The following is a 72,089-nucleotide window of genomic DNA, read 5'->3' on the forward strand; positions in this document are numbered from 1 at the left end:
GCTCAATGTGTATGATGTGTTGTCGTGTTTTGTTTGTTTAAGGCTTGAATAAAAAGATTTATCAAAAAAAAAAAATAATTGTGAACTTGTGCTTTGTCCATGTACAACAAAGCAACAGGATCACGGTAAAGCCAGCAGAATCTAATATATGGATCTTACCCAGAAGTATCCATACTCTTAAGGGGTATGGGAACCAAATAATGGGGGTATAGGACCCATTCTCTTAAAAAAAAAAGTATAGTTATTGTTTCAACTATTGATCTCTTAAGCCCCATACACACTATCAGATTTTCTGCTGAGTTTTTCCTTCGGATTTACCAAAACCATGTAGTAGAAGGGCCTGCCTGATTGCATACACATTGAAACTCCTAAGGTTTGACCTCATATTATATGGTTTTGGTAAATCTGAAGGAAAAAATCTGATAGTGTGTATGGGGCTTAAGAAGACCCAAAAAATAAAGCTAATTCAAAAAAATTTGAGCTTAGCTTGGAGATAAATGTTTTGGATTTCTTCACAAGTACTTATCTCTGTAAAGGATTATCCATATTATTCAACCTGAAATCAAAGTGGAAAATGGACTTGATGTGTTAGGTGATGTTGCAAGTAACATTTTCAGTAACTGTACTTCTGTTCCATGTTTTTATTGCCTTGAAGTGTATTTGTGATTTGCTATTTTAAGTATATTAAAAATTAGATTATTTTCTATAGCTATTCTGGTCCTAGAGTGTAAAGGAAAAACAATGCTATTGACATCTTTTGAGGTCATACTGGTGCCCAGTAGGGTATATTATGCAATACATTGGGAGTTTCTAATCATAAAATGGTTCATAGCTCCTAATATAATGTTGTCTTTCCTCCCCTGTTTCTCCATTCCGCCCAATGGCGATACTGGGCCAGTCACCAAATACCAACACTGTCACATGAAAGGGAAGGGAGTTATGTGATCTCCATACCAAAAAGTATCAAGAATTTATTTTTTTGCCCCAATTAGGATCAGTAAGGTAGTAAAGGAAAGGTGTATGACAGTGGTAGCCCCAAAATCCACTGCTTCCATCCAGTGGTGGCTGGTGTTTTTTTTTTGTTGGCGGAGCGGCAAACAACCACCCAACGGCACCCCCTTCTACCCCTACCCTGGCACTTGCCCCATTGATTGCAGGTAGGCGGGCTCCTACAGGCGATGGGCAGCGGCCGGGTTGCGGGCTCCTATGGGCAGGTTACGTTCTCCTATGGGCGGCGGGTTGCGGGCCCATATGGGCAGATCCAATTTCTCCAAAAAGTCCCCACCAGGACAAACTCTTAGAGCAAATATGCACCCTGGTTCCTAGCATGTATTCTTATTGACAATCCCTTAAAACAAAATATATAGGGGTTGATTTACTAAAAATGAAGAGTGCAAAATCTGGTGTAGCTGTGCATGGTAGCCAATCAGCTTCTAACTTCAGCTTGTTCAATTAAGCTTTAAAAGGGTTGTAAACCCTCATGTTTTTTCACCTTAATCCTATGCATGGCCCCCCAACCCCCCTGTTTTACTCACTTGAGTCCTGTGATTCACACACTGGAGATGTGCTCTTCCCCTCTGCCAGTTGTCTCGGCTCTTGATTGGATAGATAGATAGCAGCACAGCCATTGGCTCCCGCTGCTGTCAATCAAATTCAATGATGTGGGGGGCGAGACTGAGTCCAGCATTTTGCATCTATGAATGCAAATGCTGGACTCGGGAGCGCACCCGCAAGGTAACCCCCCCGGGAGAGCGTTTCTCCTAGGGGGTTATAGGATGTGGGGAGGAGCAATCTACGCCACCAGGGGACCCCAGAAGTTGATGATTGGGGCAACTCTGTGCAAAACGAACTGCACAGTGGAGGTAAGTATGACATGTTTGTTATTTAAAAACAAAAAAAACAAAGCCTTGCAATCACTTTAAGAAAAAAAAAACTGAAAGTTTCTCTGCATAGCTGCACCAGATTTTGCACTCTTCAATTTTAGTAAATCAACCCCTATATATCTTATTTTAAGGGATTGTCAATAAGAATACATGATAGGGACCAGGGTGCATATTTGCTCAAAGAGTTTATCATGGTGGGGTCTTTTTGGAGGAAAGGGTGGGCATGGTTACATATTGTAGATCACTGGATAGTGGAGGAAGAGAAGTATTTGAGCTGGTGGACTGAACTCAAGGGGATGGGAAGCATTGGTTAAAAAACAATTGTACCAAAAGTATACACTGTTACATTGCCCAACATTGATGAGGCAACAGTAATTCTTTAACCCCCTTGGCGGTATTTCCGAGTATGGTCGAGGTGAGATTTCAGAACTATTAGCGGGATCCCGCGATGTACTCCCGCTCAATCCTTTGTGTTACAGCCTCCCTTTCCTGCGAGTGTCGCTATGCAGGGGGGTGGAACCAGCACCAGATTCAAAATGTATAAATCACAACACACACCATACATTGTAATCTTATTGGATTACATTACTGTATCTAATAAATTGATCTCAGTTTTCTCCCCAGTGCTTTATCCAGTGCCCTTGCCTGCAATTTTACTGTACTTTCTGCCTGGAAACTGCAGAACAATCATGGCATCAAAAAAGCTCACCTCTACCTCAAAAGTGATTTATGATGTGCTGGAAAACAGCAATAGTGATACAGAATTACTTACAGAATTGAGTGATAGTGATTCGTGGAGAAGTTCGTCATCAGACACAGAAAGTGATTTCAGCAACGATTCTGCGACTGACATCAGTGATGTGCAGACTTGAGGCTCAATCGACTGCGGTGTGGATCACGTAATACCCTCAAGATTCCCATTTACTGGAGCACCTGGTATCAAAGTGGATGTGGAAGATGACAACCCATCGGCATACCTCCAAATATTTTTGACTGATGAGGTCATTGTAACAATAGTTACGGAGACAAAACGATACCAGGCGCAACAAGCTGCTACAACTCAGAGGTTTTCAAGGAGCAGAAAGTGGGAACCAGTGACCAAAGAGGACATCTGGAAATTTCTGGGCCTCTTAATTCTTCAGGGAAATCCCTGCAGAAGTGGTATTGGACAATGAATAAATTACTAGCCACCCCTTTCTTTGGCACGATAATGTCGGAGTACAAATTTTCCCTGATAATGAAATATTTGCACTTTGAAAATAATGAAGCATTTGATGAAACCACTCATCCAGCCCACAAACTAAAGAAGATTATGAAAAATTTCCAACAGAGCTATGTCCCAGATAGAGATGTCAGCATTGACGAAAGTCTAATGGCCTACAATGGAAGGCTCAGCTGAATACAATGTATAGCATCAAAGAGGGAACGATTTTGAGTAAAATCTTTCATGCTATGTGAATCGAGCACTGGTTATATTTGGAACTCTGTCCTATACACCAGTAAAGGAACCAAATTCAACCAAAAATACAGTCATTATGGAATGACAACCTCTTCAGTTCATTCATTGATTGAGCCATTGCTGAATCAGGGCTATTATGTAACTACAGACAATTTTTACATATCTCCTGAACTCTTTGAGTTCCTTATACAAAACAAAACGGACGCCTATGGAACCATTAGGGCTAACCAGCGTGACATGCCACCAACCTTTGGCAATAAAAAGCTCAAGACGGGAGAAATAGTTGCCTGGCAGAAAGGCAAAATTATGGCACTGTGATGGCGGGGCAAAAAAGATGTATGCCTAATGAGTACAATTCATAACACCTCCGCTGACATGGTACACACAAAAGGTGGGAAAGACATCATGAAAACCACAAGTGGTTATAGACTACAACATCACCATGGGAGGTGTTGACAGGGCCGACCAGGAAATTAAATTTTATCCAGCCATGAGAAAACAACAAAAAAAAATATTATAAGAAGATCTTCAGGCATCTTCTTGAACATTGCCTATAGAATGCCTCCATTCTACTTAAAAAAAGATTGAGAAGCCTGTGGTTCATGCTGACTTTGTTTGTAAAGTTGCAAAACATATTTTTCTGAACCACCAAACACCAATGTCTGCAAACAGAGCTGGACATCCTGCTGCAGGTGTTGTCAACCCAGAACGCCTGACTGGTCACCACTTTATGGACCACATCCCACCAACTGAAATAAAGTCAGCACCCACAAGGATGTGCGTTTACTGCTCAAAGTGTGATGACACTGGAAAGAAAATCAGAAAAGAAACCAGGTTCTATTGTCCTGATTGTGTCGTTGAGCAGTAGCATGTCTTAAAATTTACCATACCCGAGATGTTTACTGAAGCAATATGACTAGTAATATTGCACCCTCGTTTGGCCCCCAAAAAATTCAATGTTTTTGATTTGTTTATGTTATTGACTAAAATTTATTGAATCAAATGCATTATTATGATTTATTAATATTTATAGTTATTTATTATATTATAATTTATGATTTTGTGTTTCAAACTTTATCATATCCAGGATGACTACTAGACTCTGGTTTGGACAGATTTAAGTGAGTTATTCCTAAGAATTACAGCACTACAATATAAAACGCCAAATTTCCATGCAAAATAATTGTACTGCTTTCAACACCTAAAATCCGACATAATCATACTGCCAGGGAGGTTAAAGGACAATGGTATATTTATTACATTTGTCCTTTAACCATTTCTCCTCACCTCCTCTTCTAAAGCTGATAAACTTTGCACAGTTTTAGTAAATCAACCCCATAGTGACTACCAGGTCCAAAGAAAAATGGTTTTGATTCTCCAGGCCTCTATTAGATTATTACAAATGAAAAAAAAAAAAAAAAACGATATAACAGACTCTATGAACCACAATCCAAAATAGCCTGCCATCTGCTCCAATCAGGGTCCAAATAAATAAAGAAGGATAACTTTCCTGTATGTACAATTTCATTTATTTGGATCCTCATTGGAGCAGATGGCAGGCTTAAAGACACACAGGGATTTTGAGCAACAGTTTGATCTCACATTGTGAACATTGATGATATATTTCCAAAAGATATATGCTTCATATAAAGACAGCAGATCTGCTCTTGCACATCCTATATAGGGACATCTGCGGATTATATACATAATCATCTGTGCACTTCAATGGCTTAGCTTTCTGCAACCCACTGGCACGTTATAAACTTTTGATGGTAATTCGTATACTGGCTTTCTGAGAATGTGGAGAAACAAGGTTTTATGGCTGCACAGTACAGCTTAACCATAGGAATGTTTTAGCTGGATGGAAGGTCCGCTCTGCGAAATCCCCTGTGTCAAGGAGGAAGGCAAATTGGTGGGCTTCTTTTAGAAGGGTTGGAATGAACTAACCACTTACTGACTGCCTCACGTAGGCAGTGGTGTATTTAGGTTTTGTGCTGCCCTAGGCCTGACTAAACTTGTGCACCCCCTAATTTTAATATGACCCACCCCTTCCTGTCAAGGCCACACTCCTTTCTGTTTAAGACCCGCCCTGAAATTTTCGAGTGGGGACACTAGTTCTAAGGGCTTGGGGGGGGGGGGGGGGGGCAATGGATTCCCTTAATTTGTATAGATTTCCTTTTAGTTTCTGTTTGGCTATGGGGCAGGAAGTGAATGGAAATCTGTGCAATGGGACAGGGATGGTAAAAAAAAATAAACTGACAGGGGCTATAACCCTCCCTTATTCTATCCAAAATGAAAACAAAAAAAAGCTTTGCCTATAGTTCTACTTAAAGTACAAAATTCTGATAATTTTATGGAGAGGACTGAGAAGATATAACTATGCCAATGGTGCAGCAGAAAACATAGCACAGTGAGGAAGGTTTGTGGTCCAGGATGATAGGAACCCCCCAGCATTTTACACTAATATGTGCCATCTGTACCATGTACTTGTTTGAAAACCTATCCTGTTCTCTTTGTATTACATCCTTTGTGTGAAATCCCTGGTGTTCTTGTCAGTCCCTCTGCTTTTCTATTAAAACCTCAGTTCTCTAGCTGTGCTGGGAACTCAGCCTGCCCTCCTCCAATGATCATACTTGTCCTGAAAAGCCCCCTCTGCACAGCCATTCACCAGGAAGCTCAGTGTACTGTTGCTTCTCCTCCCCACCAGCTCTTATGCAGCTGAGAACAGAGGGAATGGAGGGTATGTGATGACTTTTTAAAAAAGGTAAAAAAGGTGTTTATAATCTGTACACAAATGTTTTGTCTTTCATTTCAGATTTAAACTGAATGGGTTGATTTATAAGGTGATCGTTTACAATTACTTTAAAGGATATATAAAGCTAAAGCAATTTTATTTGTTTCAAATAGAGTACGGAAAGGGTAGAAACCCTTTCAGGTTTTTGTAAGTTGTCTGTGTCCCATTGGTACTGTTTACCCTCACTTTCTGTTTTACAGACACAACAGGAAGTAGGAAGAAATCCACACTAAAGCCTCGTACACATGATCGGATTTTGCGTCGGGAATTGTGAGTTGACAGACTGTTGGCCTAAAATCCGACCGTTTTTACGATCCATTGGACATTTGTTGTCGAATTTTCCGCGGATAAATGTTGGATGACAGGCTTATACATTTTCCACGGACAGCGGTCTGTTGTCAGATTTTCTGATCATGTGTACTCAAGTCCGTCAGACAAAAGTCCGATGTACAAATACGCATGCTCGGAATCAATGCTCACCAAGCATAACTTAGCAAAAGGTGCCCAAAGGGTGGCGCTAAAGAGATGAAAAGCAATTGTGTGCCATTTGTATGCAAGACAAGTTCATGGCCAACGGCCTTCAGACAAAAGTTTGATGTTTTGTCTGCGGAAAATCCGATTGTGTGTACAAGGCTTTAGATAGTATTCACTGAAACAGATTTTGGAAGTTTTCAATTCACCTCCTGTGGACAACTCTAAAATTTTGGATTTCCCATTACTTTTTCTCACGGGAACAATGATCATCAGAAAACAGAGAAAGGGCCAAGCTACCCAACAGGGACACAAGGGCAATAACACCCAGCAGAGATTCTAACCTCCCCTTACTGTATTCAACACTAAAATGAAAAGTTTTAGTTTTAGATACACTTTATAGCCCATTACCGAGGACATTTGCAAATTACCACATCCCTCCAATGAATCCTTTACTAAATTTAAGTGGCCAGGAAAAGAAAACAAAATTAGAAAAAAACACTTATAACATTTTATCACTTCTGATGGTTGGTGTTTTCTGCTGACCATGGCACTGGTCCATGAATGGCATGTTAATACAACAAGTAAACAAAATGTGTGTAACAAAATCTGTTGAACTGTACCTGAAATAATCCTGATATATCCTGCACTTTTATAAATAGACTGTAGCAAGACACTTTTTGGTCAAAATGTATTTTTTTTGGTCAAAATGTATTTTTGTTGGTCAAAATGTATTTTTTTTCAAAATTTCTTTTAATGATGACCCCTGAAAGTGGTTGTAAACCCTCCCCCACAACTTTGTCCCATGTAAATCAGCATAAAAACCCTAATGAATACTGCTTGTAGATATCTCCTTACTTGCTTAGTATTGTTGTAATCCTTTTTGTTCTGTAGAATGAAGTCACTGAGCATGCCCAGATCTCCCCTGATTTACGGCACACTCTTTATGTGCTTATCTATCTGTTATCAGGACTTCCTATGGCACACCACTCCCAGGAGACTTCAGAATCATTCAGAGCTTCCTCCTACACACCATGTGACCATGTGACCTCGCATACAGTCTAAACTTGGTCATTACTGCAGTCAGCTGATAAGTCTCACAAAGGCAAACATTAGACATCGGCACAAGTAAATACTATGAAATAAACAAGTAAGCTATGAACAGGGAAGCAGGGTTGCCATAGAAACGTTGGATTGAGAAGAAGGCTTGGTTAACAGTACAGGAAGTGCTCAATGTAAGGGTGGAAATACACTCCACTGTGGACTCAGAAAACAATACTTAAGATGGTGCTGCCTAACCCCTGGAAACAAGTTTTTTAAAGTTTCTTTAAACAGTAAGTAATATGCGATTTTGGCTGGATTACAGTGGCTATAGTCTGATTATTACTTATTATAATGGACTAAATGAAAAGAAGCATCAGAGTGGGAGAGTTTACTTCCTCTTTAAGGAGATACTGGAAATATACTTGTCATGGTTATGCAGTGATCTTCCTGTTTGCTTACCTCCCCTCATGTGTTCAGACTAAGAGGCCAGCCACTTCCACCTGGTGGTTTTTATAACCTCTCCTCTAAGCATGGCTCCACCCCAGGCCCTATCAGGGAACCTTATATTAACCTGTGCACTGCAAGCCAACAGGGCTGATCAACCATCGTGTATTCCTTTGTGTGTTTAGCTTCCTGTTACCTGCCGTGTGCTCTTCTGTTGTTCCGTTACCGACTTTGGCATGTCTTTGACTATCCCTGTTTGCCTGTGATCCTGACCTTTTGGCGTGTCCCTGACTATTCTTGTCTGCTTGTGGCCCCGACCTTGGCTTTGTCCCTCGCCATCCCTGTCCTCCTGTTGCCTACTGTGGGTGCGAGCTGGGGGACCCTGGGGGTCGCGACCTGGAGCCAGTTGCAGCCAAGTCCATCCTCACCACTCGAGGCTCTGGTGAACACCTGCTGGCTCTTAGACTCCACACCCCAGGGAATCTTACGCTCTACCTTTGCCTGTCCCTAATCTGTCCCTAATCTCCCTTGGACGCACAGCCAGGCTAACGTGTCTGCAAGTTCCACAGTTGCTATGCCCTGTGATGCGATTGAGATGGTCGCTACACCTGACAATACTATTCAGTTAACCTCTGCACCAGTTATGCCAGTCCAGCCCATGCCCAATGAGCTTCCTGCTTCTTGTTCAGCACCTTCGGTGACCTGGCCTCACCCTACTGCTACTATGTCCGTTCAAACACGTTTAAGAGGCTCAATCCATCCTTTGGATAGAATACCTCATTCGGCCAGGAGGGGTTTTCAATCTTTTTCTCAGGGTTCTCTGCATTCTGTTGGTGTTGCAGCTATCCAGCTTGACTCTTGTGACATGTCACCTTATAACCAACCTGACCTCAGGGATCCACTGACCTCTGCCCAGTCTGGTGGTCCTGTTATGGATGCCCAGCTCATCTTTAAGGGTGTGGGGCACCCTGCTCAGACTCCTGATCTTCTCATGCCCTTACCCATTCCTAAAAAGCCTTTAGTCCTCAAGTCCTCTCGTCCTCTCCCTACCTCGGTTTCGGTCTCTGAGGATAATCTAAAATACGAGGTTAGTCAAGTTTTGGATTCCCGGCTCCATAAAGGCATTCTTCAGTACCTTGTACTTTGGAAAGGGTTGTGCCCTGAGGAGAGGTCTTGGATCACTGCATCTGAGGTCTTTTCTCCTCGTCTGTTGAGGAGGTTCCATCTGGAGTTTCCCTTTAAGCCTGGACCCAGGCGGGGGAGGGGGAGGCCTCGTAAGAGGGAGGGTACTGTCATGGTTATGCAGTGATCTTCCTGTTTGCTTACCTCCCCTCATGTGTTCAGACTAAGAGGCCAGCCACTTCCACCTGGTGGTTTTTATAACCTCTACTCTAAGCATGGCTCCACCCCAGGCCCTATCAGGGTACCTTATATTAACCTGTGCACTGCAAGCCAACAGGGCTGATCAACCATTGTGTATTCCTTTGTGTGTTTAGCTTCCTGTTACCTGCCGTGTGCTCTTCTGTTGTTCCGTTACCGACTTTGGCGTGTCTTTGACTATCCCTGTTTGCCTGTGATCCTGACCTTTTGGCGTGTCCCTGACTATTCTTGTCTGCTTGTGGCCCCGACCTTGGCTTTGTCCCTCACCATCTCTATCCTCCTGTTGCCTACTGTGGGTGCGAGCTGGGGGACCCTGGGGGTCGCGACCTGGAGCCAGTTGCAGCCAAGTCCATCCTCACCACTCGAGGCTGAACACCTGCTGGCTCTTAGACTCCGCGCCCCAGGGAATCTTACGCTCTAACCCCAGTGGGACCTGTCTCCCGTCCGCAGCAGTCAGCCGTAGGGTCCACAACCTTGCGGTGCACTCCTGATCCCTACGGTGTGCATCTGTCACCTCGCCTCAAGGTGACCTGACAATACTGAGTTTACCTGTTCAGAGGCTGTCCAGCCTGTGTCCAGTCTCAGTAAAACACCTACAAATTTAGGCTCCATTCTTTTGAGGTTTTATTTCAGGTCTTGACTAAATGCAGGAAGGAGGGTTTAGGGTGCACAATATTCAAGGTATTCACAAATCTTGGAAGACAGTTTCCTGAAAAACCTTGTTTCAGCAGTATTGGGCACTGCACGTGGGAGCATAAAAAATAATGCTGATAGAGGAGGGGACAGCCAGTAAATATGAGACCCTATGAGAGCAGTCACAATCCTTGCAGCAACTTCTGGTGTCTCACCTTCAAGAAGTACTTCCACATGTGGTGCTACAGGTGAAAGGCCCCCTTCTCTCCACCCAAGCTTCCACAGGAAAGTTTCCTCCAGCAAACTTCCTTCAGGCATCCCAACAAATAGCACCTGTTGATGCCTGGTAGCTTCACTGATCACATCCTTCCATACATTTATCCTCTCCCTAGTCACACCTTCTGGGTGTAAGAAAGGGCATGCCAATAGACAAGATGACTCCTCTGGCTGGACTTATGTGCACAAACTAATAAATTTTCCCTTTTGTGCTTGCAGGAATTGGGCACTGTGCAATTGTGACAGATGCTGGCCCCAAAAAAGCTATTTAAACTGGGTCGTGCTCAGAAACAGAGCTGCTTTGTCTTAAGCCTCCTGTGTATTCTGTGGCCTTGTGATTTTGTATCCTGATTCCAATTGCTGACCTGGCTTACTTTGACCACTCTCTGAACTCTCCCCTTACCTCCACGTTTGTCTGCCTCACTAGCTCCTGCTTCAGCGATCAGTTCCTGACCTGGCTTGTTTCCTGAGCATGTGACCTGTACCCGATCCATCCTTTCTGTCTGTGACCCAGCCTGCCTGACTATGCTACTTTGCCAGCTACTCTACTACCCTGCTGTTCCGGCTGACCTACAGTCTGCTACCAGCAGCTGTCTCAGCTGCCTGCTGTCACCAGCACTAGCCTGCCTCAGTCTGCTGCCTACAAACTTGCCCACTACTGGAGCTTTCTGATGACTTCATCTGCCCAGTGTGGATACCTGCCCTGCTGCCAGCAAGGCTTTACAAGCACTCCTGCCACTCTGTACTCCTGCACCTCCTATTTACACTACCAAGGGCCCTGAGTCAGAGGTGTAAAGCCTGGTACACACACACTATGATTTTTTTTTCGTTCAACCCCAAAAAACTGTTATCTCCGGTTGGAGCCTCTTTACTAACTATGCAAAGTTGGTGAAGGTGGGGGGCGTGACCGGATGGTGATGGCGGCGGCAGCGTGTGAGGAGTGTGAGGAGTGAGAGAGGTGTGTGCTCTCACCGCTATGCCGATGGCTGAAGCCTGTGCGTGGCTGACTGTATAGCAGCCTGTGGTGTACTGTCCTCGGGAAGGGAAAGAGAGAGGCTCATGCTGTTCTAGCCAAATTGCTTCCAGAACTTTATTTCATACCCCCTGAAATCCTTGAAGCGCTGGCCGTACTTGGTGTGTGGAAACCCCTCGGTTGTCGTGGTGCGGGGGATGCCGGTCTGGCTCGGAGACCGTAGCGGCGCTGCTGGGAGGATCGCCTGAGGGTCTGTGCAGAGCTGAGAGCCCGGAACGCCGAGATCTCGCGAGACCTTGGTCTTGGTGAGAGGGAGACCAGGAGGTGAGAGATTGATGAACAAAGCAGTCCAGGCTTAGAACGCCGGCTCATGCATTAGATATCTTGGCCATCAGCAGATTAAACAAAGAAGGGAGACCTCTGGAGGATACTTGCATTACAGCCCGGTATTCAGTGTATGTATCGTTTTTTTCTACAGTAATACATTAATAATGTGGAAAGTCCCTGAGAGTCGTTTCTCCCTATCTTAGTTTCATATGACTGTGAGTTGCTTACTGTGCTTCAAGGGGAGGAAAGAACGCACGGAGGAGTGAAACCCGCATTGCACTGTTAATTCTTTTATATATACATTTTTTTTTTTTTTTTTTTTTTTTTTTGTATCAACCTGCTAACCAGTGCTAACCTATGGATAATGTTTTGATCGAACTTTGAAAACCTGCTGCATTCGCCACAGCGGCTCCTGTTGATGAGAGGGAGGGACTTTGGCTGGACAGCGGAATTGCAGTAGTTATCGGAGGTTATATACTTATAGTAAACCCTCATTGTGGTACTGTGGTAACTGTGGTAACTGCGTCTGGGAACCATCTTTCCCTCCCCCCCCTTTTTTTTTTTTTTTTTTTTTGGACTATATCTTGAATTAAATTATGGCAGCAAGAAGGAGAGGAGAGGAGACTGCAGGACAGGAGAATGTCGGGATACAATCCTTAAGGTCAGCTAAGGATAAAGATAAGGAGAAGGGCTCCCAGGCCACAGCAACAGGGACATCAGCAGCAGCAAAATTAGAAAAGTATGCTCATACCCCAGATCACACGCCAATTAAGGGAGCACAGGCAAAAACATCAATGGATAGAAAGAGCCAAGGGCAATCAGCACTGGCGGGAGGAAAGAATGTAGCCAAACAAATGGCAGGTGCAGTAGGAAGATCTGAAACAGTGCTTATACAGATCCCCCTGACTGATGGAGAAGAAGAGCCAACATTAAAGGAGGTGTTGGGGGCAGTTAATATATGTAAACAATCTCTGGTAGAGCTGTGTGACCAAACAAGAGGCATTAAGGAGGAGATAGCCTTGATGCGGCAAGAACTACAAAACACAATTGATAGAATATCAGCAGCAGAAGGGAGGATATCTCAGATCGAAGATGAGGTATACCCATTGAATCAAGAGGTCAAAGACCTAAAAACACAGATGGGGAAGTTCGTAGGGAAATTGGATGAAATGGAGAATCGACTCCGGAGGGACAATGTGAGGCTGGTAGGTCTCCCTGAAAAATGTGAAGGCCCTGACCTAATTATATTTCTGGAAAGATGGTTTGTTGAAATTTTTGGAAGAGAAACTTTTTCCCAACAGTTCGCAATAGAAAGGGCGCATAGAGTTCCGATTAGAATCCCGAACCGAGGGGGCAAGCCTAGATCTATTCTACTGAAATTCTTGAATTACAAAGACAAAGCAGCTGTGCTCCGAAAGGCCAGAGAAACGGGAAGTATCACTTATAAAGGGACTAAAGTTTCATTTTATTCTGATTTTTCTCCAGATCTGCAGAGGCGCAGAGCAGAGTTTATTGAATCTAAGCATAAACTTCAGAAACTGGATGTTACATATGCTCTGCTGTACCCAGCTCGGTTACGTGTTGTAGCATTGGGAGAGACCTTATTTTTTGACTCTCCAGCTGGCGTATTAGCCTGGGTGGAGGAGAAAGGGGACCGGTTGATAAGGAGATGATGGGTTAGAGGGGAAGGGGGATAACTTCAGCCCCCCTTCCCCTCCTCTTCTTTGTTCTTATTTTTTGTCTTTGTGTGTTTTCGTCTTTTTTTTTTTTGCTTCTTTTTCTTTGCCCCTTCCCTTTCTCTCTCTCTTCTCCCCTGACCTCCCCTGTTGGGGGGAGGGGGAGGAGGGACAGGGGGATATAGTGGGTACAGTGCACTCGTATTTTGGGCACAATGTATATGTTTACGTATTAGTGGGCGGTGGGACACATACAGGATAAGGGAATATATGAATGAGATTAAGAAGGGGAAAAAATGAGATACAGGTTGAGTTTAAAAGTAGGGAGGAGGGGAGGGGGGTAGGGGAGAAAGTATGGGAGTGGAAGGGAGGGAGGGGGGAGTATGAAGGTATGGGTGGGGATGTTTCGGTCACAGGAAAAGCCCCTAGGGGTAACCTAGAAGGGTACAGGGGGGGAAGGGGGGGAGGAATAAGGAATAAATGGGGAAATAATGTACAGGAAAAGGAAGAAGTTTTCATAGATATAGAGGATAAATTAAAATTTGGAATATACAAAAAGTTTATATTTTTCTCACAGATGGGAAGTTTAGGTTGGAATGTTATCACAATATTTGAGAGGACACATAAAGACGTTATAATTTTTATTTTGAGTAAGTTCTTCTCTCTCCTTCTGTTCCCTCATAGCTCTCATTTTCTTTTAGATGGGGCGCAGAGAATGTACCCATGAGATTAACTATAATATTGAGACATCTTCCTCTCTCTGTTTTTGCTGCCTTTTTGGAGAGGGTAGGGGGGAGGGAATAGGGAAAATGGAAGCACATAAACTTTAGGACAAGGTAAAGCGTAATACTTGCACAGTTATAGATGATAAATTAAAAGAAATGAGTAAACACGGGGGAATAGTTTGTATAGATAGAAAGTTTAGATCTCACCCTCACAAGGGGAGACTGAGAAGGGATGACACTATGAAGTATAAACGATTGTATAACTCTATTAAAGTATTCACTGAGTGGGATTGCACTTTTTTTTTTTTTTTTTTTTTTTTTTACATCCCCCTCTTGCACTCTCTTCCTCGTTATGAACTATAGGGGGAGATGCAGGGACTATTTCTGCTCAACGTCAGGGAATTCAGGGAATTTAAATGTTAAGTTTGAGCCTCCAGGTTTTATTCTTCTTACGCTCTTCATCTATCTTTTTCCGCACTTCCTAGAGTCATGCAGTCTAGAGTTTTGAATATCGGCTCTTGGAATGTCCGAGGGCTGGGAGCCTCTGTAAAAAGAGCAGTAGTGTTTGACACCCTGGAAAGATGTAAGGTAGGATTGATCTGCCTACAGGAGACACACCTAACTGAAGAAACCAAATTAAAAAGTCAGAGTAGGAAATTTCAAGCCCAGTACCATTCAGTCCACACCTCCTATTCGAGGGGAGTGGCCGTGCTGGTTAGGAGAGAGGTGGCGTTCTCCTGTCGGCAGATCAATATAGATAAGGAAGGGCGGTTTATCTTTTTACACTGTGTAATTGAAAATCAGGAGTATGTTTTTGCAAATGTTTATATTCCTCCCCCATTTAAAATGGAAGTTCTATACTGTTTGATGGAATTTATAGTGGATAAGTCGGGGATCCCTGTTATAGTAATGGGAGATTTTAATGAGGTTATAAATAAAAACCAGGATAGGTTTCCGCCAGGAATATATATGCAAACGGAGGCTGAGACTCGGCTGTCTCGATTTTTGCTGGAGGGGGGCCTGTTTGACATATGGAGAATGCGTAACCCGGACCAGTTGCAATACTCATGCTTCTCAAGCTCATACTCCTCACTCTCAAGGATAGATTTAGTCCTTGGGAATGAGGAGGCAAGCCGTTTAGTAAGGGAAATAGTTTATCAACCTAGAGGGGTGTCGGATCACTCATTAGTGACAGTATCGGTAAACTTAGGGGGGATAAAACCCCCAAGAGTATGGAATATGAATCCAGTATGGTTTGAGTTAATCGGAGACCCCGATACGGTGCTATTTAAAGTGGCAGAGTTTATGGAGTTTAACAGTGGGTCTGCAGAAGTAGGAGTAATATGGGACGCATTGAAGGCCTATCTTAGGGGTATTCTTATTCAACAGGTAGCGAATGTTAAGAAAACATCTAATGAATTGGAGAACAGGGTTAAAAGGGACCTAGTAATAGCAGAGAGAGCATATATAGAAAACCCCACCCCAGAGAAAAAAAAAATATGGTTAGAGAAACAACAGGAACACAAGGTAGTGGTCACCAGGAAAATAGAGAATAAAAGATTGTTCCAGAAACAAGTGGAATATGGGGAAGGGGAAAAAGTAGGAAAGATGCTGGCACAGATTGTAAGAAGTAACTCCTCGCCATCCACTGTCCCAGTGATAAGGACTGAGAAAGGAGAAATTTCAGCACAGAGCTCAGTGATTACTGATACTTTCAGGGTATTTTATGCCAAACTGTATTCTTCTCGGGGGACAGAGGTTGGCGAGGATATGGATAGGTTCTTTGCGAATATCAAAATGCCGTCCCTAACAAAGGAGGAGAGTGAGATAATGGAAGCCCCATTAACAATTGAGGAAATCCAGTGCGCAGTAGCAGAAATGGCCAATAAGAAATCCCCAGGACCAGATGGTCTTCCTGTGGAAATTTATAAATATTATGGTAAAATATTGCTTCCAGAGCTCCTTAAAGTATTTAACTGGGCAAAAAAGGAGGGGAGATTGCCGACCTCAATGACTGAGGCAACAATAATAGTCTTGCACAAGGAGGGGAAAGATCCATTGGAAACACAGTCCTACCGACCCATTTCCCTTCTCTGTGCGGACGCTAAAATATTAGCCAAAGTATTGGCTATCAGATTGAATAAAATTATTTCCAGGCTGATACATCCCGATCAAACAGGTTTTATCCCGGGCAGATCTACAAGCACGAACATAAGAAGATTATACCTTAATATGCAGGTACCTATAGAGAACGAAGGTAATAAGGCAATAATGGCTTTGGATGTAATCAAAGCCTTCGATAGTTTAGAATGGCCCTATATCTGGCGGGTACTGGGGGAATTTGGGTTTGGCCCTAATTTTATTGCTTGGGTAAAAACCCTGTATAACGGCCCTAGTGCTAGAATTAGGGTGAATAATGAATACTCAAATAGGATTTTCTTAGAGAGGGGGACAAGACAGGGGTGCCCCCTGTCACCCCTGGTCTTTGCCCTGGCAATAGAACCATTAGCTATTGCAATTAGATCTAATAGGGATATGGTCGGTTTTCAAAGGAGGACGAGGGAAGAGAGGATAGCGCTATATGCGGACGATATTCTTCTCTTCCTGGGGGACACAGAGCAGTCCCTCAGACAAGGGATGAAACTTATTACAGATTTTGGGAGGTTCTCAGGCCTGGAGATAAACTGGGAAAAATCAGCTCTTATGCCATTGGATAAAAGTAGGGACCAAAGCCCAGGGATAGATGCGCAGCTGGAAGTAGTGGAGCGTATGAAATACCTGGGGATACACATACAAAGAGATCCTAATAAATATATAAGTGATAACGTGGTCCCATTAATAGCTAAATTTAAAAATAAAATCGAAATCTGGAAAAGACTACCATTATCGAATGCAGGGAATTTGATTAAAATGGTATGGATGCCTCAGTTATTGTATGTGTTACACAATTCCCCGATTTGGGTAGATATAATGTGGTTTAGGAAAATGGAGGTATTATTTCGAGAGCTTATATGGAAAGGGGGAGTATCCAGGATTGCTTTACAAACTTTGCAATCACCCACAAGAAAAGGAGGAATGGCAGTTCCACACCCAAGGAGCTACTTTTTGGCTGCTCAATTACAACACTTGGGAATGAGTGAGGAGATGGGTGGGGGAACTAACAGGGCCCTAATACTAATGGAGACACCCCATAAGAACATGGTAGAAGCCCTGGAGGCAAATTCATTTCCCAAAAAAAAAATACCTACAATAAAATTAGTAGTAAAAGTGTGGAAGGCAGTTAAGGCGATTAAAGGCCTGGGAGGCTTAACTCAGTATACCCCACTGTGGGATAATCGGAACCTACAGGAAATGGAAGAAATAGGGGTATATAAAGAATGGGAAGTTAAAGGGATAGATAAGCTGGCCCAGTTATACACAGGGAAAATATTAAAAACATTTAGCGCTTTAAGATCAGAGTTTGATATATCAAAACAATCTTTTTATAAATACCTCCAAATTAGACACGCTCTAGGGAAACAATTCAATAGGCAAGGTCCTGTGTGGAATAACTCCCCTATTTTTAGTAGATTAAATGCCCCAGTAAGTTCAAAAGGATTTATAGCGGATGTATATCCAGTCATATGTGAAGGTAGTATAGGAAGCCCAGAAAGGTTTAAATGCAGAAGGAAATGGGAGGAGGAGTTGGGAATATTTACGGACGAACAGTGGATGAAAATACTGGAGGATGGTTATTCAATCTCAGTCTCGCCTGCCCAGAAGATGTCTCACTTAATGCTGCTACATAGAGCCTATTATACACCAAAAAGACTGTTTAGGTTTGGACGTAGAGCAGATGACAAATGCCCTAGATGCCAAGAGTCTGGAGACCTGGCACACATGTTCTGGCGATGCCCAAAATTGTTTCGCTACTGGTCAGAGATTGTTATCATCCTGAATGAAACATTTGGTGTGGCGATCAAGGGGGATCCCAGGATATGTGTGCTGGGCCTGGGAGAAGCAATAGGAAGATCGCGACACATAAACAAAGCAATACTGAGATGTCTGTTTCAGGCAAGAAAATTGTTAGCTCAAAGGTGGCAAGCAAAAAATGCCCCTTCAGTAGCGGACTGGCAGTTAGTGATCATGGAAACAATATGGAAAGAGAGGGTGATATATTTAAGGAGAGGAAATTTTAAAGAATTTAAAAAGATGTGGAAACCCTGGCTGGATAGAATGAGATATCCAGAATGAGGCAAGGGAGAGGAGGAGGACGGGTAGAGAGAGAGGAAGTAGGAGGGGAGGGAGGAATATTTGAGCTATGAGTGAAAAGTGAGGTTAGATAGAAGAATTATTGACACATTATGGATAGGAATGTTTTCTAAAGGTTTTATTCCGTTCTATAGTATTACTGTATCTGTAACGGTGAAACAAGTGTTATACGTGTTATAGAGAATGTTTGTTTTTCCTGCTTTTATTATGTAAAAAAAAATGTTGAAAATGAATAAAGATTATGAAATTAAAAAATAATAAAAAAAAAAAAAAAAAAAAACTATGCAAAGTTAGTATAGTGATCTCCCCTGCTGAGATGTTGTGTTTTGACAGGGGGGCAGCCCCCACCAGAACTCTCTGATCAGCGCTCTCTGACATTTGCTGAGAATGCTGATTGGGAGTCGATCGGCTGCTGGTTTTCTGGCATGCTCATCTGACAGAAGCCAGCCAAACGTCCGGCTTCTGATGGACTGGGTGGTATACACACAGGCCAAATGTTGCCCGTTTTTTTTTTTAACCAGCCGATATCTCCTGACATTCGGCCCGTGTGTGTGGGGCTTATAAGAGGCCTTCCTCATCATATCAGGCTCTGCTACCAGGTACGTGATACTGGGCCAGCCTCCCAGGGATTGGCTAGGGTCAGATAACTATTTAAAACTCCAGTGATTGATCTTTCTACACTATTGCTGGAACATTCTTGTGGCAGCAGACGAAAAATCAACCACCAAGTTTATGGAAAGCCTGAACAGACCTGAAAAATGAATTGCAGCTCAGCTGGTTACAGCAAAGCTATATTCTATAGTTCGCCAGTTCAGGGAGGAGTGCTACAATCGTGTTAGTGTCAGAATCATTGTTTCATCAGTAACATGAGAACTCTTGCTTTCTGATGCAGCAGAACAAACTCATTGCTAGATAACTTTCTGCTTCTCATCTGGAATTTCTCTTTGGAAGGCAAAAAAAAAAAACCTTCACCTTGCGAAAGGAGAGAGCAGAAGTGACTGGTCTATATTAGAGTAAACTCCTACACAGAGGCAACGTGCAGTAATTGTTTCATGCTGGATTATTGCACAAATCTAGAAAAAATGCACAAAACACACCAGGAGTTAAGTAAGAACAGTTAAGTAGGAACAGACATGGATTTGGTATTTGGATAACATATGTTTATCATAGATTTCATCCTAAAAATATGCAGGGTGGAATCTACTACGGGCATATATGTATTTAGAGATAGAATGTCGTGTTATAAACAATACAAAAAAGGTATAGGACTATATACCTTTTAATACTCCTTATTGTCCAATATGCTTCTGATATAACGTTAATACCTTGGTCCATTGTGGACCTTTTTGCAACTATTATCTATATTTTGTACAACATTGCATCCAGAGGTGGCTCTCTAATTAGGCAAATTAGGAGGTCACCTAAGGCCTCACTCTCACAAGGGGCTCGCAGCCATCTAGTTTGCTTGATTAAAGAGCTGGATCCCCCCACCATCAGCACAGTGCTGAGTCCACTCGCCGCTACATGGAGAGATAGCGGGCTGTTTACCGGGTGATCAGAGCTCACTGACAGCTCCGGATCACAACCAGGGAGAACCGCTCAGAACCAGCGCTGACACTTCCACCCTCCCCTCACAAGCAGGAGAGGAGAGAGAGCTGCTAATGCTGCTTCTCCTCCTCCCACCCCTCTCCCTGTCTGCCCCTCTGAACCATCGGGACCAGTGGGTGGCCCCCCTGAGAAACTCTTGGGGATGAAGCTAGTGTCGGACCAAGTCCCGAACTTCCGGCACTGCGCTCCACTCAATGAGGATTCCTCTTGGCTGTGCCAGTCTGTTGTCATCGCTCTCTGGTTCCTCTGCTCGGCACCTCTCTCCCCGCCCGCCTTGATGACTCTTTTTGCATCTGCTGCTGTATACACAGTGAGGAAAAATCTGTAGAACTACTTCCCCTCTCGGCTCTCACACCTTGCTTGCAGCAGTACCTGATTCCTGCTGGTAAGGCAATATAAATTAAGATCTTAAAGAGAGCAGGGGGTCCTGTTATAAGGGGGGTCTCTATGATCTCTGGAAGTCTCTAAGGAAGAGGGCACAGATATAAGGGGATTGTGAGCCAAGAGGGGTCTCTAGGGGGGTAATCTGATGTAAGGGGTATCCTTCTTTCCTTCCGCTCCCCCTGTACCATGCCCACTTATCCTCCCTCTGTGCTGTGCTCTTCTGCTCCCTCTTTTACTTTACTCTCTTGCCCTGTGCCCACGTACTCTACCCCCGTACTGTACCCTCCTGCCATGGTACTGTGCCCACTTACCCTCCCCCTGTGCTGTGAGCTCCTGCTCCCTGTACTGTGCCCACTTACCCCCCTGTGCTGTGCCCACCACCCTCCCCCCATACTGTACCCTCCTGCCCTGGTACTATTTCAACTTACCCTCCCCCTGTACTGTCCCCACTTACCCTCAGCCCTGTGCTGTGCCCTCCTGGCCCCTCTACTGTGCCCACTTACCCTCCCCCTGTGCTGTGTCTTCCTGCTCCCCCTGCACTGTACCCTCCTGCCCCCGTACTGTGCCCACATACTGTTCCCCCTGTGCTGTGCCCTCCTGCCCCCTGTACTGTGCCCACTTACCCACCTCCATATGCTGTTCCCTCCTGCTCCCCCTGTACTGTATCCTTCTGCCCCTGTACTGTGCCCACTTATCCTCCCCCTGTTCTGTGCCCTCCTGCTACCCCTGTACTGTACCCTTCTGCCCCCTGTACTGTGCCCACTTACCCTCCCCCATGCTGTGCCCACTTACCCCCCGTGCTGTACCCTCCTGCCCCGTGTACTGTGCCCACTTACCCTTCCCCTGTGCTGTGCCCTCCTGCTTCCCCCCTGTCCTGTGTCCACTTAGGCATGCCATACATGGTCAAATTTCGAACAAATTTTCTTTTCAAAATCAGAAAGTTAGTTTTTTTGTGATCCGATGATGCCACCATTGATTTTTGAAATTCAGCCGACCAGGCCTTCCATTTCACCTCCTGTTGCTACAGGAAATAATTTTCGTGGCCGGGAATCTTCTTTTCTCTCCGTAAATTTTCTTTTCTTGCACATGCGCTTTTTTTTTCTTATTACATTTCTCGCACAATTCTCCCATCATTGATTAGAAAATCGTTTGTTTTTCAAAAAATTTCCAACATGTCCAATTCTTCAAATTTGATTGCCGCATGAAAATCGGCCATTGCTGCAGCCCACTAATGGAAATTCTTTCGAAAATCGAACCGTGTATGGCCGGCATTACTCTCCTTATACAGTTAATTTTTATTGCTTGAATTATTTTTCCCATTATGGGTGTGAGTGGGGCCTCATGTCTAAGTTTTGCCTAATGCCGCATACACACAATCGGAATTCTCGTTGGAAAAAGCTCTGATGGTTTTCCCGTTGGAATTCCGATGGAATTTCGCTCAAACTGTCCTGCCTGAACACGGTCACACCAAATTCCAACGTTCAATAACACCGCGACATACAACACATTCGACGGCACTATAATAGGGAAGTTTAATGCTTCCGAGCATGCGTCGGAATTTTGCTTGTTGGAATTGCATACACGCGATCGAAAAATCCGATAGAAAGGTTTTCCGTCGGAAAAATTAAGAACAGGCTCTCAATCTAAAGACTGTCGGAAATGCCAACAGAAAAAGACCGATGGGCATACACACGGTCGGAAAATCCAATGAAAAGCTCCCATCGGACTGTTTTCATCAGAAATTCCGGCCGTGTGTACGTGGCATAAGGCCTCACAAATCCTAGAGCCGCCTCTGATTGCATCTGATCTTTTGATTATGTAATTTTCTTTCTCTTTAATATAAAATTTTATTGCGCAAAAAAAGCCAAAGTATATGACTAGGCAAAATGTTATACTGTATAGATGAAAATGATATTTAGATTTTTCTGCATTGTATGAATCCTTACTCAAAAGTGGAATTACACTTCAAATAGACGCTAAACAATTGAAGGTCACCAATAAATATACCTGTTCACTGGATTAATGGCACCAGCAGGATATTCTTAGCTAATCCTCCTGTGTATAGTGACAGTGGCTAGCACATCAGATGGGAACAGATGCTCATAGAGGGAGATTTACATTATGTTATTAAGCCTAATCTATATCAGGCAGCCATAGTCTGTTTAAAGTAAAATATAAGATTTCAAAGGTAATTGCTGCTTTTTATGGAAAATACCACAAAATGTTGTGCATCACCCCTCTTGTCACGTAAACAATAAAAAAAAAATCATACAATAAGCATTTACAGAGAGCTGCCATTTTGAACATCTGTTCACATCTGCTTTAGACACAACAAAAACAAGCCAGGTCTGCGACTTGATAAATCTTCTAGACTTTTTTTCCAGCATTCACCCTGGTGAGCTGATACAAGCAGCAGCCTGAAAAATTATGCAGGTTTTTCACACCCTTTAGTAATTTGACCCCTAGGAGTTAGAATGAATTAGTAGCATTGCTAAATGCACATTTCTCATTAATACCATCTGTCACCTCCTAGAAAATTCACTTTCCCAAATGGAATTAAAGAGCCAATAAAAAGCAAGGCAGCATAGATTTTATTGCTTTATAACTGAACATTACACTTTTGGCATGCTGCGACAATGGGTTTATTCTATATGTAGCTTGCATGTTTCCCTTACAGAAATGTTTTCATATACTTTCCTGCCAGTGTCTATTGGAATATTATATTACATCTTCATAAGCTCTCTCTGTTGTGTACTGCTCACTTGATTGTAAAGCATAAACAGCTAGAAGGGAAATGAAAAATGATCTTCTCCTGCTGTTTTCCTGCAGCAAAGCTTTACAAGACAGTGGTTTAAGAAAGCCTTCACCTTGAAAGGGTGTCATTTAGTAAACAAAGATAAGGACATTTGATCTACAAATTTTAAAAGATCATTACAAATTCTTGGCCAGTAGAGACTGTAATTAAAAAAAAAAAATCATTATCAGCATTAAATATGGGCAGATTTTATCTTATCAGCTTAACAAGGAGCTCCAGTCTCCCCCAGAAAAACCAAAAGTCAGCAGCTACAAATACTGTAGCTGCTGACTTTTGTTGTCAAATTTGTTTATTGATTTTGAAAAAATAAACATTGGTGCAATTAACAAAATATTGATTACATTAAATGGTAGCAGAAGTTGAATTTAAATGATTGGATCTTAGTATTTCTTGTAGTTACAAGCATTTAAAGATTTAAGTAGGCTATATGTTTTTAGAAAGGTGTTACAGTCAATTTTAAAAATTATAAAATCAGAAGCAACAAAAAATGTAAAAGTTGATAAACTTTTAGAGTAATATGTAATAAAGAAATAATATTAATTACTAGGAGATTCAGTTAAGCTGCTGACTTTTAACCACTCGACCTGCCATTTTTTGCGATACGGCATTGCGTTACTTTAATTGATAATTGCGTGGCCCGTGCAAAGCTGTACACAAATAAAATTGATGTCCCTTTTCTCCCACCAATAGAGCTTTATTTTGGATGTATTTGATCCCCTCTGCAGTTTTTATTTTTTGCGCTATAAACAAAAAAAGACTGACATTTTTGAAAAAATATATCTTTTTTATTTCTGCTCTAAAACATATCCAATGAAAAAAAAAATCTAATTTCTTCATCAATTTAGGCCAATATGTATTCTGTTATATAGTTTTGGTAAAAAAAAAAAACCTCTAATAAGCGTATTTCCTGACAGACTCCATGGCAGCCTACGTATGGGTTAATCCCCGCCTCTCATACCTCATAGGACCCCACTCCCATAAATCTTTGCTTCTAGCCAGAGACTGTGTTCCTTTTTTGTCCTCCTCCTAGGACCAAGGTGTTTTCTTACCTGTCAGAAGCTTTAATCCTATCCTGGTGGTTTGCACGTTGATGATGATGGCGGTTATTCTCAGAATCCATATTTCCCAGCTATTAGCAGGGAGGACACAGGCACTGAAGAGCGATGCTGTGAAGAGCTGAAAGTCATCCATTGGTTGACAGATTGCATCATGGCCATTCGTCCTAGCTATTAGCGGGAGGCCCTTTATTAATGTGCCGATCGTGCAGAGAGTGTATCGACCCTCCCAGTCCCAGGATGGATTGTGCCGACTTCAGTGTGGTGATGTATAACTATTTCATGGCAGCCTGTTTTTGTGTGTTTGTTTGTCTTACCTGCTCCGGTGTGGCCATGGCGGCTGGAACGCTTTACGTTCCAGTCCGCCGCTATTCGCCCTCTCTGCGCAGCTGCGTGGCTTCGACTGAGATCGAGGCCTGGTTAGCGCATGCGCAGTTGGGACAAAATGGCGGCGGTCGCGCATGCGCGCGGACGCCGTAGGTGTGGCGGTAGTACAGCGCAGGTGCGCTGCTGACATCATCATGGCGGCAAATTTAAATAGCTGTCAGAGACAGCTATGCTTTGGAAGGTTTCCAAGCAAGGCAGCTACTTCCCGTGCTTGTGGCTTTTCTACTCAAGGTAGGGGGGGGGGGAGTATTATTGTCTGGTAGTGTGCATATCATTGCTCTCTCTATGATCCTACCTTTTTACATGCTTATTTGAATTGTGTTTGTTTTAGCCTTTTAAATCTCTGCTGCGATGGACGTGTCACCGCCCCCTAGTGGCCAACCCTTATGCCACAGGTAGGATGGAATTTTTTTCCCTCTGCCTGTTTGTATTTGGGTTTCTGGAGCAAGTTAACTATTTATGCTCTTTTTTTCAGCCCCTCTAGGTCTGAATCTCAAGTCTTGACACACGGTGATAGTGATAAGTCTAGGTCACAACGCCATCATTCGTCTTCAAGCACTAGACATACCAGATCATCCTCCAGACATAGGAGGGAAGGCTCAAAGTCTGGTTCTGGACACCATTCTTACCGCCATTCCAGCCGTCCTGCGGAAAGGACTTGCTGGGGATGTAAAACTCAGGTCCCAGAGGGTAAATCTCTCTGCGAGTTATGTTACTCTCGGGCTATGAAGGAAAGAGGATCTGAAGATCAGCATGTGGAGGCTCTGGTCAGGAAGGTGATCCAAGAGTCCATGAATAAGTTGGTCTCCAGCCATACTTCCAATCCTCCTTCGCTCCCAGCCCCAGTTACTGAGCTGGTTGATCCTGAGGCTCCAGGTCCCTCTCATCACAATCTTTCTATTAGTGGATCCTCCGATAGCGAGGTGGAGACGGATGAACCTGGCGCAGGTTTCGAATTTTCTCAGGTTCCGTTCCTGGTTAGAGCAGTCAAAGATGCTTTAAAATGGGAGGAACCAGTGGAAGCTCCCTCTAAGCAGAGGAAATACTTCAAGCATCTCAAGAAAGACCGCCCAAATTTTCCTTTTTTGGAAGAACTTGGTGAAATTATTTCTGATGAATGGAACAAGGTTGAGAGGAAAAATTCCTTGATCTCTAAGGTAGCAAAAATGTATCCTTTCAAGAGCGATGAGGTCAAACATCTTGAGTCGGCCCCTCTTATTGATGCCGCTTTGATGAGGTTGGTGAGGCATGTTACTCTCCCTCTGGAAGATTCCGTTTCCTTTAAAGATGGTCTGGAAAGGAAGATAGATACGGACCTCAAGCGCATCTACATTACTGCAGGCATGGCTTGTAAACCAGCCCTAGCCCTTGCTGCATTATCCAAGGCCATGGAATCATGGACTGATGATATAGGTACGACCCTAGGAAGCATTTCTGAAGAGCTGGTCAAGAGCTCACCAGTGCATGAACTGAAGATGGCCTTGGCGTTCCTGGGGGAGGCATCCCTGGACATAATCCGTCTGGTAGCTCGGTTAATGCTCTCTTCGGTCACGGCAAAACGTGCCCTGTGGTTGCGCCCATGGGTTGCGGACCCTGCCTCTAAGCAGGCATGGTGCAAAATTCCTTTTGAGGGATCTTCCCTCTTTGGGAACAAGCTTGACTCAGCTATTACCCGCGCTACTGGGGGTAAATCGGGGTTTCTGCCCCAGGATCGCCGCCTCATGGGTCAGAGAAGAGTTCCCCCCAGGCAAGAAATGGAACGTGCTAGGGACGCACGTCGCTACAGACCTGGACGTGAGTTTAGGAAAAACTGTAAAAGAAACCAACCTTCAGGTCAAAAGTCCTCAAAAGCCTCTTCTTCTGGTGGTCGTGAGGCTTCGAAGTCCTTTTGATATGAGGCCTGTCCAGACGGAGCAAGTCGGGGCTCGATTACTCCGTTTTCAGCACGTCTGGGCAGTCTCGATTCAGGACTACTGGACCATCAAAACGGTCTCCTCAGGACATTCATGGGTCTTCAACAATCCACCCATTCACCAGTTTATCCCAACGGTTCTTCCTCATTCAGTAGAAAAAAGACAGATTCTCGTATCATACACAGAATCATTGATGGCTCAAGGAGCCGCCATCCCGGTTCCAGCCGAGGAAAGGTTTCAAGGAGTTTACTCCCCTCTTTTCATGGTCCTCAAGAAAAATGGCTCCTGGAGACCAGTCATCGACCTTGCACATCTAAACTCTTTCATAAAAAAGGAAAAATTCAAGATGGAGTCTCTACTGACAATACGCCAGGCTATTCAGCCAGGCGACTGGCTCATATCAATAGACCTCAAGGATGCCTATTTCCACGTACCGATTGCAGAAGATTACCAGAAGTACCTCAGGTTTGCAGTAGATCAGGTGCATCTGCAGTTTACATGTCTCCCATTCGGGCTCTCCACTTCGCCTCAAGTATTTTCAAAACTCTTACTGGCGGTCGTGGCTTTAATCAGGATCAGACGCATCCGGTTACATCACTACCTGGACGATCTTCTCCTACTTTCTCAAGACAAAGAGCAACTGTTGTCTCATCGGGAACAGGTTATCTCTACTCTAACGGAGTTCGGCTGGCTCCTGAACAAAGAGAAGAGCCATCTAGAGCCAACACAGTCTCTAATCTTTCTCAGAGCCCAGTTCAATACAGTAATGAGCACCATCTCCTTACCCCTGGAGAAAATTCCGGTGATCCGGGACAGGATTCGGCTTGCAATGTCATCTTCTCTCCTCAGGGTCTCTCATTTTGCCTTGGATGGTCAAGGTGACTGTGTCTTTTTAAATCCCAAGTCCATTAAAAAAAAAATTGTTTTTGAAAAGTATGCAGGAATGCTAGAATACGATTTTAATGTTTGTCTGAAAAAAACATCCCAATTACTGCTGCACTGCTGAATATCACAAGCAGTTACAAAGTCAAAACTCTCATAACATAAAATAATTATAACAAGGACAATTTTTCCTTTCATGTCACAACAACCTGGGTCTTCAAACAATTACAATATGCAGGGCCTTATGATGCAGACCATTTTTGTTGGCTTGATTGCTGATGTATCCTTTTGAGAATTTATAAGGGGTTTCCCCAATATCAAATTAAGGGCACTGAGCAACTTCATTTTTGAGGTTCCTATTACAGTTTTTATACATCTCTGTTCTGCCTCTTTTGAGCAAAAAATAGCTAGCTATTGTCTCTTTCTTTTCTAGCTATATATTTTTATCTGGGTCGTTGATTCATAACACACACTTTAACGCTCTGTGTTTAAGACATCTTGAAGCTGAGTGATACACTTCCCCTTTGGTCCATGCAACCTATTTGTCCTCTGGGTTGTGTCCTCTTTCTTTTTTCTTTTTAGCTTTCTCTTCTATACAATAAAGCTTTGCTTAATTGTACATCCAGACACACTGCTTTATCTTTGGCATGTCTGGTACAGTTGGGATAATGTAAGTGCATTGCATTCTTATACTTATATAATATCAATATCACAATGTGAATGATTTATATTGCATACGTACTAATATTTGTTTATTTGTATTTGTATTTTTATTTTAGGTAACATTTCTATGTTAGCTCCCTTCGCTCCTGAGGAAGCCGCATACGCAAAACATGTCAAGCCGTAAATGAAGGAATGTTGGAGTCCTCTACTGTTTTAGATTTGTATTTACAATCTGATGCTACATTATTATATATATTGCCACTAATTGTGGACCATCACCCCTGTCTTTAAATGGTGCTGAATGCTACTATGTTTTTAAACCTAGACGTCTTTTAATATATATTTTATATCATGTATCAATGTTTTTATTTTATTTTACCTGTTGGAGTTGAACTTGAAAAGTCCATGAACTGCGGTTTAGGTATATATACTTTTTATGATAAAAAAAAAATTATATCCATTGTATAGAAATCCAGTATGACGTTGTATGATCAAGCCAGGCAAAAAAAGGAACTAAATACCATATATCTTACAACATAGAACAGAGATGTAAATCATGACCCCAGTTACCCACATCAGTAATGGACATTAACCTGGCAATTCCAGTCAGAAATTTCCACAGTGAATAAGAGAATTTCACATGTGGAAGCACAAATGGGTGAATTTGACTCTACATTTAATGACTTAGTGGATACCCATAATGACAGGGAAGACGAAATGCTGCAAATGCAACTCAAACTGGCAAATTTAAAGGACAGATCAAGGAGGAACAATGTTAAAATATGGGGGATCCCTGAGACGGTTAAACCTCCTGATCTGAAGGATTATTTCATCAACATTATGAAAGCAGTCCTCCCTTATGCACCTCAGGAAGAATTCATTATTGACCGCATTCACAGGCTACCAAGGCCCAAGCACATTGCCTCCCATCTGCCCAGGGACATTATTGTCAGAATTCACTTTTACGACACTAAAGACCATTTTATGGTGGCAGCTAGACACCAAGATTCCCTACCCTCAGACCTGCAAGACCTTTCCTTCTTTGCTGACCTATCGGCCTTCACCATCCAGCAACATAGACAACTGGCCACTATTACAAAGCCCCTGAACAACCACCATATCACTTATAGTTGGCTATACCCAGTTATAAGTGATATGGTGATTTTGTGATATGGTGATTTTAGATGTGTGGTGTCATCTTTTGTCACCAGCAAAGCTGTATGGTGACAAAAGATGGCACCACATATCTAGTCTCTAATATGAAAGAAGCCCTCCGTCTCCTGCGGGAATGGCAAAACATCACCTCTGATGCCACAGATGAAATTAATATCGGCTCACCAGTATCAACCTGCAACAACTACGTAGCTGAAACAGGCTGAATACATTTTATGAATCCCACTCTCCTAACCGTTCCCTGATGGCCCAGGGGATTGCCGCATTCTCTGTTTTATTTTTTCAGTTACCCCCACAAGTTGAGCGGTTGTTACTACCACACAGATTCTCCCCAGAATCACAAGTTATTCTGTTATCTTTCCCTGAACCTCACATAATTGTTCGTTCTAAAGGTTTTTCCAAAGGACCCAACCATCTTGGTTCATTGCTACGGTGGACTGCCTATCATCGTCAAACGGCCATCTGCCTGCCGGGATCATCTCCACATCCCGCCCAGAAGCAGGTAATTTGACACCACACCAATTACTCACCACTCAAACCATACATTGACTTCCAAATTAGCTCATCATGCCACTCCAAATCACATCCTTCAACATTAAGGGACTGAACAGTCCTCACAAGAGGCAAATGGCCTGGAAGGAAGCCAAAAAACTCCACAGTGATTTAATATGCTTCGAAAAAATTTTGCTTCCCACAAACAACCTACATTCCAACACTACCAATTTCCCCATATTTTTCAAGTGAACTCCCCTCCAAAAAGAGGGGAGTGGCAATAGCTATCAAAAAGAGGGGAGTGGCAATAGCTATCAAAAACTCCATCCAATTTAAAAGCTTAGACATTCATTTGTACGCATCAAGAAGATATATAATCCTTGTTTGTGATCTCAACAACACCAAATACACATTAGTTAATGTGTACCTCCTGAATACTAAACAATTATCTTTTTTGAACACGATATGGAAGAAAGTCTCCACAATGAGACAAGGAAATGTAATCTTGTGCGGAGACTTTAAAGCAATCTCTGACAAAGATCTGGACTTATCCAGTGATACAAGATGCCAACAGCACAGAGAAACGATGGACCGATTTATCTCCTCATCGGATCTTTATGACGTGTGGAGATGCCAACACTCATCAGAAAAGGACTTTATCTTCTATTCCAGTGTACATCACACATACTCTCGCATAGACCTGTTTTTGGTAGACAAATTTATTTTGCAAAAAGTTGTAAAATCTGAACTACATTGTATTACATGGTCGGACCATGCTCTGATATCCATTGGTATAGGGGATCATCGTACCGAGACCAGGGCTAACAGATGGCGTAATAACATCTACACCCTATCTCAACCTCACAATTCAGAACAAATTAAGAAAGCACTTAAAGAATTCTTTGCCATTAACTCCCCCTTGGTTGATGATCCCTTCACAGTGTGGAACACCCACAAAGTCTATTTCAGAGCCTTGCTCATACAGATGAGTGCAAAAATAAAGAAGCAAAGATCAGAACATCTAAATGAGTTATTAGCTAGAATCCTTCATTTAGAAACTCCCAACAAGCAGAAAACAACACAGAAAATTCGGGACTTTAATACAAGACAGGAATTGAGAACCCACCTGATAGTGCAACACGACTATCAGATGTGTTCAATAAAAGCCCAGTCATATAGATATGTGAATAAAGCAGGAAAACTACCAGCTACTCGACTTAAAGAAAAAACAATCAAACAAAAAATTCCCTACATCACAAATCCCAAAGAAATCTCAGACGCCTTTAGCGATTACAACGGAACACTCTACAATCTTAAAAACAACCCTGATGCCTTCCAACCCAGTGAAACTATAATATCCGACTTCTTAGCCTTAGTGAATCTGTCTAAAATCTCTCAAACTGACTTATCCCACTTGAACCAACCCTTCACAATACAAGAAATAGAAACAACTATTAAAAATCTCCCCCACAACAAGGCCCAGGACCTGATGGATATTCTTTGGAATATTACTAATTATTCAGCAAAAATGGAAGCTCCAAGAACAAATGATCACTAACAATGCACCACTTTGATAACCCCAAACATAAATTAAAATAAAAAATAAAAAACCCACAAAATAAATCATAACTCCAAAATACCACCCTGAAACAAAATCCCTAATCTAAAATATAGGCCCTAGCAACATAATTAGAAAAACAATATATCCCGAAACAAATTAAAACCCCAAAATACCACCACTGAAGCCCATTTTTTTAAAACAGGAAGCCTAGCAGGAAAAAAACAAAGTAACCACTGACTTCCAATCAAACACACAATAAAATAAAAGACAGAGCCCCCAATAATAAAAACAAAAAAGGTTGCTTGCCTAAAGAGCTAGCAATTGAAATTTAAATATTGCTTCCTACCTGAACCTAATCACTTCCTAAACAGTTTTTCAGCTTCCCCCATGCTTTTCCAGTACAGTTTCTTATTCCCTGGCACTGTGGCTGCTTTGTGCTCTCCTTTTTATAGGAAGGGGCTGGTTTAACCAAAAAAATCCCTTTTGGCCCTTCTAAGCCTGCTGGTCATAGTCAAAGGCCTTGCAGTGCATTATGGTAGATTCACTTGGGCCATGAATCTCAAGCCTGCATGATTCACCTGGAACGCCTTAGTAGTGGCAAACCTGAACTATTGAACTACAAAAAAGCTAACTTAATGTTCACTGTGGCCATACTTCATAAGTCTTGTATTGATGAGGAAGCCTAGGGTAATATATATACAGTATGTTACAAACTATAAAAATCATTTTCTTCAAAACAAATTTTCTGTGTGATAAACCCATATCAACCAAATCATTTGTATTATTGACCTATACAACAATATAATTGTGTGCTCCCGGAAATCCAGTCAGGCTAAGCTTGGTCTATTTAATATTGATTTACCATTGTCATGGTCTGTTCATGATGCAAACTCTAGGAGGTGAGATCCATATAGATTTGTTGGTAAAATATTTTATTCTTAAAGACTTTGGCGGCTATTAAAAATGACATTTTGGTAAAGCACGTGCCTTGGTGGGCTTTTGTTGATTTTTGCAAAGAAGTTTTAGACATCATGGCAAATTCTATATTTCAGTGGAAGAAGAGGATATTGAGTTGAAAAGGGAGGAGAGTATGATTTTCACAATCAAGGTCAATGCTTGGACTCTAAACCTAAAATTCATTAAAAAAAAACTAGGTTGACGTTGAACAATTGTGCATTGTCCAAGCTCCTAGGTAGCTAGTGAAATTTTGCAAAATGACAACTATAGCACTGTAAATGATGCTCCCTTCGTATAGGGATGGCTTCTGTAAAAGTACCTCTTCTTGGCAATTGTAACATAAAATCAGATGGCTCTCACATACTAGTCTGCATGGTTACAAAACAACGAGAAAACTGCTCTAGTGCCTAGTTGCAGTATGACCAAACTTGTATGTATCCAGGTGCTGAGCTACTGCAATATCCCTCTGTAGCGCTACTTCCACAGGAGCTACTGGTGAAAAAACGATCCCCCATCCACAGACAGGCACATAGTATTTTCCACAGCACTCTGTAGTCAGGAAACAGTCCTTGCAGCTTTGTTTTTGTACTTTCATTAGGGGTATTGAACTTGGATGGGGATAGGGCTATTATAGGGTGCCCAATTAAATTTAGCATAACTTTCCAGGGACAACTTCTTCTGTACAGACTATTTACACTCCTCGGCTTCCTCCAGCACAGTCAGATTAGTAGAAAATGCTCTTTTGGTAGTGTAGCAAAATCTTAGTGCCCAGCTGTCCTTCTGTGGCTACTGATCTCAGCACCACCTCTTCAGGAACTGCCAGCACACCTGGCTGCAGTTGCCCCTTTGTCCAGCCCCCTTGGCTAAACTTCCACAGTCCTCCCAGACTGACTCTGCATCCATCTCAGACTGCTCTCACCTAGTCCTCTTAGGCTGCCCCTCAGTCCTCCCCGACTGTAACACTTACCAGTCCACCTGGCTGTCTTCTCCTTGGAGATCTCCCGGATGTGCTCTCTGGCTCCTGCTGTCCTCACACCTGCTCCCGTGCCACTGGACAGGATACCTTGTGGATTGTAGAGGATTCCTCCAGCACCTGAGCTCCCAGACCCGAGGTTAACCCCCCCCCCCCAAGACAAGGGTATTATTCTCAAAGGTCCATGACAGCATACCAGCACCCCATCTCCAATCTTTCACCCAAACTTCTCTGCTGACCAGGGCTGACCCAGAGTACCCAAGGGGGGGTTTGCCCCCTGCCAACCCATCTGTTGTGGATTGGTCAGGGCCCTCATGAATACTCCTAACCTCCTTTTCTTCTAGAATCTACTCCACATTTCAAGAAGTAGTGGGAGGTATCAGGGATGCTGCCTGTGAGTCATACCAGCCTCCTTGAATCATTCACCCTGACCCAAATAAAACAGAGGCTTGGCTACCAGCCAAGCCTAAACATTTTGCCTACGCTAACACAAACGTAACAATTCCTATTCTAGCACACTAGAGAATGCCACACTTCTACTGAGATACTGATGTTATGCTGCACCATTCTCCTTTGGCCAGGAGGGGGATTGTTAAAGCTAAGCAAGCTCATAGACTTCTATGCAAAGCGCTGGGAATCCTGGGAGTTATAGGTTCGAAATAGACTCTACACTACAGATCCCAATAGGCACTGTGCAGCAGGAGGTGCGGAGAGATGATTTTTATTAAACTGCCTGGGAAAGTTCTTCCTCTTGGCACCAAGGGAGTTAGAAAGAGGTTATACCAACAGAGGTCCGAGCCTGAGACTGGGAGTGAGGACACCTGGGGGCATCACAGCACTGTCCATATCACAGCACCTGCACTGCTGCCGCAGGAAGACTGGAGCATCCATCCACGTAAGAGGTCACCACAACACCACAGAAACTGGTGAGAGGACTTCTCCCCTATTGCTGATACTGCCAGCAGGGACTGAGTGGCTGATAGCAGGACACCAAGCATCTTTCACCCATACTGCACTCCATACCACACTTATTACAAACAAATAATTAATTATGCTTATTTTTAAGCATCTGTTCAACATATCAAAAAAGGAACAGATTCTGGACAGCCGCACTCTTAAAAATTAGCCTTCTTTTATTTAGAAAATTCACATCAAAAAATCAAAGATGGAAATCACAGCAGACAAAAATAGCTGACGTTTCGCACTAACAGCAGTGCTTATTCATAGCTGACAATCACAAAACAGGAAATCAATTAAATACTCCCTCTGGTTAAACCCATGTGACTAAGTGATTTAGAGACAAATGAACTACTCAATGGGTGCAAATGTGAACAAAATCCTTCATAATTAACTATCTCAAGTGAACACCCATCCAGTACCATAATTGTCTCTCATCCCCAAATGTGATTGAAAAGTGCTGAAATTGAATCAATACTAAAAAATATATTTTTTTTACATGCAAATATAATGCAGAAGTGTACTAGAAAAGGAAGGAAATAGTGACATTCAAAATACAAAACCTTGATGAATGCATGAAAAAAAAAACATTTTTTTTTTTTTCCTTTTGGAATGTTGAGAATGTTTTTCAGTTTAAAGTATACAACACAGTATTGCGGGTATGATAACACGAATCACAATATATCCCTTGCATAAATCACAAAAGTTTCAAGTATTCCTCTGTCATGTAATGTAACAAAAACATTTTTTGTTAATACATATGCAGATAGTGACATCAGCCACCCACATTGGAGCCATTGATAATTGTCAGAGATTTTCACAAATTTACTTTATCCATGTCGTGAATGTGAACTACCAACTACTGCATGGTACATACCGGGCTTACAGTGGTCACATGTAATGTTTGAAAAAAATGATAATTTTAAACCACTTGGCTTCTGAAATGCACAAACTTTAAAGTGTGTCCAACATCCTACTGAGGGAAGCCCCCATTTGAACATGTGTCATTAAATTGGGTGTGGTGATTTTGTGTCATTAACCTCTACTTCATCTCCTTTACATCATTTACAAAAACATCAGGAATTGGTTTGGCTAGGTTAAACAGGATTTGTGAAAGTATACTGTCATTCATCTTACTTGAACACTGTCAGGAATCCGCCCGTTCTGCACGATCGGGTGTTCGTTCGCGCACGCGCATTCGTCCCGCGGGTCGTCGTGGGCACGCGCGCCCCCAAGCACGAGCGTGTGCACGACGTTCGGATGTGCGCGCGGCTTACGCACGCACGAGTGCGCGTTAGCGCTATTGGCGCCAGTGGCCCTTTTTAAAGGAGCAGCTGCAGTCATTCTGTGCTGTTCGTCTGCAGCTTGTGCCTGAAATAACCTGTGATTCATCTGCTACCTACCTGATATCTGACCTGGCTCCGTCTGACTCTGCTGACCTCTCCTGCTCTGACCCCGGCTTGTTTGACCTCTCTTGGACTGTCTACCTGCTGCCGAACCCCTGCCTGTACCTGACACCTCTGCCGGTTCCTGCTTGTTCCTGCATCTGTACCCTGCATCCAGAAGAACCCGCCATCCTGCCTGCAGTCTCTTCCCAGCGGCCTGCCTGCCACTACCAGTTCCTGCTCCTGAGGATTCTCTCCTATCCGGTACCTGCTGCTGCTGCACCTGGCTGGACTCTCCTACCCCGCTGTGCTCTGGTCTCCCTGTCCCCATTCCAGAGAGGCCAGAACCAGAGCCGTAAGAGCGGTCCCCTTCCACTAAGTCAGACTCACCACCTGTGGATCATAACAAACACATTCTGTTTTGCAAGCTCTGTACAGACAAGATGGCTGGAGCAGCAAACTATATGCAAAGTATATTATGGGCAATACGTTTAAAAGGCTAAAAATAAAACCTATATTGCTCACGGCCAAAGTTGAAAAAAAAACAATAAATAATAAGAAAAGAGCCTTTAAAAAATATACAAATTAAGAAATCATCATTTAAATGTTACAAAGAATATAACAGAATATGTAAAAAGGAAATAAAGGCTGCAAAAATTCAAAACGAACAACAGATTGCAAAATATAGTAGGACAAACCCCCAAAATATCTTTAAATATAATAATAGTAAAAAGGTCAGGTCTGAGCACGTAGGCCCTTTACAAAATTATCTAGAGTGAGTGACTGGGGACAAGAAGAAGGCAAATTTATTAAATACCTTAGCCAGTTCTGTGCATACAGTACAAAGGAGAATGGGGGAGCTCATGGCCATAATAGGGATGGTATTGACACAGTTCCAAATGATCCACAACCGCTCAAAAGTGATATGGTCCAAAAATATTTAGACAGAATAAAGGTGAATAAAGCACCTGGACATACACCCACGGATCCTAAAAGAATTGAGCTCTATCATTTCAAAGCCATTGTTTCTCATTTTTAGGGACACTTTAACCGGGTCCCGACCGGCGCACGCCAATGTACGTTGGCAGAATGGCACGGGCAGGCATATTGGCTTACAGGTACATCCAATCTCTATTGCCGCCCTGCCATCGCGAGCATGCCGCCACCGGCGCGCTCGCGTGCCGGTCAGGACCCCAGTGAGTCCGGTCGCGTGTCCCGCGGACTCTATTCCCGTGGGCATACCCGCGATCATCTCACAGGGCGGCTGAACGGAGAAATGCTGTTGTAAACAGCATTTCCCCATTCTGCCTAGCAACTAGTGACGCTGATCTCTGCTCCATGTGATTGGAGCAGAGATCAGTGTTCACTAAATTAAAGCCCAGCCCCCCACAGTTAGTAACACCCTAGGAACACTTAACCCCTACACTGCCACCCACTGGTTAACCCCTTCACTGCCAGTGCCATTTACACAGGAATCACTGCATTTATATAGAAGTGATTTCTGTATAAATGACAATGGTCCCAAAAAGGTGTCAAAAATGTCCGATGTGTCAACCATAATGTTGCAGTCACAATAAAAATCGCTGATCACTGCCATTACTAGTAAAAAATTGTCGCTCTATCTTTGTTTATAGCGCAAAAAATAAATACCGCAGGGGTGATCAAATACCACCAAAAGAAAGCTCTATTTGTGGGAAAAAAGGACGCCAATTTTGTTTGGGAGTCACATCGCACGACCACGCAATTGTCAGTTAAAGCGACGCAGTGCCGAATTGCAAAAAGTGGTCTGGTCTTTGACCAGCAAAATGGTCTGGGGCTGAGGTGGTTAATGACTGGAATAGTACCACTCGATTGGCGTAAGGCCAGTTTGGTGCCTATATTTATAGTATTTAAGTAACTATAGACCCGTGTAGTGCTACCCCTGCAGGAGCCACTGGTGAATATGCATCTCCCACCCTGGACAGCCAGGCACATTATTTTCCATTCACTCTCTAGTCAAGCAGCAGTCCGTGCAGCTTTGTTTTGTTTTTTTAATTAGGGCAATTAAACTTGGGTGGGGAAGGGTTTTTATGGGATGCCCATTTGATCAATAGAAACTCAGGGACACACACTATGTACATCCAGTATTGTCATGGTTATGCAATAGAGTTCGTCTGCTTACCTGTCTCCATGTATTCATTTCTATGCTTTTATAATCCATCCTCTGGCATGGCTCCACCCTAGCTCCTATCAGACTACTCTATATTAACCTGTGCACTGCTAGCCAATCCTGCTGATCAACCTTTGTGTGTTAGCTTCCTGTTACCTGCCGTGTGCTCTTCTACTGTTTTCCATTACCGACTTTGGTGTGTCCTGACTATCCCTGTTTGCCTGTGATCCTGACCTTTTGGCGTGTCCCCGACTATTCTTGTCTGCTTGTGGCCCCGACCTTGGCTTTGTCCCTCACCATCCCTATCCTCCTGTTGCCTACTGTGGGTGTGAGCTGGGGGACCCTGGGGGTCGTGACCTGGAGCCAGTTGCAGCCAAGTCCATCCTCACCACTCAAGGCTCTGGTGAACACCTGTTGGCTCTTAGACTCCGCGCCCCAGGGAATCTTACGCTCTAACCCCAGTGGGATCCATCTTGGTGTTCTGGCGGCCCTGCCTTCCTATCACCTTGACCCCTGTCCGCAGCAGTCAGCCGTAGGGTCCACAACCTTGCGGTGCACTCCTAAGCCCTACGGTGTGCATCTGTCACCTGGGCTCTAGGTGACCTGACAAGTATATACACACTCCTTCCCCTACCTCCAGCACAAGCGTGCTTGTAGAACTACAACTTCCTGGACCAGCTAGCACTGATTGTTGATCAAACACAATTCTCAGTTAGATCCAAGCAAATTCCCTTTGCAGGCAGGGACAGCAGGACCCCCTTGGTGGTATAGCAAAAATAGAGGTCTTAGATGCTAGCTATCCTAATTCCTGTGGCTACTGCTCCCAGTACCATGTCTTCAAGCACTACCAGCCCACCTGGCTGCAGCTGCCCCTTTCACTAGCCCTCCTGGCTACTTCTCCACAGTCCTCCCAGACTGGCTCCACATCTATCCCAGACTGCTTGCATCAACTCCCTTCAGGCATGCCTCTCAGTCCTCTGACTGCAACACTCATCAGCCATCTTGCCTGTCTTCCTCCCTGGAGATTTTCAGGGCAGTGCCTCCTGCTGTCTTCTCCTTACTCCATTTGCCTCTTGGTTAGGATCCCTGTCATGAGAAAGGGTCTGTTCTGCATCCAAGCCCAGGCCTGAGTTCACCCCCCAGTCTGGGGAGCTACTCTCAAAGGCCTCCGACAGCCTAACACTCTTCATCTTCCACCCGAACTCCAAACTGCCCCAGCTGGACTGACTCTGAGTATTTGAGGGGGCCTGCCCCAAGCCAACCTTTTCTGTTTTAAAGTGGATGTAAACCCGAATCATGAAATTTGAGCCGGGCACATATATCTGCAGTGTTTTCTTATCTCTGTTCAAAACCCTAAGTCCCATTCCTTTATTCTACTCCGTTCTTCTGTTATCAACATGATAACTTCTGACAAGTTCTCTGTCAATTATGATAAAACCAACCTGAAGATTGTGTGGGTGGGTGCTATGAATAGATTAGCAGAGAGCTGGTCTATTCACAGCACAGCTCTGCAAGTCTTTGCCTATGTGGAGGGGGGGTGTGCCTTTCCTCCAATCAGCTATCTCACAGTGTATGGCAAGAATCCACACCCACAGGTGAATCAGGAGGGGTGGCTGTGGAGGATGTATACTTGGATTTTACAAAAGCTTTTGACATAGTTCCTCACACATGGTTAATGTGTAAGGTTACGTCTACAGGTCTGGAAAAATCAGTTTGTAAATGGGTAGAAAACTGGCTAAAGGATTGTATTCAGAGAGTAGTGGTTAGCAATTCTTACTCTGAATGGTCTAAGGTTATCAGTGGTGTACCCCAAGGTTCAGTGTTGGGACCCTTACTTTTTAATATATTTACAAATTACATAGGGTCTGTGATTAAAAGTACCATTTCAGTGTTTTCAGATGATACTAAGCTATGCAGTGGAATAACATCCACAAGATGTACCAAACTTACAAGCCAACCTCAATGCACTGTTTAATTGGGCAACTATGTGGCAAATGAGGTTTAATGTTGATAAATGTAAAGTTATGCACTTGAGGGCTAAGAATATTCATGTGCTATACATACTAGGGAGAGTACAACTGGGGGAATCAATGCTGGAGAAGGATCTGGGTGTTTTAATAGATTATAAGCTTAAAAATAGCATGCAATGCCAAGCTACAGTCTCCAAAGTGAGCAAAGTCCTTTATTGTATTGAGAGGTCTAGACTCCAGAGAGAGAAATATATAATTTTGCCCCTGTACAAACCATTAGGAATGGGCCGAATGGACCCCTGTTCGGTTTGCATCAGAACTTTCGAATACCGCAAACGTTTGGCCCTAAATAACAAACCCCAATAAAGTCAATGGAACCCGAACATCAAAAATCGAAAGTGCCCATTTTAAAGGCTTAAATGCAAGTAATTGGGCATACAATGGATATAGGGGTCCGGGGGACATGTATCAATAAAAAAAAGTTTGTGAAAAATGTCATTTTTAAATGAGCAGTGATTTTTTTTGATTTTTAAAAGGAAGACATAAAAATTACTTCCAATATAGTGCCTGGGGGGCCCCTTAGTCCACCTGTAAAGTGGCAGATCTGTACCATGTCTAGAATCTGCTGTAGCATTAATTGCATTTATAAAGCCCAAATTTTTTTCCCTGCAAGCTGCCTTTTATTTGCTCAGAATCAGCTGGGGAGCCAGGGGGGTTTATTTACTAAAAGAAAATCTACTTTGCACTGCAAGTGCACTTGGAAGTAAAGTCGCTGTAGATCCGAGGGGGACATGCAAGGAAAATAAAAAAAAACAGCATTTTAGCTTGCACATGATTGGATGATAAAATCAGCAGAGCTTCCACTCATTTCAGATCTACCCCTTAGATTTAGGGCAACTGCACTTTCAAGTGCACTTGCAGTGCAAAGTGTATTTGCCTTTTGTAAATAACCCCCTGTGTGTATGATGAGGCCACAATGTAGTGCACTGGGAACAAGATTAGAGAATTTTGGATACATTCTGGTGACACTTTGGATAGAAGTAACGGGTGCATAAAAATTGGTCTTTGGGTGTCATGGCACCTTCCCACCGTAACCCTACAGAGGTACTCTTGATGAAAGCAAAAATTGGCCTTGCTATAAAATATTGCAATAATATGCACCTGTCAAACAGATGCAGAACAATTGGTCTTTGGGTGTCGGTGGTGCCTTTCCACTGTAACCCTATAGAGGTATTCTTGATGAAAGACAGAATTGGCCTTGCTGTAAAAAATTGCATTAATTTGCACCTGTCAAACAGGTGCAGAAAAATTGGTCTTTGGGTGTTAATTATGCCCATGGAACCTATACCAAAAACATTCTTCCAGATGAAATGATTGAACACCTTCAAAGTTAGGCAGCCTCGAAGTCCTGCAGAGATTCCACATCCCAAAAAGACTTAATCAGTGACATCGGCATCAGGGGCTTCATAGTTGGTAATCCAGGACTGATTCATTTTTATAAAAGTCAAACGGTCTATGGAGTCTGTGGACAGACGTGTTCTATGATCAGTAACAAAACTTCCTGCAGCACTGAATGCCCATTCGGAAAGCACGATGGATGCAGGGCAGCGCAACAACTCAGTAGCATACTGGGCAAGTTCTGGCCAGTGGTCTATTCTCATGACCCAGTAAATCAGTGGATTGTCAGCTGGAAAGCTCTTCATCTCTGTTTTGGCCCCGGGGTAATCCTCCACCTTGTGATGCAGACGCTGCTGATGGCACGTGGAAGCTGAAAGCCCTGGGCAACGAAAACTAAAAAAATTCCGAAATGCCTCACTTAGGTGGGCACCTTCCCCAACGCTCCTCTCTTGACCAACAGAAGACTCAAAACTATGTTTTCCACGACACTGTAACCTACTGAAATCAGGAAAAACATTCAATAAAATCCTCTTTAACGTGTCTTCAAGAGATTTTATCTTCTGTACTCTCTGTGGGGATGAGATGAGTTCTGAGACCTTCCCTTTATAACAATGGTCAAGGATGGTTGCCAATCAGTAATCTTCCTTCTCCTTTATGTCACGTATTCTTGGGTCCTTTCACAGGCTTTGAAGCATGAGGTTCCCTATGCGCCTCAAACTTGCCGAGGCGTGAGAAGTGGACTCCTCGGGGTCACTCAGATTGACAGCATCTGGAACTTCCTCCTCCCAACCACGTACTAATCCCAAGGGTCCTGGGGTTGGAAAACCATTGCTTACAGGTTGAAGCATGTCTTCCTCTTCTTCAAAGCCTATGAATGTGCCAGAATCCCCCTCCTCATCCTCCTCCCCTCTCTCCTCCTGTGTGTTCTGTGACATAAGAATGATGGGCCTTGAGAGGAAAGGAAGTCCTCCTCTTCCTCCTGCTGCTCTGCTTCCAGTACCCTGTCCATAATTTCATGCAGAGTCTGCTCCAGCAGGAACACAACAGGGATTGCATGCACTGTCATGGCTCACCAGCCTTGTGGCCTCCTCAAATGGTGACAATACAGTACATGCATCCTTAATGATCAGCCATTGACGTGGGGAAAAAAGTCGAGGTGGCCTGAGCCTGTCGTCATGCTGTACTGGCACAGGTACCCATTGACGGCCCACTGCTGCATGTATAGCCGCTGCAGCATTCCCAAAGTTGAATTCCACCTGGTGGACATGTCACAAATCAGGTGGTTTACGGGCAGGTAGAATTCCAGCTGAATTTCAGCCAACCGAGCACTGGCTGTGTATGACCACCTGAAATGGCTACAGACTTTTCTGGCCTGCTTTAGTACATCTTGCAACCCTGGGTACGTACGTAGGTAATGCTGCACACCACCAAATTGAGGACATGTGTCAGGCATGGCACATGTGTCAACTTTCCCTGTCTAAAGGCGGACAGGAGGCTTGAGCTGCAAGAACCTCTGCTCCTGTATGGTTCCTGTCCTCTAAACACACTAGCTGAAGCACTGCATGGCACCTTTTAGCCTGACTCTGGGAATAGCCCTTTGGACGCTTAGGGGGTAACTGATGTTCATAGTACAATTCTGCAAAGGAGGGCATGGAGGTGGCGGAGGAGGAGGAAGAGGGAATAGAGCTCACATGTCTGGCATCATCACCACCAACTGTATGGAGACGTGGGGGCACAACAAGCTGCAGCACCAGGCCCTGTTCTGCATCCTTTTGAGATTCAAGCATTGTTACCCAGTGTGCTGAGAACAAAATATATCGTCCCTGCCCATGCTTGCTGGACCATGTGTCAGCAGTAGGGTGGATTTAACATCTCACTGCCTTGCCCAACGAGGCCAGAATATTCCCTTTCACGTGATGATAGAGAGACAGTATGGTCTTACGTGAAAAGTAGTAGCGACAGGGAACCTGCCATTGTGGTACAGTACATTGTGCAAATTCACAGAAGGGGATAGAATCCACCAGAATGAAAGGCAGAAGTTGAACAGCCAACAGCTTTGACAAGCCTGTATTCAGACGCTGAGCATTTGGGTGGCAGGGACTGTATTTTTTTCTGCTGCACCAGATGGGGCAGAGAAATTTGCCTACTACTCTACAGCTGGTGGTGTGCTGCTGGCAGATGTGCTGCTAGGACCTGGGACATCCTGTGCTATACCATCATCCCTGTCAGTGGAGGCTGCTTAGAGGTAATGACTCGGTATCACAGGGGCAGACTGAAGTGGGTAAGGAGGAGGGACAGATTTTTGCCCCTTTTGTGTGGCTTTTAGCTGCTCTTGCCAATGGGCCGAGTGGTTGGATATTAAGTGCCTTGTTAAGCATGTGGTACACAGTTTGCAGATAGCAACAGTGCGATCTGCTGCAGATCTGCTCAAAAAGGCCCAGACAGTTGAGGTTTAGGGAGTGGGGCGGAAGCTAACAGCTGTAGAATATGATGGGATAGGGTGGCTGCCCTCTACTCTTTCTTGATGTCGGCCTCCTTGGGGTTGTGCCGCCTCCCCTTCAGTTTCCTCCTCTACTCATCTGGTACCCAAGACAAGTCACATCAGTGACCTCATCATCATCATCCTTATCTCCATCTCCTCCATCTTCATCATTACCACTGGAGACAACTTGGCAATACGCTGCGGCTTGGGGAACATGAATGGCAATTTGTCTACCAGTGTTCCTCCCTCTCTTTAGGCACATGTTCCTGTCATCCTCAACCTCAGAACCAAGATCTGAATCCAGTAATGGCTGGGCATCATCAAGGGGCAAGTGGCTGACGCTGTGGTCAAATAACTCAGCTGACTCCTCAATGGCTGATGCTGGGGACAGAGGATGAGGAGGATGAGGAAGGTTTAGTAAGCCAGTCCACCACCTCCTCTGCATGCTGTAGCTAGATAGCAAGGGCAAACTCACTCAAACAGAGGAAATGATGCCCTGCCTGAGGACTCGCCACCACATCCACCTTTGTCTGTGGACACATTTGTTGCTGTGCCAAGGGATCATCTGCCTCTCCTTGTTGTCCTCCCAGACATTATTGGGAGGGAGGGGGCAGTGTTTCTAAGCAAATGTAAAGAAGAAGTTCAAATCTGTATGTAGGTACAATTTAATCAATGTAAAGAGGTGTTTGGTGCACTTTAATTTGAATTCTCACTACACAGACACACTCCACGGATACACTATAATATACTGCAATATAATGTGCCAAACGTACAGTGAAGCACAGAACTATATGGTGTTAAACTGGCGGTAATGCACACAAAACTATATGGCGTTAAACTCGCAGTAATGCACCCAGAAGTAAATGGCATTAAACTGGCAGTAACGCACACAACTATATGGTGTTAAACTGGCAGTAACGCACTGTGGTAGTGTGGTACCCCAGCAGTGTTTGCGTCCAGGATTTTCAACCAGACAGGTTGAGGGGCTCCAGGGTATTTGCTTGTTTGAGAGGAAACTGGCTTTTCAGTTTCCTCATTATTTAGTAAGGTCCACTTTGGGACCTGGAGCCCGGGGATTTCTTAGAGATCTGGGTGGGATGAAATCTCCAGTCATGGGTCCGGGTTTTGAGACTCACCGGCACACTGATTGTTCAGGTGTATGTGTGGGCTTGATAGTAGAGTCAGGACCATGGTTCTGGGCTCCACCTTCCTGAGGAGTCCAGGCTTGCAAGGGAGAAGCCAGAGAGTGCAGGTCTACACTGTGAAAGCCAGAGGTTGCTGAAAGGAGTCAAGAGGGCTCCATGTGTGAGCCTGAGCAGTGGTACTGCTGCTTAATCACTTCAGCCCCGGAAGGATTTACCCCTTCCTGACCAGAGCACTTTTTTGTGATTCGGCACTGCGTCGTTTTATATGACAATTGCACGGTCGTGCGACATGGCTCCCAAACAAAATTGACATCCTTTTTTTCCGACAAATAGAGCTTTCTTCTGGTGGTATTTGATCACCTCTGCGGTTTTTCTTTTTTGCGCTATAAAAAAAAAAGAGCGACAATTTTGAAAAAAACACATTATTTTTTACTTTTTGCTCTAATAAATATCCCCCAAAAATATATAAGAAAATTTTTTTTTCTCAGTTTAGGCCGATACATATTCTTCTACATATTTTTGGTAAAATACAAAATAGGGGATAGTTTTTTACTAGTAATGACGGTGATCAGCGATTTTTATCATGACTGCGACATTATTGCAAACACATCGGACAATTTTGACACATTTTTGGGACCATTGGCATTAATACAGCGATCAATGTTATAAAATTGCATTGATTACTGTAAAAATGTCACTGACAGTGAAAGGGTCAACCACTAGGGGGCGGGGAGGGGTTACGTGTGTCCTGGGCAGTGATTCTAACTGTCTGGGGGATGGGATAGCAGTGACACGACACTGATCGTCTGCTCCCTGTCATCGGTAGCAGCGATGTCACTAGGCAGAATGAGGAGATGCTGTTTACATCTGGGTATCCGAGAGGCGATCGAGTCCGCGGGTCCCGCAGGCACGGTCACGGAGCTCACGGCAGGTTCACAGGAAATTCAAAGTAACGTACGGGTGCATTACTTTGCCCAGCCATGCCATTCTGCCGACGTATATGTGCTGACAGCGGTTGGCAAGTGGTTAAGAGAGTCAAGTGGCCAGGTATTTTTGTTTGGAGTTTTGCATGTGTGAGCTAGGAGGCTGAACATACTGTCATTTAATGCTGATGGTGAAAACCCCCTGCGAGGGAAGCCACTTTTGTTTTCATTTCTGGAACTTTGTTTGATTTTCTTTAATAAAAGTGGGCCAAAAAGCCCTGAAAAGGAAACATTTGTGTGGACTGTTCTCGCTAGCAGGTGCTACACTTGAGCTAAACAACCCTCATTGTTACAGCACACAAAATAATATGGCGTTAAACTGGCAGTAACGCACAGAGAAGTAAATGGCATTAAACTGGCATTACCACACACAGAAGTAGATGGCGTTAAACTGGCAGTAACACAGTCAAATAGATGGTGTTCATCCATCACAACACTGGCGCTATCTGACCTACTCTAGCTATACACTAATGTAAAGATTATTGACATGGTCTCACTATACTACACTGAAACAATATGGGCTGTCCCTACTCTACACTAATATATGTATGAATGATATGGTCTCACTACACTACAGTGAAACTATATGAGTTGTCCCTACTTTAGCTGCACACTATGCAAAGCCGAATGATGGACCTCCTCACTACACTCACACTATCTCTAGACTGACACTAAACTAATATTCTACACTGACAATTGAAGCAAAATAGCACAGTATAGCACACTAACTAACTAATAGCACTAAACAGAGCCCTGTTCTATCTCTCTCCATGCTGAAATCACACTGAAAATGGCTGCCATTGAAAGAATACTTTTATACTGTGGGGCGGGAATGAGCCATGATTGGATAAAGTCATGTGTACAATCATGACTCTGATGGTGTTCTGTGCCCTGAATGGCTGAAGCTGTCACTGCTTCAGCCAATCAGGGCTTGCAATGCACTGTTCAGCACCGCAATGCATTATGGTCGTAGGGGATCGAACAAACAGTTGAATGACCCGTTTGTTCGACAGTTTGCCGAACGTCCAAACAGAAAAAGTTCAGCCCGAGCTTATGCTCGAACCAAACCATTTGCCCATCCCAACAAATCATTAGTTTTGAGCACCAGTTCACAAAAAGAATATTGGGGAATTGGATAAAGTGCAGAGAAGGACAACCAAAACTAATAAGAGGCATGGGGGAACTCAGCTATGAGGAAAGATTGGAGGAACTGGATCTGTATTAACTGTGGGTATAGGATTTTTTTTCTTTCTCCCTGTTATTGGTTGAACTAGATGGACTTGTGTATTTTTTCAAGCCGGCTAACTATATAACTATATAAGAGGACACAAAGGGGAGGTTGAATTGGTAAAATTTAAGCAGTTTCACCATGCCATGATGAAAACCTGTCTTTAGTGGGAATAGCATACAGAACAATCAGCAGGAAGTTGGATATACCTGATTACAGCCAAGTTATCAGTCCAATTAAACCACAATATAAAAACAAAACAGGCATATAAATGTAGCGCGGACATATTTTTGTCTATTAATGTGATGTTAATGTTTCACAATGCAAGCCTATGGACAATTCTATAGCTTAGTATTTGGCGCCATCTAGCGGTCAAATCAAATACAGGAAATGGACTGGTATAACTTTGGTTTTTCAAGCATTGAATACAATACAGGAAGTGACTGATTATTTACATTTGAAGGTTGACCTTTTTTACCCAGGATGCTTGGTGACCTACCCATGGACACCCTCTCTTGCACTGCATGCTGGGTAGAACATAAAAGGACCCCGAGCGGCCATTTTAGGTCTCTTGGGATCACATGGCCTGCCTGTGAGGATCTGTGAGGAGGTCCTCCCGGAAAGAGTGGCCCACAGCTATTGCAGAGCGCGAATCCAGCAGTTTGTGTGAGTGACCTGACGGTGCCAGAGACACAGTGACCGGATTGGAGAGATCCAGAGACACTCGTTTGGGCATCAGAGGACCGTACTCACCCAGCGGAGCAGAACAGAGCGACAGGCCCAGCTGGCGGAGAAGCAAGCTGCAGTCACCGGACCAAAGCTACTACACAGAGCCCCGATCCAGTTGGTGAGTGGGTCACAGCCCACAGTTTAACTTTTACACGCAGTTAGACTCATACACAGGCCTCACTGGGAATTATAGTTCCACGGAGGAGGAGCAGAACAACTGACACTGAGCAGGCTTGAGGCCTATCTACTCTAAAGTCCTAAACCTTGTTACTGAAGTTACACCAGAAGCACCTTTACTTCAATTTAACTTACTTTAACCTGTGGATTACAAGTCACAAGGAGTCACTTTAGCTAGCGAAGACAAGAAGATCAAAGACTAAGTACTTTAAGTGAGATCTCACGCATAACTTCAAAAGTAGGGGGAGCTCCCGGGTAAAAAATAAAAAAAATAAAAAAAAAAATATATATATATATATATATATATATATATATATATATATATATATATATATACTGTATTTATATATATATATATATATATATATATATATATACATATTGTTTGCAATTTTTTATGTTTAAATCCATTGTACTGTTGTCCTATGTTGGGATGACAGCGCAATTACTGCAATCACCTTTTGAAACATATTCACAGTAAAATATATTTAGTTAAGTATCCAGTTGTGTGGAGTGTTGTTTTCTCCCAGCAGGTGGAGCCAGTGGATCCTGAGGTTACAATACAGGTATATTGTATTATATTATATTGTACTGTGTTGTATTGCACCACAGCTGTGTCAAGGGGACTGAGCCAATTCAGGGGGGTTCATTAGCAGAGTGCAGGCCCAAATCAAATTCCAGAAGCTCCTTTGGGGGACAGTACTACATAAATAACAAATTAGAAGCAGTAAACAAAACTACAAGTGTTCATAAACCATTTAGGGAAGAATGGCTTGGTTCCCTGCCGACATCTATGAGTGATACAGATTGGGAAGATAAAGATGAGGGTGGACGACATAGGTTGGCTGCTCATGCATTCTTTGAAAACCCTGATGAAATGGGAAAGGTGTGTACATTGGTGAGGGTCTTGAGTAAGGGCTCATGGCAGGTGTAGTGTCATGGTAATAATGGCACACTTGACTTCGGTACGCCTATTAAGAGGGACCTCCCGGTTTACAGATAGTAACATTCTGCAAAACATCATATCAGGGTCCGAGATATTGAAAAATTCATCATCATCTTTTGAGGCAGAAGTTTGAGAATGGTTTTTCAATTTGTTAAGTAGGCAATCAAAAAATTCTTCAAAAGGGGGCTCTTGATGAGTATGGCGTGTTTGACGGGTGGTGGAACTTGACTGGACTCTCCCATCCATATTTGCCTGTAAATAGAATGAGACTACAGATTATGCTTTTCTACAAATATGTCACTGCACCAACACCAACTGCCATTTTTGAAGGTGTCACCACTAAGTGATTTGTAGAGGGTGGTTGTGACATGACAATTGTGACATTTTAAAAGAAAAATACCACAGGGGCTTGAGTGGGTGGTTGATTTTTCATCAGGAGAAACTGGCTCTGCATTTGTTTCTTGGTTTGCTTCAGCTTCGATTCAATTGCCTTGTACGCCTTGCTCTTGCAGGAATGCTTGAGACGGTTCTAGGTAAAAATAATAGCATACAACTTTGAGGATAAAGATTCATGGATAATGTCTCTACAAACCATATAGTTGTTTCAGTGTTTACATTATTTATTAGAATCCTGTCAAGTGTAAACTACAGGATTGCCCTCTAGCAATAGCAGAGGGAACGTTCAAAAAATCGGTCAGATTTCTTTCTGGATAAGAAGTGATTGTACGAATAGTAAGTTAAAATAATGATTGCTGCAGACAATAATAGCAGGCAATATTATCCAGAGACAAAGCACATAAGGTAAAATTAGACAAGATCTGTAGCTTCTTGGATGCAAAAAAACACAAAATAAACTTATGGTCGCATCTTAGTGGTGTGCCTCAAAAATGACAAAGCCTCTGTATGGAGGTTATTCCTTCTCTCTGCAGAACTCTCTTCATGGAGTTCCTTCCTGTAGCAGTCACATAGGGACCTCCATCTTGTAGAAATCTCTTTTCCTGAAATATATTCCATTGTAAAAATTGAAACAAAGGACACACATGGATGTAGCATTAATTGACTATAGCAAACAATGACCCTAGGAAACTGCATTTGCTATTTTTCAGGTATGGTTGCTATGGGCAACTGATCCCATGTTTGTGTACCCCTGCACCCCACACCTCAATCAATGCACTCACCTTGGTTCCCCTGCTTACTTGCAGACATAGTTTCCCAGTTTGGAGTCAGAAATCGGTACACCTCCTCCCATTTCAAATTCTTCATGACTCTGTCCGAATATCCTGGGCATTCAGGGTCCCATATCTCTGGTCAGTTGTGCACCAAGGCTATTATGGCCTCATAAGAGATTTCACGGGCTGCCATCGCTCCTCTCTCTATAAGTACCCTCCCTTCCTGTGTCATTCCCAGGTATGCCTTGTGTTTTTTCTAACTGCATAAAACTGCATGTAACGAAATTGTTGCTAAATGCAGGCCATAGGAATACATTGTCTGAGTTTAGCTGCGGTAGATAACTTCATCTATCTGCAGCTAAAAGCTGTATTCTATATGCCCATGTGAAAGGAGCCTAATTGTTATGAAGGAACCCCAAATTATTTCCTGATTAAGGACTATGTTTAAACTATGTCTAAACTATGTTTAGTTCTTTTTATAACACAGTTGGAAACAATGTTTAATGTATACATGAATGGCCATGACTGCTGTAGAATATTAGCTACATCCAAAGAAGGAATTGCTTGACTTCATTTAAAAGCCTATGAATTTAATCCAGTGGTAGATGTTGGTATCTCTGTCTGCCAATTGCTTGTGTTGGTAAAAAAAAAAGAATAATACTGGTATTTTATTTTACTCTCCAGTAATATATAACTATCTAGGTACGGTAGCTCCATGTAGAAGAAATAATTCAGTGCTAGCTTGAACAGAACAAATAAAGTGATCATAAAATCAATGGTAGACAAAATGACTGTGGCACATTAGTGTACCAAATCATGCCTCAGAGCTCAAGTACAATTAGTCTATTTCAACTTAAAATGCGCTACTGGGTATCCATGGACTTTAAGCAACGAATATGATGTTGAATTGCTCTAAAGAAAACAGTGAAAGAAAGTAATGATTTATTCATATAACCTGAAAATCATTTTGAAAGCTGATGTGATGTTCACAAGAAATATTGCAACCACATGAGAAAATAAGGGTGCAATTGAAAGCAATATATTAAATCAAATTTTTTCTATAGCTATAAAACTATTTATGTTTTCATTCGTTTTTTAAAAGATCTCAGTGGTACTGTGATGTTATGACAAACCAAACTTGTGACTGTTCCATTATTTATTGGTCAGAAAATCTGCTATCCTGCTTTCAAAGTGAACATGATTTTATTTGTTGGATGGTGCACAAAATATATGGTCAGTGAGATATGGCCCATCAGTAATCAGGATGGTGGGAGATGGAAAGGAGAGAGTAAAAATTTAAGCATTTCATTATATAGGCACACAACTCGAAACTCCAACATTTTAAGTAGATCTTAGTTTAGATAATGACAATTTATGTACAAAATTCTGTTCTAAATTGTTGCTAGTTGTCTGAAAAATGTTCCAGTGATAATAATTATATTTATAGATTTCCATTCCAAATAACCACTTTTTTTATCATTTTCAAGAGAACTTGTTGGACAATTAAATATAACCTAGTGATTTGCATGCTAATTAGATATCTAAACCTAGAATCATTTATCATCTAGGCCCATTCTCCTTTAACGGGAAAAGAAACCTTCAAACCCATTTCTTTACCCTTTTGCCCACACTCCCATCAGTTGAAATAATCCCCCTTCACACACACTAACATGCTATACTTACCAGAATTTTCACCATTAAATGCTCAGTTAACTTTTCAGGTAAAAATAATAAATGCATTTAGCACTGATCAGGCTGCATTGATGGGCACTGGTGAGGCTGCATGGATAGGCACTGGTGAGGCTGCATTGATGGGCACTGATCAGGATGCACTGATGAGGCTGCATTGATGGGCAATGATGAGGCTGAATTGATGGGCAATGATGAGGCTGAATTGATAGACATTGGTGAGGTGGCATTGATGGGCACTGATCAGGCTGAACTGATCAGGCTGCATTGATGGTCACTGGTGAGGCTGCATTGATGGGCACTGGTGAGGCTGCATTGATGGGCACTGATAGGCTGCAATGATGGGCACTGATTAAGCTGCATTGATGAGCACTGGTGAGGCTGCGCTGATGGGCACTGGTGCAGCTGCATCGATGGGTACTGGTGAGGCTGCATTTATGGGCACTGATGAGGCTGCATTGATAGGTACTGGTGAGGCTGCATTGATGGGCACTGATGAAGCTGTGCTGATGGTCACTGGTGAGGCTGCATTGATGGGCACTGATCAGGCTGCATTGATGGGCACTGCTGAGGCTGTGTGGATGGGCACTGGTGAGGTTGCATTGATGGGCACTGATAGGCTGCATTGATGGGCACTGATCAGGCTGCATCATTGATGGGCACTGATCAGGCTGCATTTATGGGCACTGGTGAGGCTGCATTCATGGGCACTGATGAGGCTGCATTCATGGGCACTGATGAGGCGGCACTCATGGGGCAGCACTGATGGACACTGATAAGCTGCACTGATGATGATGCAATGATGGGCCCTGATATGCTGCACTGATGGACACTGATAGACTGTAATGATGCGCACTGATGAGGTTGCACTGATGGGCACTGATAAAATTTATGAGGGTGTGTTTAGGGGCAGAAATTAGGGGTGGGGCAGGGTAGGGGTTGGGTGGGGCAACCGGTGGCAAGTAACTGGCTAGTAGCTCAGGACTTGAAATTTTGAGCCCTGTTTTAATCATTCACATATTGCCATGAAAGAATGATGTGGCTGTGCAGGTGGAGCCCCGCGGCCACAATGATTTTGAATGTGACAGCAGCTGCAGGGGACATAATCTCCCTCTCACTGTCACAGAGGAAGGAGTGATGTGGGTGAGTGCAGAGCAAATCCTTTAATTTTCCCCCAGAATGTTTAGTCAGTACAAAGTTGCATTATAGGCCTTACAATGGATTGTCCCCTTTTCTGGATAAGTGTGTCTCTGTAAGTCCTGGGAGAGTCTACAGTGCCTTCAAAAAAGTATTCATATCCCTTTAAATTTTCCACATTTTGTCATGCTACAAATGAAAAACATAAATGTATTTACTGGGATTTTATGTGATAGACCGATACAAGGTAGCACATAATTGTGAAGTAGAAGGAAAATGATAAATGGTTTTCCACATTTTTTACAAACAAATATCTGACATGTGGCGTGCATTTGTATTCAGCCCCCTTTACTCTGATACACCTAACTAAAATCTAGTGGAACCAATTGTCTTCCAAAGTTACCTAATTAGTAAATAGAGTCCACCTGTGTATAATTTAATCTCAGTATAAATACCACTGTTCTGTGAAGCCCTCAGAGTTTTGCTAGAGAACCTTAGTGAACAAACAGTATCACGAAGGCCAAGGAACACACCAGATAGGTCAGGGATAAAGTTGTGGAGAAGTTTAAAGCAGGGTTAGGTTATAAAAAATATCCAAAGCTTTGAACATCTCACAAAGCACTGTTCAATCCATCATCCAAAAAATGGAGTATGGTACAACTGCAAACCTACAAAGACATGGCAGTCCACCTAAACCAGCAAGGAGAGCATTAATCAGAGAAGCAGCCAAGATGCCCATGGTAACTCTGGAGGATCTGCAGAGATCCACAAATCAGGCTTGAGAATCTGTCTACAGGACAGCTATTAGTCGTGCACATTACAAATCTGGTCTTTATGGAAGAGTGGCAATAAGAAAGCCATTGTTGAAAGCCATAAGTCTGGTTTGCAGTTTGTGAGAAGCCATGCAGGGGACACAGCAAACATGTGGAAGAAGGTGCTCTGGTCAGATGAGACCAAAATGGAACTTTTTGGCCTAAAAGCAAAATGCTATGTGTGGTGGAAAACTAACACTGCACATCACCCTGAAAACATCCTCCCCACAGTGAAACATGGTGGTGGCAGCATTATATTGTGCGGAATGCTTTTCTTCAGCAGGGACAGGGAAGCTGGTTCGAGTTGATGGGAAGATGGAAGGAGCCAAAAACAGCAATCTTTAAAGAAAACTTGTTAGAATCTGCAAAAGCCTTGAGACTGGGGCAGTGGTTCCCTTTCAGCAGGACAACAACCCTAAACATACAGCCAGAGCTACAATGGAATGGTTTCGATCAAAGCATATTCATGTGTTAGAATGCCACAGTCAAAGTCCAGACCTGAATCAATTTGAGAATTTGTGTTGTTCAACTTGAAAATTGCTGTTCACAGACGTTCTCCATCCAATCTGACAGAGCTTGAGCTATTTTGCAAAGAATGGGCAAAATGTCACTCTCTAGATGTGCAAAGCTGGTAGAGACATCCACAAAAAGACTTGCAGCTGTAATTGCAGCAAAAGGTGGTTTTACAAAGTATTGACTCGGGGCTGAATACACCACACTTTTCACATATTTATTTGTAAAACATTTTGAAAACCATTTATCATTTTCTTTCCACTTCATAATTATGTGCAACTTTGTGTTGGTGTATCACATAAAATCCCAACAAAATACATTCACATTTTTGGTTGTAACATCACAAAATGTGCAAAATTTCAAGGGGTACGAATACTTTATCAAGGCACTGTAGATCCACTCCTCACAAACTTCAAATTTGCATATAAACTATGTGCAAAAAGATCTCATTACTTTTAAAGTCTAAAATTATCAGATTTTTATTTATCTCCAATCAAACAAATACTGATGAAAAAATAAAAATAAAATCAGTATTGCTTAAATCGTTCTCCTGTGTAAAGAAAACACTGTGGTCAGCTGGGCTGTAAATGGCATGTACCTTAATTCTATCTTATTGTGTCATAATTTGAGACATTGATTGATTTGATATAGTCTGATGGAGCCTTGCAAAAGATTGCGCATGACATCCTTTGATGGGAATTAGAAATATTGTTACGAGGCTATATGTGTTCATTCTTGATTTTAATGGTTTTCGATTAAAGCGTTTAATGCCCTTAGATAATATAACCTGTGGTAAATATCACACTGTTGTGTGTCTTTGTTTGCACATTATTGCCTTTGAATGAAATATAGACTAAGTGATGTTCTGAATTGACCTATATGTATCTTTTTTTTTTTTTTTTAAAGGGAACCTGTCATAGTGGTAGTTATCTGTCATAGCTGAAGCTTCCATCCAGCGCTGGAGGCTGCCATTGTCGGATTTCCGGAAGAGATGCTAGTCCTAGGGCAAAGCTCATCTATGCAGCATCACACACATGACATATCTGCTTCTGGGAGTTGGGCTTTGAGAGCTTCCAGCACTGGATTGGAGCCTTCACTGTTCTAGATAACAGCCATCTTAAAAGTCTATTAAAGGAAACTTGAATTGCGGAAATACGGATACGGTGGCTGCCAATGCTGACCTCTGAATAAGTTAGGCCTCATTTACACAGGCACTGAGGACCATATGCCATGAATGGGTCTTATTTTCAGCCTCTCTGGAATCCAGGTGCTGCATGCAGACAGACTCCAGGTGCTGCATGCAGCACTTGCCGCGAACACACAACCTGACTTTCTGGCAGATTAGGTCAGACAGAATCAGTCCGTCGGACAATCCGATCGTGTGTAGGCTAATCGGATCGTTTTTCATCTTAAAAGTTCGTCTGTATGCTAGTCCGATGAACCAAATAGACCAAATGTTTCAAATCTGTCCAACGGACTCAATTCCTATCGGGAAAACCGTTCGTCTGTATGCTAGTCCAATGGACCAAATAGACCAAATGTTTCAAATCTGTCCAACGGACTCAATCCTATCAGGAAAACCATTCGTCTGTATCCTAGTCCAAAGGACCAAATACGGCACAAGAGAAGCTATTGGCTACTGGCTATTGAACTTCCTTTTTTAACCCCGTCTTACGTCATCACATTCAAAAGGAACGGACTTTCGAACAGACTCAGTCCGTTCGCGTGTGGCCAAGTCCGTTCGTTTGGAAAGTTCGTCGGAACTCCGCCGAAAGTCCGTTGGGAAGACCGTCAGACCTAATCTGCCAGAAAGTCTGGTCGTGTGTACACGGCATGACTTGCAGTCTATTAGGATGCAGTAGCCGCACAGACACAGCAGCTTGTACTAATATGACAGGCTTGTAGTGCAAGTGAGTTGGAATAGATTGCCTGCATAGAGACACTAAAAAAAAAAACAGCCATTCACTCTCTTCCCCATAATCTTCCCCTTCCACCTAACAGAAAGGTGGTAGAGTAAAGGTATGGGGAGGAGATAAGTTGAAATAACGTGAAATACTCTAACAGATTTGGACCAATAGTGGGGTGGTTTTGGACCATCTAAAAGTTGTATGTCACCTTTAACTGCAGTGCAAAAGTATTATTGTTTAGAGTTGCTCTTTTAAAGTTGATTATTTGTAAGGTTGGTGTTTACTCCAATCAATAGTTGTGATCAATAAAGATGTTGCATAATAAAGCTGAACATCAGGAAGGCAAAATCCCTTATCACATACACTAAATATATACTACATTACACTAATGCCCTGTGCACACGGTCGGAAATTCCGATGGAAAAAATCAGATTGGATTATGTTATCGTAAAATCCGATCGTGTGTGGGCTCTATCGGACTTTTTCTGTCGGATTTTTTCCGACTCACAAAGTTTGAGAGCAGGATCTAAAATTTTCCGACAACAAAATCAGATCGCATAAATTCTGATCGTGTGTAGACAATTCCGAAGGACAAAGTGCCATGCATGCTCGAAATAAACTAAGAGACAAAAGCTATTGGCTGCTGGCCTGTTTATAGTCCCGACGTACGTGTTTGACGTGACCTCATTCAGAACGATTGGATTTTCCGACAACTTTGTCCGACCGTGTGTATGCAACACAAGTTTTGGACAAAATCCGTTGGAAAAAATCAGACAGATTTTGAGGTCGGAATGTCCGACCGTGTGTACAGGGCATAACATGTACTTTTATGTTGTTCAAATGTGCTGCACTGCACTTTAAAGGGATTCATTACACTAACATGATTGGGACTCATAGGGCAACAAATCTAAATATGACATATTATATATTTTCTTAACATACTGCAATGTACATATACAGTATGTTGTTATATTTCATTTGAAAGCATTCATTTTGACATTACTGCATTGCGCCATACAAAGTAATGTGGCCAGTGTGATCAAGCCCAGAGTTTACACAGAACAGCCATAACATTATGACCACTGACAAGTAAAGGAAATATCTCATTGCAATGACATCTGAAAATTGGTGGGATATATTAGGCCACAAGTGAACATGTTGTCCATGAAGTTGATGTGAAAGCAGAAAACAATGGGCATCACAGGTTGTTGTGTATGGGGCTGTGAAACCCATGGTGACCCATGTCCACAGCAAAAGCTTCTACAATGGTCACATGAACATCAAAAGTGGACTACGGAGCAATAGAAGAAGGCCTGGTCTGATAAATCACATTTTCTTTTACATCATGTGGATGGCCAGGTGCGTGTGCGTCATTTACCTGGGGAAGAGATGGCACCAGGATGCGGTATAAGACAAGTTGGTAGAGGCATTGTGATGCTTTGCGCAATGTTCTGCTGGGAAACCTTGGGTCCTGCCATTCATGTGGATGTTCCTTTGGTGTCCATGCCTTAATGGATCAGGGCTGTATTAGCAAAAGGGGGCCATATTCAAAACTGATGTAGCCAAGAGTGGACTACTGTTATCTGACACTGCAGACTTACCCTCTACCTTCTTAGCCCCTGTACACACGGTCAGAGATTTCGAAAACCAAATCCGTCGGATCTTGTCCGAAACTGTTGCATACAGATGGTCGGACTAAGTTGTCGAAAAATCCGATCATTCAGAACGTGATGACGTAATTTCGTTACGATGGGACTACGTTCAGGCTAGTAGCCAATAGCTTTGATGTAGGAATTTGATCTGAGCATGCGTGGCACTTGGTCCGATCAAAATTCTCTACACATGATCGGAGTATGTCCGATCGAACCAGTTGGTCGGAAAATATTTCCAACAAGTTGGAAAATTGGGTCCGACGGATATTCCAACGGAATCAGTCCGGTGCATACCACACACAGTCGGATTATCCGACAACACGGTCCGATAGGACACATTCCGACTGATTCTCTGACCGTGTGTACAAGGGCTTAGACTGTCTCTGTATTTCCCTGGTGCTGGACTCAGATTACATGCATCGTATTCTTGAGCCAAGCAGAGAGCATTGTGGGAACTGTAGTCTTCACCTCCCAGCAAGCCATCATTTCCAGGGAGAGAACTATGGGAGGGACTATAAAAGGATCGGCAGACCAGGCTCAAGTTCTTTTGTTTCCCAGGTCCCATCAAGTAAACACCCCCTTCGCTGTTGTGCGAGAGAACTTTGGCCTACCACGTGGCAACACGTTGCTCCCAACTCTGACCCAGGTGGGTCATATGCCGCTTGCTACACGAGGGGCACCACCGCAGCATCGCTTTAAATAGCAGGACCGGACGACTCAATGTTCCCGCAGCCAGATAGCCATCTCTGCCTGCCTGCAGAAAGAAGATTCCACTTGGATCGCTTTTCAGGAAGTTCCTACACAGTTCTCCAGGTTCGTGAGAGGATACCTGCCCATAAATCCAGTACCAGCCAATAGCATATTCTACAGGACACTGTATACAGACACTCAGATGCTTTGCCTTGACCGCATATCACTGTGCTACACTTAGAATTCTTGTTTCTTTGAGTTCCAACTGCTAGTAAAGATAATCACAAGGCCTTACATTCTGAGCACTGCTTTTCTATTGCTTTTAAAGGAACACACCACTAGCAGTGGTATTATAGACAGCACCAGTAGCCTTTTTAGAGATCCATTCATTTATTGTCTGTTTCTGTGTGCATTGATATTATGTATCTGTCATTTCAAACTGCCATTTAATTACCTTGGGTTCATTTTCAACTAAGTCTTGGCTGTTTATCCAGGATTTGACTAATACCCTGTCATAAGACTCTCCTCTTGATTAAGCAAAAATCTGAGAGAGCTAATCAATCTGCATTTTGTCAGTGTGTTATTTAAAGGTATACACAACATGTCTGAGAAGGAGTGCTGGAAAGTTCACAGGATCAAGGCGGCGCAGATAAACATGCAAGTCTAAGCAACCCCCAAGTTAGCAGTCCTCCTTTTTGATGGCTCGTCCAGGATGTTCTTTGCTGCAGGCCCTAGTCAGCCCAGACACAAGCCATTGCGGGAGTAAGAGATGAACCCAGCTGGTGCAGTCATCTGTGTAAGCACCCAAGGAGCTTGAATGGAGCAAAGCACTGTTTTGGAAGTGAGTACACTGAGAAAGTGATTCAACCATGAGTGAGAGCCTTAGTCCCAGAGCAGGGGGCCTACATTCTGCATGTGAAGGTAGAGTTTACGCTGGACTATGTTTGGGTGTTGATGGAGTGGCAGGATGAAATACCTGCCTGTTTCTGGGAAAAAGAGGTGCCTCTAGCGGAAGGGGTAATTGCTCAGGTGTTCCCACTACAAGTGGGCGGAGGCCACAGAGAGACAACCGCCACTGCAGACCAGTGCGGGGAACACAGGACCAGTTGGTGCAGATTCCTGTGGGGTTAGCTCTCCTCCCACCTTGTTCTATATGGATATGGTGGAGAGTTTGGTGAAAATGGTTCTGCCAATACCAACCAAGGCAAGAGGAAGCTCCGGTTTTTCTCAGGGCTGCTGCCAATGCCTGCTGGAGAGGAGGATTTTAAGACGTGGTTGAGTCAGGCCATTTAGGCAGTAGAAGAATGGAATGTTCCAGAAGCTGTGAAGTGACAGCAGCTTGGTGAGCGCCTCTGAGGCCCAGCAGCTGAAGTGATCCGTAATTTGCGAATGGGAAAGAAAAAGTGTGTTGCTATGGATTATATAGAAGCTCTGTATGCTGTGTTTGGAAGAGTAGAGAAGACTTCAGATCTCTTGTACAAGTTCAATCACACTCACCAACAAAGAGGGGAGAGACTCTCTGAGTACATTTCTCGAGTAGACAGAATGCTACACCAGATTATCCTTAAGAAGGGCAATGATTAGAAGGATGCTGACCAAGCTTGCTTGGATTGGCTCTTGCAAGGGGCCCATCCAAGCCATTCCATTGTCTTGAAGTTATTGTTGAAAGGAGCCATGGGCAGTTCCAGCCTACCCTGAGTTGATGAGAGAAGTAATCGAGGAAGAAGCTTTACTGGAGGAAAAGAGACAGGGAATATGAGAGTTGGCTGCCACTATAGCATGGAGAGAGAAAGTGTCTGGCCGTGTTGTCCATGCTGAATCTAGCTGCTCAGATGAAGACAGTGAGACAGAAATGGAGTGAGAGGGGTCTGTCAGTTCTGACAGTAAAAACCCAATTGGTAATTCAGAGCCAGTAGAGTTAGTGACACAAGTTGCTCAGGCTCAAACTCAAATGTATCAGGCTTTGATGTGAGTCATGGAGACTCAAGTGAAGATGTAAGAGTCAAGATTTAAACCAGGAGGGCCAGGGTTTCCCAAAGCAAAGAAAGGAGAGGTTTCAGATAAGGGGAAGTTGGGCACTTCAAGGCTAAGTGTCCCAAAGCAGGAATCAGTCCAGAGTTGCTTGCAGAAGTGTTAAAATCTTTACAGAGGCTACTGTTCTGAAAGACGAAGGGAAACTTCCAAGGACCTCAGTGAAGGAGCTAATTGAGCATCCCAGGGTGAAACAGAGCTCCAAAGCCAGGAAAGAGTCAAGGAAGAGGTGAAAACCAAAGTCCTTTAATTGTCCCTCTTCTCCTTTGCCTGCATCTAAAAGTGTGTCCCTCGGGAAGGGAAGAAGGACACAAGAGGGAACACCCTTCTATTCGAGCAATCAAAGAGACTTTACAGCCACGAGAGAAGCTGGTTAGGGCTCAGACTGTAGAGTCACAAGCGAGGAATCTGGCAAAGAATTCGGTAGGGGCTTCTCTAATAGTTTTGCTTCAAGTGAAAGGGATCTACACCCAAGCACTGCTAGATACTAGAGTGCAGGTGATGCTATTTATGACAAACATCTGAAGCATATCCCATTGTGTAAGCTGGAGGAGCTGGAGATCTGGAGCATAGGTACCCAAAAGTTCCCTTACAATGAATATATCCCTATCAAAATAACATTTGATCCTTCATTGGCCAGGAAGCCAGAAATGTTTGACATCTTGGCAGTGGTCTGCCCTCGGCCCCCTGGGGTAGGACAGAATTCCTTGTTGATAGGAACTAATACAAACCTTGTGAGAAGATTGCTCACTCCATTGGTCATTAAGGGTTCTACTGTGGAGAGGATTCCCTCCCCCAGCTGAGGCAGGCATTCCAGCGTGTAGTGCAGGAACAAAAGGCACCCACCGAAGGAGTGGGAAGACTGGGGTGACCGGAAACTCAAGAGAGAGTATTGCAACCCGAAGAAAGAACCTGCATGAAGGCCACCGTCAAGTGGTCTTAGGACCAGCCGGGTCCCTTTGTGGTACTGGAAGCTGACTCATTGGAGGAAGATAGTGGGATAGAGTTGGTCCCAGAGTTTGTGTCCACAACGGCATTATTGAGGAATGGGTGAAGAATCCCTGTCAGTGTTTGGAACGTTGCCAGTCAACCAGCCAGCCTGAAACCTCGTATGGTGATAGGAAGAGTGAGTGGGGCTACTCCTGTGAAGGCAGATGACTTGGTTCAGAGGGACCCTGGGAGAGAGCTTCATGTCCAGTGTCTCCCAGATGGGAAGAAAGGGTTAAAGCTCAGCTAGCCAGGTGGGAAAAGATGTTCTCTAAGAATGATTTTGATGTAGGTTGTGCAAAAAGTGGGCAATACCAAATTTGACTGAGCGAAGACAGACCTTTTTCAGAGAGAGCTTGTGGATCCCTTTGGGTGAACTTGAATATCTCCGGGAGCAGCTGGCCCACTTGAAAAACTCTGGAGTCATTATAGAATCCTGGAGTCCTTATGCATCCCCCATTGTGGTAGTGTGCAAGAAAAATGGGTCCATTTGGATGTGCATTTATTATAGAATGCTGAACAGAAGAACCATTCCTGATCAGTATACCACACTTTCCATGGAAGATGCTTTGCAGTGTCTGTCTGGAGCAAAGTGGTTCAGCGTATTGGATCTGAAGAGTGGATACTACCAGATACCTATGCATCCTGATGACTGAGAGAAGACAGCATTCATCAGCGCGTTGCGATTCTTTGAGTTTGATGCATGCCACAGGGATTGATGGGAGCCCCAGCCACCTTCCAGAGGTTGATGGAGAACATGGTGGGAGACATGAATCTAATAGAGCTGCTTATGTATTTGAATGACATCATTGTCTTTGTCAAGACGTTAGAGGAGCATAATGCACGACTCAAAAAAGTCTTCCAGAGAATTCACGCAGAGGGGCTGAAGCTGTCATTAGAGAAATGTCAATTCTGTCAGACTTCAGTTACCTATTTGGGGCACCCGGTCTCAGTTGACGGAGTAGTCATGGATCCACGAAAGTTGGAAGCTGTTACCTCTTGGCCTTGACCAAGTACTGTTACAGAAGTGAGGTCATTTCTAGGATTCTGTTCCTATTATAGAAGATTTGTCAAAAACTTTGCACAAATTGCGAAACCTCTCAATGTGCTGTTGCAGAGGGAAGTGTACGAAGGTTCACAGAAGCCGAATTCAAGGAAGCCCAAACAGTTGAAGCCCAGGAAGCCGAATGAGTCTGTTCAGGATCAATGGACCAGGAGAGCCTCACTATAGCGCCAATTTTGGCCTACGCTGACCCTTCTAAACCTTATGAGCTGCATGTGGATGCTAGCTAGGGGCTAGGGAGAGTATTATATCAAGAATCAGAAGGGGCGCTTCATTCAATAGCATATGTGAGTCTGAGTCTCTCTCCCCTGAGAAGAACTATTCTTTGCACAAGTTGGAGTCTTTGGCCCTTGAGTGGGCAGTATTAGACAAACTGTGAGACTACCTATAAGGAGCTACAGTACAATTGTGGTCAAAATGGACAACAATCCCTTGACCTACCTGTTGTCTACTGCTAAATTGGATGCCACTGGGCATCAGTGGTTGGCCGCACTGTCCGAGTTTAAGTTCAGCCTGAAGTATTGGCCAGGAGTAGGAAACCCAGATGCAGATGACCTATCCTGAAAACCGTATGTTACATATGTTGGCATGAAGAGCTGGGTCCATTTGCCTCCTGAGGGAGCGCACACAGTGTGCCAGGAAGTGGAGCATTATCATAAATGGTCCACGGGAGATGAAGCTGTGGGAGTCACCCCTGCTGCCATGTGATTTGACTAAAGTGCACAGCCAAGAACTGCCTCAGTTGACCAAGGAAGACTTGAGAAGGGATCAGCGTGAAGACACATGTAACCTTGTTAAGAAGGCATTGTCAGCTGGGCACTCTCAGATGCTGCTAAAGAGTTCTATTGAAGGCTCAAAAGTAGTTCATAAGGAATGGGAAACAATGCAGATGGAAGACGGAATCATATACAGGAAACCCCATCTGAGGAACCAGAAAGTGTTTGTCAATTGTTTCTTCCTGAAAAGCACAGACTGGTAGTACTGACAGCTCTTCATGACAACCATGGGCATTTGGGGCCAGATAGAACTCTTAAGCTAGTTAGGGACCGCTTTTATTGACCATCCATGAGGGCCAAAGTTGAAAGTTAATGTCGTTGCTGTATTCGGTGCATTCAAAGAAAAACTTTGCCTGGTAGGGCTGCCCCAATGGGCCAGCTGCAGAGTCAGGGGCCAATGGAACTGGTGTGCATTGATTTCTTGTGTCTAGAATTTGACCTGAGTAGGAGAAGCAATGTCCTGGTTGTGACAGATCATTTCACCCGCTATGCTCAGGCTTTCTTGACCAAAGACCAACAAGCCAGTACAGTCACCAAAACTCTGGTGGAGAAGATTTTCGTCCATTGTGGTTTACCTCAGCACTTACATTCGGAACAAGGTCAGGATTTTGAGAACAAATAAATAAAAAGAACTATTGAACACTTTAGAAAATCTAGAACCACAGCTTATCATCCCCAAGGAGATCCACAACCCGAACGTTTCAATCGTAGTTTATTAAACATGCTAGGAATACTTCCTCTGAAAAAGAAACAACATTGGGGTGACTACATTGCCGCAGTAGACCAGGCTTACAATAGCACAGTGAATGACTGTACCAGATACTCTTCTTACAGGTTGATACTCGAGAGAGAGGCCCATTTGCCTGTAGATATAGCTTTCGGAACATCCCTGGATCACACTTCTCAGGCCTCTTACCGGGCATATGTTGATAGACTTTGGAGAAGCTTGAAGACTGCCCATGAGAAAGCCAAGGAAGCATTCACTGCTAGAGAACAGAGAAACAAAATAAACTTTGATCTCAAGGTGAGGGTTCAGGACTTACAGAATCACAGAGCTATCAATACACCCAGCGAGCTAGTCCACACAAACGGGCACTGAGTAACAGGAAGTGCTGCTATTTATGGGCTCCTTGCAACAACTCCAGAGCTTCTCGTGGCACAACAAGTAAGGCTGCAGCTGTGGAACCAGGAGCATCCAGGTTCAATAACACCCAGATACATGACAGGGCCCCCTCCCCAGTGCACCCCCCTGGGGGCCTAGCGAGGCTTAGTGGAAAAGGAGGCATGGAAGTCTCAAATAAGAGCAGGGGCATACAAATCTTTGGCTGGAACCCAGGAACAGTCTGTGATGGGATATCTTTTCCAATGAACCAGATACCAGATACTGTAGGCTACGACCCTGCCTTCTAGAATCCAGAATCTTAGCAACTTCAAACTCATATTGTCCATCAAAAAGAACAGGAGGAGGTAGCTGTTGAGTTCTGGAGTAACGATTGAAAATATTTTTTTTTAAGGAGAGAAACAGAGAACACGGGATGTATCCAGAGATAGGAGGGCAATTTCAACCAATAGGAGACTGGCCCGACTCAAACAATTATTCTGTAAAGACCTATGAATCGAGGACCCAATTTGGTAGAGGGTTGTTTCAGTCTCAAGTATTTGGTAGACAGCCAAAGTCTGTCCCCCACCACATGTAAAATCTTCCTCTGTTAGAGAAAAGCGCATATTTGCATGCTGACTTCCATAGCAATGAGCGGATGTTTCTTCAGTGTAGTATTTTAATGAATGTTAAAAAATAGCAACAGCAATGTAGTTACAATCACATGTTGATGTGCCTGGCCTGGCACTAGGTGTAATCTGCGTTTGCAAGTCAGCTAATCCCTTGGGGATGGCATGCATTCTGTGTCTCTCACCGTGGGGCAAAGCCTTGTGTAGAGTATTAGATTAGGACCCGGAAGTAGAGGATCCCCTGCTCAGACATATGTTTCGCTGTGATTGGCGTCTTCAGGAAGTCTTGAATTTTTCAAGGTCTTCTGGGAAATTCTTATAGACCAATTTGTCCTTAATGCAATATATAAGACCTTTATGGAAAGCTGCACGTAATTCCCTTGAGTCCCAATTAGTCTCAGCAGCTAAGGTACAGAACTCAATAGCATACTGTGCCACAGTCCCGGTACCTTGCTGTATGCCCAAAAATTGAGCACTCAGCTGCAGAAGCTCTATCTGGCTTGCAAAATACAGTCTGGAGAGAAGCCATAAATCTATCAGTGTCTTGCAGCACAGGGTCATTGCGTTCCAGGTAAAGAGAGACCCATGCCAAGGCTTTCCCCTTTAAGAATAAAATTACAAAGGTCACTTTGGCAGAAGAAGTGCTGAAAGTCCCAGGGTTGTTGTGGAAATGCAAATGGATAATGTTTAAAAAACCTCTGCAGTCCTCAGTATCACCATCAAATTTTTCAGGCAAGAGAAGTTTGGGTGGCACAGATATGGCGGGTTGGATTGGAGTAGGAGCTGGAGTCTGGACAGATTCAGAGGAAACATGCAAACAAGACTTAAAGAGGAGGGCCGGTTAAAATAAAAAAAAATAAAAAAGTCAGCAGCTGCAAACACTGCAGTTGCTGACTTAATAAACACACTCACCTGTCCAGGGCGCCCGCGATGTCGGCCGCCCGAGGCCGACCCGTCCCTCGGCTCTCGGGTCCCGGCGCCGCCATTCCCTGTAAGGGAAACAGGCAGTGGAGCCTTATGGCTTCACTGCCCGTTTCCTACTGCGCATGCGCGAGTCCCGCAGCTACTGCGCATGCGCGAGTCCCGCAGCGCTTTCCGAATGGGACGCGCTGTGTTCTGGAACACACAGTTCCCAGAACACAGTGCGACTCATTACCCAGAAGACGCCGCGACGAAGACAGAAGACAGAAGATCTCCGCGGAGGAGGAAGAGGAAGATTAGGATAAAGTGCCTAGCAACAGGCATTTCTGGTAAGTAAAAAAAAAAAAAATTTTCATTTTTTTTTTTTTAGATTTTTTTCTAATTTTTAAAATGTTTTTGTTTTTCAGGGTGGCCCTCCACTTTAAGCATAACACAAAGTTCATCTCGCTTAGCGTCTAGAGAAGAAAGATGCTGTTCATGAGCTCCAATCAATTGTCCCTGAAGCAAAATTGCCTTAACAATCTCAGCAGGGTCCACTGCCATTGTGGCCCATTTGTAATGTAAGGTGCCTGTGGTAGGTAGTGTCCGATGCAGAGCTTGTGTGCTGAGCATTCAGGTGAAAACGTAGTTAGGCAGATCAGGTCGGCAACAGATCAGGCAAAGCGGTATACAATCGAAATCCAGAGAGTGGTCAGGCAGACAGAGGCCATATACGAGCTGGCAGTGAAGTACAAAATCAACAGACTAGAGAGTGGCCAAGAATTCAGAGCTCCCCTGTGGCACAACAGGAAAGGCTGCAGCTGTGGAACTAGGTGCATCCCGGTTCACCCAGGTACATGACAATACCTCTATTAGTCAGTTGTTTGCTACTGTATTTTCTGGTTAGTAGACTAATTAGGTGCAAATCTTTAAGTGAATCAATCAATAGATAATTTGATGAGATTGCATCTTGTCTTTGGGGACCAAAGACTTTTAAGTGTGGGGAGGATGTAGCCAAGAGCAGACTACAGTTTTCTGACACTGCAGACTTACCCTCTACCTACTTAGACTGTCTCTGTATTCCCCTAGTTCAGGGTTTGGATTACTTGCATCATATTCTCGAGCCAAGCAGAGAGCATTGTGGAAACTGTAGTTCCCAGAACAGACATTCCCAAACTGCAGAACTATCCATGAACTACACCTTCCAGCAAGCCATCTGTTTCAGGTAGAGAACTATAGGAGAGGCTATAAAAGAATCGGTGGACCAGGCCCAAGATCTTTTGCTTCCCGGGTACCATCAAGTAAACACCCTCTTCGCTGCTATGCAAGAGCACTGCGACCTACCACGTGAAAACACCAGGCTGGTCAGACAGGGGGGATTCTCGGCTGAAAGCCCGGTAGACGCCGGATCTTGAAAGAGGTTGACATTGAGGCTCCGGCCACTCACATCGCTGGAGCCACAATACCCGGAAGACACACCGAGGCAACATGTCAGCTACCTCGGCATGGACCAGGTGAGATACTGATACCTCGTTCTAAGGTAAGTATTTTATAATGAGCTAGCATACAGTGCATACTAGCCCATTATACCTTTTGCCTTACAGGTGTAGGAAAAAAAGTGTCAGCGGGTTTACTACCACTTTAATTGGGTGAAGTTCAACAGAGGGTATAATTAATAGCACAGCTGTGAAGCAAGGCATTGTGGATACAGTATGTTTACAACTGCAGGTGCTGCCTCTGTAGCTAAAGGGGGTAGTGGTAGAGGCACACAGGGGATGCCAGATTATCCCTCCCAGCCAGCATAATTCAACCACATCCACATTTCACTGCGGGCCCGCTACTCTTGCCACAGGTCAATCTTCCCCCTAAATGCCCCTCATTCTCAACTTCAAAAGTTGGGAGGTATGCTAAAGGCAATTTTTTTTTTTGTTGGATAGAGTGGGAGAGGGATTAGAACACCTGTCAGGTTTCTATTGTTGTCTGTGCTCCAATTATCCCCCATACACACGAGCGGTAATTCGGCCAGGAAAAGTTAGATGGGAGACTTTTGGTCGGAAATTCCAACCTTGTGTATGCTCCATCGGACTTTTGCTGGCGGAATTCCTGCCAGCCAAAGATTGAGAGCAGGTTCTCAATTTTTCGGTCGGAAAAAGTACCGAAGCTTAAACTTTAGTTCTTATTTAAAAGATAAAGAAGCTGCATACTCAGCAAATAAAAATAAAATAAAAAAACTGAGAGGTTATTGGTTATTATCACTTTAAGGCTAGGTTCACACCATAGCGATGCGGGAACGCCGCGAATCCGCTGCGTTTTCCCACATCGCATGCCTCCCGCCGGCAGTTCACACTGCCCTATGCGGACTGCTGGGAGTGTCAATGAAATCTTAATGACACCCCCAGACCAGTCCGCATATCGCAGTGCGATCTGCAAACTCGGACAGGAATCGGATCGCATGGTGTGAACACCCATGCGATCCGATTCTGCTGCGGACCAAAAAAAGGGTCCTGTGCGAGTTTGCGGCGGGTGCGATGCGAATTCAGCCATACTATCTGTATGGCTGAACTCGCATCGCACAGACAGATCGGATGTGATTTGCACTGCAGTGCGGTGCGAATCACATCCGGGTCTCCCACCCGCAGCGGTGTGAACCCAGCCTAAGTGTTTCTTAAAATGCTTTTACATCAAAATACATTAAAAGACGTTAAAAAAAGAGGATATAAAAAAGAAGGAGGTTGGACATCTGGTAAATCTAAATGACAATAATTAAGAATGAAGGCACTATAAAAAAAAATTCAAATGGCATTTGTCATAATCAAAGAGATTCTATCATCAAAGGAAAAAGGTAATCATACCTGTTTCTTTACATATTAATATATAGAATATTTTTCATATAGGTTGGTGGTCTTAGAATATACATTAAGAGTTTCAAAGACTTTGATGCCAGCATTGGAAAGGTAAATGGAGCTATAACTGGAACATGGTGACAGGCCCTTGCCTCCTTTTAGAGAACAGAACTATGAGCCCGTGGGAAGTTTTGTCAGAAACAATTACTGTTTGCGATAAAAAAAATTATAGTTAGAGAAAGTGAACACATCTGGGCTTGGGGCTTTTCCAAAGTAGAATGTAAAAACAAAGACAGCTCCATTCCCAAACTGATATATAATATTCAAACACCATGTATAAACAATGCAGGCTTGGCTTGTCCAGGGCAGAGCAAGAAATAATCTACATTTTCATCCAGTAAGGGAAAAAACAATGTCCAACAGCTCACAGGATATACGGTACTTCTTTATAAAGTCCAAAACACTTTTTTTTAATCCATTAAAAACAATAAAAATATAAATCAGCAAAACGTTTCAGGAAATCTATGTCATAGAGGAGGCTTTGCCAGGCTAAATAGTATTTTCCTTCTCGCCAGAAAGGTATTGAAGACCAAAGGTACGGTATTCAAAGAGGTTATAACTGAGTCTATTTGGTACTAACTCATTGAGAATTGTTATTAGAAGAATAGACTTATGTAAGCCCGATCATTAAAATCTCTTCTTATGCATTTTCGAAAGTAAATTACAATGTTTTTAACATTAAACTTTTCATTAAAATAACACATGGGAGGGAGCTATTTGTAAAAGAAATGCTGTGCAAATTTAATGTAATGTGTTAAATATGTGTATTCACCATGAACGTCAGCCCCATCTAGTGGCTATAATGTGGCATTTTCCTGAATGCAGCATTTCAAGAAAATGCCACATTATGGCCATTAAGCCCCATACACACTATCAGTTTTTCTGCTGAGTTTTTCCTTTAGGTTTACCAAAACCAAGTAGTGCAAGGGCCTGCCTGATTGCATACAAATTGAAACTCCTAAGATTTGACCTCATATTATATGGTTTTGGTAAATCTGAATGAAAAACTGCAGAAAAAAAAAAACTGCAGAAAAACTGATAGTGTGTATGGGGCTTTAGTTGAAGCTGACGATCACAGAAATTACACATATTAGAAACAGTACAATGATTATTGGTGACAGCTGTATTTTACATTGTTTATATGTTACAGCATTTTTATAACTAGACCCCCTGGTGATACTACTATGAAGGCCCTAAATCAGGGGCTTTTTGTGATAACATGACAACATTCTGGGCACCTCTTTGAATTGTTCTTCTGTATTACCACCCTGTCACACAGGTTTCTTATGGAAATAAATAGCTGTTTCCACACACATTAGATAGGTATAGTCCATTGTTGTTACTCTCCAGAAGCCTGTCATTAGAAATACCATGTAGCCACCATTGGAGTGCGGGTATGCAATTAAGAAGTGGCAGCAAAGAGGCCGCAGGAGAAAAAAAGCACTGCGATTCAACAAAAGATAAAAAAAAAAAAGATGAAAACAAATATGTTATTTTTATTATAACCAATGTTTTATTTTTTGAAAGCCCATGGCGTGTGAAACACACTCAAAAACTTTGCCCGGTGACAAAAAGAAAAATGTGCACACACATAAAGAGTGAAACACAAAAAAAGTACAACGGGTACACAAGCAATAATAATAATAATAATAATAATTTTTATTATAATCAATGCTTTAGCGAACTGAATAGTATCCATTTATGGTTTAAATTTACTTTAACGATTCATACTATAAGGCTTAATTCACACTGAACAGACAACTGCTGATGAGGTAAACTGCAGTGCTTTACCCACAAATAGCTGTCCAGTCCGACTGTCGCAGGGGGCGGTGTAGTGCGCAGTTCAGCTCCTTTTTTCTCTTTGTTGAAACTATTTGAAGTGCACAGAAGTGACCCGCAATACAATTTAGCATATTTATATTCTATCACAGTTCACTGCAGCACAGATCTGGGCTGTGTTGCAGTGTGAATAGGACACACAGAAAAAACAATTGTTTTTTGTGTGCCCTAGTGGTGATCAGAATTTGACAGTGCAGTAAAACACTGGTCACTGCACATAGTGACAATCAACCTTTTCCTTAGGTATGCTTAGGTTTTGGAAATATATAAGTACATTTATTGCCAAAACTTAAATTCCAAAATGTAATATCTGCAACAAGAAATAATCAATTGCTAATTGTTTGTTTATGCCTAGGGGGGAAATAAAAGGAGATTTACTGTACTTACCTGATGCTCTGCTTCTCCCAGCAGCTAGACTCCCCACAGCATCTGCACCCTCATTTGCCACCGGTCTAGGGTCCTAAAGTCATCAAAAACAGAGCAAATTCTATAGTCCTGTACTGTACATGAGAATGCCAACAGACAATCCATTGCTGGATTGTGGGGGGCACGGCCTGCTGGGAAGTGAAGGATTAGGTAAGAAAAATAAAATAATAAAATAGTCTCTGCTCTGCCCTAGAAAAAAACGAGTAATTAATCCTTGGGCGTTAACTATGTGTAACTCTACCCTGGCAGGAGCTGCTTGGCAATTTGGGCTTTCTGTCCCATGCCTCAACTCCAAGAACACCCTCAGCCCCTGTGACGCACCTGGCTGAATGAAAGTCCCTGCACACTCTTATAAGAATACGAGTATAGACACTGTTAACTCTGCTATGAATTAGCATCAGAAAATAGACACAAGACCTTTTAGTGGTAAATTAACTCTTAGGGCTTGATTTACTAAAGGCAAAGAGACTGTGCACTTTGCAAAGTGCAGTTGTGCTATGCAAGTGCGGTTGCTCCAGAGCTTAGTGAATGAGTAGAAGCTCTGCTGACTTCTATCATCCAATCATGTGCATGCAATAATGCTGTTTTTTTTTCCCTGCATGTGTGTCAGGGCTGGGCTCAGCCCTTCCTTCTCTGAGCTGGCCGCTCAGCTGTCGGCTAATTCCCAGCTCCTATCTCTCCACAGGTACTCAGCTTTTGATGATATCCTGCTTGTCAGTCCTGCCTACTTAAGCCATCCAGCCCAGAGGATCTCTGCCTTCGCCTTATGCCGCGTACACACGGGCAGACTGTATGGCCTACTTAGTCCGTCGAAACACATTTCAGCGGTCCGCCCACACATAGTCCGCTCGTGTGTGGGCTTCAGCGGACTTTTTCAGCGTGCAGTCTGGCGTACTAAGTATTTCGGATTTTTCGAAATTCTGTCCGTCATACTTTGGTTTCAGCGGACAATGCGCTCGTCAGTAGGCTAGTTCGACGGACTAAGAATGGCGCATGCTCAGAAAGGATTTACATGGCGGAAGGGTGCATTGCTGTGTATTGGACTTCCTATTTCTAGTCCCGTCGTACGTGCTGTACATGTCATCGCGCAAGCTTTCGACGGACTGTTTGCGCATCCGT

Source organism: Lithobates pipiens, unplaced genomic scaffold (genome assembly GCF_037356315.1).
Source record: "Lithobates pipiens isolate NorthernLeopardFrog02 unplaced genomic scaffold, aLitPip1_a1.2 Scaffold_19, whole genome shotgun sequence".
In the NCBI taxonomy this organism is placed as follows: domain Eukaryota; kingdom Metazoa; phylum Chordata; class Amphibia; order Anura; family Ranidae; genus Lithobates; species Lithobates pipiens.